Below are 72,089 nucleotides of genomic sequence, written 5' to 3' on the forward strand. Positions count from 1 at the left end.
AATTAGCTTGTTTTAAATGGACATACGGACTTTCTGGTAGAAATTATAGAGTTGCTGCACTTTCTAAGTCGTACCTAACTGTTACAGGAATCATCCTACAAAGTTTTAAATCGATGGGACAATTATAACCTGATTGATTAACGAACAGAGCTAACTGTAATGGACGGAAGTACGGACGGAACAACACTAATTAAAGAAAAGCTTCGCCTTTAAGAAATATAAAATCTGAACATAATCTCAATGTGCTTTAATTAATTTGTATACAAATCCCTCCTCAACAATTTGGTTGGGTTTCATAAGCTTAAACGTCATTCTGTCCCGTCAATTAAAAAAATGAACAAAACAACGCAAACGCAAAAATTCTCGCATGATCTAAAACAAGTTCAAAATAAGAGAGAGCTTTAGTTTTTGCCTATCCAATGCGAAGCCTTTACCTGTGGGACCCTAGCCCTGCGGGGCTACCCTGTGCACAATATAACCTAACCTATCCTGACATAAATTATAAAATATGCCAACGAAAAAGTGAAATAATTTCTTACAGAAATGATTATCCTTGTTTAATTTCTTTAATAGTTTATCAGATGTTTATAAAAGCAAGATAATCAAAATGAACAAGAACGATGACGTATTGCAGTGGAGTAGCATTGAAAATCAATTACAGTCGAAACTCGAAACTAATCATTTTGTCATATAGCGTCGCTAAAAAAAAAGAAATTAAATTATTAAAAAAATTTTATTCGATCGTTAATATATCATATATATGTATATGTTAATTTATTCCCGAGCTAAAAAATACATTTCATTCGTTTTAATTAAATTACTAAATTAATCTATGAGTTACAAATACATTTCGAAAATTTAATTACATTATTATTTTAGTCTGCTCTAGTCCAAAATACTTAGATAGAATTAAGTTTTTCAAATAGAAATTTTCCCTTTTCGACAATTTATTTAAATATTATTACATCAATCCTTGATTTAAGTAGCAAATTTTAATTTTGTTGTCATAAATTAATTCTATCTAAATCTTTTATATAGTCTCATGATAGATTTTAGGATTGAAAAATATTTTTGCGGGGGGTGAAAAGCGTTTGTTTTCCAGGGGCGTCGTGTTGTATTCATATTATTATTGGCTATTTTAACAAAGCATGGTTGACAAATTATTGGGGATAATTTTCTGCAAATTTAGTTCTGCTGCTACTCTCTCATTTTCTCTACTTTCTCTCTTTTTTTTCTGCAATGGATTCTTGTAAATTCAGTCGTCATACTGTGGTCTGAAATAAGGATATATATTGTGTTTTTTTGTGACAAATCATAAAGTTTGGTTTTACCAAGAAGCAGCACTGTATACACTGTAATTTAACAATGGTAAATTGTACATATAGTGGCCTATCATTGCAGTCATTTGTATTGTATGACGTCATTAATTTTTTTATTAGGCACTATCAGCTACTTTAAATATCAATCTCTCTTGCTATCAATTTATCCACCTGTCTTTCCATCTATGATTGAATACAGAGCCCCCTACATGCCAGGGGCGCAACTGCTAGTCTATCAATAAATAAGAAGAATTTTTCTATTACTTACCTTACTCGTTTTCCATTGATATATCCTGGTAACCTTTTCCTGATATCAACCATACCTAAATAGGCGTTATTTCAGAGAGGCGGTTTTTAAGATAGGCATTTTTTTTCATACAGACGTCATTTGAGGCGTTTTTTTGGTATAAGCGTTTTTTGAGATTGGCATTATTCGAGAAATTTATCTAAGAATAAAAATATTTGTTTTTAAATTTCTTTAAATGTGCAAAAAAAATTACTTTAAAATGGTTGTTCTATATCTAAAAACGCAGTCATATTTGTTGACTATATGAACAGAGTAGCTTAGATATTTCTTTTTAAAAGCGAGGCTTTTCTATAATTAGGGTCGGTCCTTCCGTACGTCCGTAACGGATAGCTCGATTCGTTAATTTAGGCATGTTAGAATTGTCCTATCGATATCAAACATTACATGATGATTCCTATATAAGTTAGGTACGACTCGAGTTAGAAAGCGAAGCAACTCTATAATCGTTACCAGAAAGTCCGTACGTCCATGTTGCTTTTTTACTTTTTAAAAAACAATTTTTATGTCATAAAATTATCCAGTATTGGTATGGTCTAATATTTGGAATACTGATTCCTAGGACAACAAAGTACATTGTTATAATCGAAGCATCTTTATAATCAAGTCCTAAAAATGCAAGTATGTCCTCAAACAACTTCTATTCTTTAAGCAGTTTTTCAACAGATCTACTTACAATTTTGTTTTGTTCGACTTTAATAGATATTCTGATTATTCAGTTCTGACACTCTACTCAAGTGTTAATGTTTATTTGTCCTACCGTTTCAGAGCTTCGCTTTTATGGATGTTGTCATATTTCTTCTGTGGTATTTATTAGTTATTGTAATCTTGATATTAGTATAGAGTTTGATAAATTATATCTATAATCTATCTTACATATTACTTATTAGCGGTTTTACCCCTAGCATCTAGGGAGAGAGGGGAGTAAACAGCTTTAATCCAGAGTTTTAAATTGATTAAGAGGGAATGAATAAGACATTTTCTTAAAACTTCTGAGAAACTAAAAAGCGGACTTGCAGATATGTTTTAGTTATAGAGTAGCAGCCCTACTAAATCCCGCGACCGTTGCTCATCACGTAGCACATCCGCTTGTCGTCAGGGATGTGACAGGTTCGAATATCGGCCCGCCACCGCGTCATAACCAGGGACGTTAAATTGGTTCCTACTATTGGTATGTCAGGTAGGGGGAATAACTTGGCCCATAAACAGGCGTAACTCATTACCGTGTACAGTTAGGACTTCTCAGACAAAGGTTGTGCAATCAAATGGTTGGTTGTCTGTTGGATGTTACTTAACACATCCCATAACGAGCGGATGATACTCTAGATTCTCTAGATAAACATGAGGTAAGGTAAGCTGCCCTACTGCATGAAGCCTACCAATGAAGAACTCTGTACGGGGTTCAGTGTTTCCAATCTGAACTCTGGTGGATTTGAACATGGGACATCTGGTCAGACACGGACGACGGTAGCACATCCTATATAGATAGATACATACATAGATTGATAGATAGATAGATAGTTAGAGAAAGTTGTAGAGTAGATTCAGTAACAAAATAAAGATGATAATATCCATGAAAGCGAAGCTGTGGAACAGTAGGACAAACGAACATTAACACAGGTAGATTGTCAGAACTTATTGAGCAGAAAATAAATGTATTTAAATCGAAACAAAAGTGTAAGAAAATATGTTGCAAAACTGCTTAAATAGACGATAATGTTTAAGGACATACGTTTATTTTTAGTATTTGATTATAGAGATACTTCGCTTATAATATTTCACTTTGTTGTCCTAGGAATCAGACTAATCCTAATTATAGATAAGCTTCGCTTTCAAAAATATTTACCTGTCATGATATTAGATAGGATCCAAAGGTCTCTCTTACTTGTCATGATAGTAGATAGGGTCCAGTGGTCTCTCTTACCTGTCATGATAGTAGATAGGATCCAGAGGTCTCTCTTACCTGTCATGATAGTAGATAGGATCCAGAGGTCTCTCTTACCTGTCATGATAGTAGATAGGATCCAGAGGTCTCTCTTACCTGTCATGATAGTAGATAGGATCCAGAGGTCTCTCGTATTCATGCCCTAAAATTATTTAGATTATTATTCGATAAATTTTGTCTATAAATCACTTAATTTGACATTTTTGTTACTTATCTCAATTGTGTCTAAGTAAGTATATTTATAATTCAGTCCCCAAAAAAACTTTTTATAATCGGACGAACGGACTGAAAACCCTATATATAGTATAAGATTGCTACTACTAAATGCGAATATTTTCTTGGGAGAGAAAAAAGTTACATTTATCTGATAAAATTATCTTGAATTGCAATCAATTCACTTCAAGGAGAAAAAAAGATATAGGCGCGTTCACAGAAACATGCATAGGGGTAAAGGAAGATATTTTGTTTTATGATTTTTTTCAATTTATTATCAGCATTCACTCTACTGAAAGATTATGGCAAAAAGTATTCTAGTCAAAATTACAGTTGCTCTTTTATTAGTTATTTATCGCATAGCGTATAATAGACAGCATTCCGCGTAAAAAATGAAAAAATATAGGATTCATACCAGTCTTCTTAAACCAGAATGGCGGATTTTAACATTAGCTATACATTGGTATACAACAACAATTTTTCATTTTCAAAATAAATCTTAGCGATGCAGAACGATTTTTTGGACAACCTACAATTCCCACTGCAAAAAATAGGGGTTAAAGCATCTAAAAGTCAAAAAATGAATTAAATCACTACCCAATCAATTTTAGAAAATTCATAGCTGCAGCTACTGTTTCTTCAGATATCCGCAGCCAGCCGCACTTTTTGCAACTTTTGCAAGACCCAGCTGCAAGCTAAGCCGCGTTTTTTCAACAAGCTGCAGCCGCTAAGTATATCTATTAGGAACACTAAATTCTTTCCTACAATAGATCATTTAATCTAATGACAAGTAAGTTCATTTTATTGCCCCAAAGTGCATAATCTGTGCAGTTTTGGAGTGAGAGGTAGGCTTGAAAAAAACAAACAAGGAAAATTGTGTAAAAGATAACGCAGCAATAGATTTTTATCTTATACATATATTACATATTTTTCATTTCTTAAAATTTTTTACTTAATTTTTTATGGAAAATTATTTATAATTTTCTCAATTTTTGACAATTATATATTTCAAGTTTAAAGAAAAATTTGAATTATCAACTATAAATAAAAATTAACCTAAAAAATTGGATTTAATTCTTCTTGTTTGCTTAATATGGTGCTTGAGCTTTAAAATTTTCTTTTTTTTAATTGCATTTAAAGAGTTGCAATGTGCATAAATTTAATTGTGTGTAGCATTTCACATTAAAAAATGTCACTTTTAATAGTTTTAATACATTTTCATTCCTGTTTTACTATATTTTCTTTAATTTGCATTTCAACAAGGATGACAACATCCATAAAAGCGAAGCTCTGAAACGGTAGGACAAATGAACATTAACACTTAGAGTGCCAGAATTAATAAGAATATAAATTTGTATAAAAGTCGAACGAAATTTTGTAAATAAATCTGTAGAAAAACTGCTGAAATACAGGTTGTTGTTTATGGCCATACATTAATTTTTAGGACTTAATTATAGAGATGCTTAGCTCATAACATTGTACTTTGCTGTTAAAAAATCAACATATTGAATTTAAAATGGACGTACGGACTTTCTGGTAACGATTATAGAGTTGCTTTGCTGTCTAACTCATACCTAATTGCTTTAGGAATAACCATGCAAAGTTCGAAATCGATAGGACAATTCTAACATGTCTAAATTAACGAAAAGAACTAACTGTTACGAACGTACGAACGGACCTATCCTAATCATAGAAGAGCTTCGCTTTTAACAAGAGAGAGAGGGGACAATGGGCTGTTTATTACACTAGTCTCCAATGTTTTACAATAGCGTTTTTATCATTTGTTGGCTTAACAACTTTGGGAACTCCAGTGAATTATGATAAGTTGGATCATTAAGCTGAGTGTCCAAACGTTTCAACCATTAATCTACAGAAGGGGGTAATTTTATGTATTAGCATTGTTGCTGTACATCAACCTAACGGCCTTATCCTTTTAAATCCCTGAATTTATTAAGGAAGATTGTGACTCTGACAAAAATACCTCTTCATGTTGTTGTAAAAAGGTGTAGGTTTCGAATCTCAGCGTTTTCCCTCAAAGTGCCTTCAATTCCAAAAATATATCAAAAGACTTTGATATTTTTAAACTTTTATGTAGGTTCTGGTTGACTTTTAAAATCAATACAATCTTTCCATGACTTGCACAAAGCTTAAATCTTAGAAGGTCAAAAGTAATTTTACTTCTACTACAGATCATGTAAAGAAAACAAAGTAGCGGGTTTCGTCGTATTTTCACAGTAGCTTTTGATAGTTTATTTAAATTGCGGTTAGGTTAGGTTAATGGTGAAGATTGCCTTGCAGGGTTTGGGCATCCCACAGGGGCTAGACATAGGAGAAAAGCTAATGTGAAAATGCGACGAAACCCGCTACTTCGTTTTCTTTTCATGAACCCTATTTACTTTAGTAAATAAAATATAATGCATATTATTTACATTTCAAAACACTACTTTAAAATATTTTTGTAAAAAGGTTGAAATATTTTCAAATTTACTCTTTTCAAATTTAACAGTAGATTGATTTTCTAAGACATTATTCAAATGTTTTTATCTATTTTACATATATCGTTGTCTTACACAAAGAAAATATTTTTTTTGTATATTTTCCTTAAAGTTGTGTGTTGAAATGAAATGATCAAAATTAAGAACAGTTTGACTTAATCAGCGCATTTGACAAAACGCTAACACACACAACTTCATGGAAAATACGCGAAAAAATGACACAACCCAATCTCTCCCGATTTTGTATCACTTTTGAAAAGTGCGATTCCTGTGACGTCATATAAAAAGGGAAGGGGGGAAGAAAATCTCTTCCCTTTTTTCCCATCTCTTTTGAAGAGATTTTCTTCCCCCCTTCCCTTTTTCTTTCCCAAAACGTATTTGACGTAACTGGAATCGCACTTTTCAAAGTGATACAAATCGGGACAGTTGGGTTGTGTCGAAAAAATTAGCCTCTATGTAAACTTGGAAAAAATATGTACAATCATTGCCAAAAGTAATTCAACTCTTGCCGTTTTTATAGTTGGACATAAAATTATATATAACTTTGTTCAGTTGGTGAGAGAGGGTAAGAATAATTATTGCAAAAAAGCTAAAAATCCAGCTCAGAAGTAATTCAATGCAATAAAAAATTGCAGATTATTTGTTTTAAGATCTTACTGGACACCATACAACTAATTTTAAAGAATTTTGGTATTAAATTAAAACTTAGAAGGTAATAATTCAGAGGGATACCATATTTACCATTTATCCCTAAAACAGATAAAAGTATGCCTAAGACCTTTATCAAGAATTCTTGAAAAGTTGAATCTAATCAGTGAATAGAGATATTTTGATGCAAACAGACAATAGAAATTTTAATACTAGAATGACTAAAAATTATCTTTAGTTTTTAGTTAAAATTTTTATGTTAAAAAAAATCCATTAGAAGACATTTGCTAATGTTTAGAATGAGACTTTGCAAAGTTTGTTTTTGCAAATTATTTTAGTGACAAAAATATTTTCCTTTAACTCAATGACAGAGAAAAAACATATATTACGTAAGTTAATGGCCTAAAACTTGTATTGTTAGACCATATGTAACAAGATTCTTTTTAGGAAATATTATTCTCTTCCTCCTGAAACAAATTTATTTGATTTTTTTAAATTGTACGTATGTTATAATAATACGTATAATTAGTATAGAATAATTTAAAGCTTTCAATAAACAAGATGATTAAAATACTTTTTTTAACAGACAAATATAAAACAACGCCTTACGAACAATTATTAAATTTGCCTAGAGATGTTTTAAAAGTTAAAACTTTGCTGAATATTATTCTGTATACGGCTACGCAATGTAAAAAAGTAAGAAGATATACAAAGCTTTTTATAATGATACAGGTTTTGTAAGTAAAAAGTGAAGGATGAGAGAAAATTTTAAAAAAGGATTCTTGTCTATAAAGATTTTGCTAAATGGCCCAAAACAGTTCTCCGTATCGGGGAAGATTGATATACATAGGTCACAGTCAGGTTTTATCTATTTTTTAAAGTCAAAGATGCCAGTACCGCTGAACCGCTGAACTAATATGGTTTCCCTTTGCATTGAAGCTTCTTTTAGGTCTCTGAAAGATTTTATCTTTTGGGGTGAGAGGGTACTCTTAGTGGCCTGGAGGGGCTTATCCGCAAGTATATGATAAGATAACTAAATGGGGATAGACTGACAGAGCTGTACTCATTGTAGAATATCTTGGCTTCGAATATATTATTTTATTGAGTGAGGACAAAAGTTAGTTTGTGACCTGAGATCTATTTTAAAATATGCGCGAGGTTTGGAAAAAATTTCTGAAAAATATATTGCTAAGTGTTTAATCGTTACAGTAAAGTAAGAGAATGTCAACCAAGGACGTCCAAGCTTTTTTTTTATTTGGGGGGAGGGGGGTAAAAAATAAGAATATGGGGGGAGCATCCCCATTTTCATTTGGAGTGGGGGGGGGGAGAGCGTGGTAAAAAAAGCTATTTGAGGGCTGCCTAAATTTATAAGGGGGGGGGGGAATTACCCCTTTACCCCCCCCCCCCTCGTCCCCTGGACGTTATTGATGTCAACATGTGTGTTAGTCTGTTTGTTTATTTGTAAAGATTCTTATACGTCCCGGAAATATTTAAGGTTGTTGGACAAACTCCTCCCATACACATAATAATGGATGTTGGCGCCCTTGTTTTAGGTTAAATAATCATCACTTCGTTTAAAAGTGTTTAATAGTTGACAAAATTCGTAATTTTATTGCAGAGTGTATAAGGGAATCTATATTTTTATTTTTTTCAACAATTTGGGGAAGATACTTATATTATATTATAAAACTAGTTGGTACGCCCTTAGTCCAAATCAATCAATTCCATTTTAAAAACTTTTAAAATGTCATTAAACTAAACCAAGCATATTTAAAGCTATTTAGATGGAGAACTCTCAGAATTTATATATTGCAATTTCTGTCTCTGTCACTGTATTTGCAAAAAAATTTCAAAACGTAACTTTAAAGAAAATAATTTTGTTGTGAGATCTGTTTAAAAGTTAATTTTATATATTTTTGCTTTATTCAATATGTTCTTTTTTAAACTTGTCATGATTATCCACTTTGGCTAATATTTACTATAAGATTTTTATTTTGAATTTATTTTTTAAATTAAAATTTATTATTTTCACTAGTTTAAAAATTAATTTTCGAATATCTTAATTTTTATGTCAAAAGATTACGTTTGATAATTTATCAAATATTTTTAAAGTTGTAAACATTTCTAAAATTCATGCTTAAAATTCTTAACAAAATTAATTACCTAAAGGTAAAAGTTAAATTTGTGAAATTTTTTGTCTTTTTAAGTAGCGCAGCTTCTTTGTAATTAGTTATGTCTGAGTGTCTGTGTCTAAAAACAATTATTATAAAAAACTTATCTGTATTTTTTAGAATATAACAAGAATCTGAAGGGATGAGACAATGGCCGACTAATTGATGTACATCCCCAATGATGATTCACAAAATTATCCCTTCTCTAGTTGAAAATTAGTGGTCGAAACGTTTGAATAATGAACTTAAAGGACGCCTGCAAGAAATACCACGCTTTAACTGCTGAAAGACGGCCACAAGTAGACCCATTACCCGAAATTTAAAGCCTTCAGCTTCAATAACAAAAAAGTTCTAGGCATTTCAAAATAGCATTTTATGTACAATGAAATTTTGAAAGATTTACAATGCTTATAAAAGAAAAAAACAATATTAAATTACGTCGCCTAGACATAAAATTATAACTTTATCTTTGTCAGAAACTTAGATTGCAGGTAACTGATTACATTTTTACAATACAAACACCACATCTCATAGTCAAAATCCATGAAAAAAATTCGATTTAAATTGCATTTTTAAACGAAAATCAAACGGAAACAAAGGGGGAAACTAAGACAAGCTCAGCTGTGATTGGTTGTTTAGCTGATTCAACCTTCTGATTGGCTACAGTACAATCGGTACAACGCAAGTTAAACTTAATTTTTTAAAATTATTTTGACTATAAAAATGGGTATTTTTATTGTAAAAATATAATTAGTTACTGGTTGCCTAAATTTATTACAAAAATAAGCTTATAATTTTGTTTCTAGGCCACGTAGTTTAATTTCAAAGTTTTCAACATGAGCATTGCAATTCTTTCAAAATTTTCATTGTACATAAAATGTCATTTTAAAATGCCTAGAACTTTTTTGTTATAGAAGATGAAGGCTTCAAATTTGGGGTATTTGGTCTACTTGTGGCAGTCTTTCAGCAGTTAAAGCGTGGTATTTCTTGCAGGCTTCCTTTAATAAACTAACCAATCAAAATTTACTGAAGTCCCCAAAGTTGTAAAGTCAACGAATAAGAAAACATTAATTTGAAAACTTTTGGGGACTAGTGCAAGAAACAGCCCATTGTCCCCTCTCTCTCTCTCTGAGATTATAACAATTGTTTTGAAAGACAGAAAGCTTAATATTGTCGTCAAAGGCTTTGCTTTAGTCATAACAACACAAATTATTCTTTCTTTTTCATTTTTAAAAGCGAAGCTTTTCTATAATTAGGGTCGGTCCGTCCGTCCGTCCGTCCGTACGTCTGTCGGTCAGTCCGCACGTCCGTCACAGAGAGTTAGCTCTTTTCGTTAATTCTATTAACATTTTGTCAAAAATTGTTACAGATAACTCTTCCTTATTGACATATTTAAAACACGGATTAACCCATTCATAAGTGGCGAAGTATAAAAAAATTCGAGCCGTCTATCTTGAATAGCAGGAGAGATAATCACAGTTTTCCTAAGCGTTGTTGACTTACGAATGTTTGTGCCAGTAACTTATATTGTTCTGTTAATTAGTGAAATTCAACTATTCAGAAAAGTTAATATGAAAAAATAAAGCTATTACTCATAAATATCTTTTTGACATAAGATCTTAATCAAAATGATAGTGGCTAGAAAGCTTAACAAACCGAAAGAGAAAGGGAGAAAGAAAATGATAGAGATAGAGAAGAAACAAAAAAAGAGAAGTGGCAAAACCTAAAAAGTAAAAAAGATATCCTTTATTCTAGTATATCTATTTTTCTAAAAATTTGAAAAACAATTTATTTGATAATTTAGTCCTAGACAGAAGTAAATATTCTAACTCATCGACTTGTCTTCTTATACATAGAAATACAAGAGCAGGCCTGTTTATTTTCAGTAGCCAAGTTACTGTATAACAAGTGTTTGTACTTTGTATGTCCCTTCTTACTGGGTCACCTTTGGAAATGAGATATTTTCCTCAAAGTGCCTAGTCGAGCAAACAAACCCTTAATTATATTTTGTTTTTAACTTAGATTAGGATTAAGGCGGGGGTTGTTAGATTTTGTTTGTCTGTATACTACTTTTAGTCAGGTTAGGTTAGATTATCATAGGTACTAGGTAACCCCAAGGTACAGGGTTAGTGTAAAACCCCCCTGCAGGCGTTCGGAAAAAAAATTGCCAATCAGTTGGTGGGGGGTGGGAGGAGGTTGGGGTTTATTGATCGATAGCCACTTGAAGGGAAAGACACACTTATATTGGACACCCTGTATCTAATTTGGAATTTTCAGGCCACTAGAAACTAACACATTGTCTATTTGGGAAAATAATTTCTAAATTCTTTCATGACCTTATTCATAACTATTTCAAATTTTGAAACATTTTCTTGACTTATGAATTGTTTCTTTTTGGAAAGGAATATAGACTCTGAAACATAAATAAATTAAGCTACAGAAAAAGACAAAATACATGTCATAGATCTTATTGACAATTTATTACAATTTAGGCATATTAGAACTGTCATATAGAAATTTAACTTAGCATGGTGATTAATTTTATAATTTTGTGCAATGTAAAAAGCGTAGCAACTCTATTATCATTTTTAGGAAGTAGGTATCACCATTTTTAGCTTTTTTATTACATTTTTATAAAAATTCATTTATCCTATTTTTTTTTCAAATATTAAATCATAGAACGTTTAGGCAAAGCACCGTCAGATTGTTTGGCTTCGTTGTTATTGATGTTCTCATCCTTGTTTTATGTAACTCAATAGCTATTTGCTTTTTTTTGAATTTTTATATAGATTTAGAATCCGTATGTAGTTTTAAAAGTTCTTTCATACGTCAAAAACAATTAACTTAATGAAAGATTTGATGAATTCTATATTTTGATGACTGTTATGAATGGCAAAGCTATTCAACAATTTTTATTTGTTCATTGGTCGGTTTGTAAGTCTTTATTGCATTAATTAAAAGATAAAAATGGTTGCACCTCTTCGTTATAGGCAGGACAACTCAATTGTTCCCATTGTGTATTTTTGGCCAGAAAGTCAGAACCCCATTTTTTTAGTATTTGACAAAATTAAATTAATAAATTTTAGTTGAAATAAAATTTTTTTTTAATCTTTTTTTAATATATAACGTTTGGTTGCTACTCGTACGTATGTACAGACTTTTTCATAAATGTAGAGTAGCTGCGCTACCATAATGATGACAAACCAGCGCATGTCTTGTTCTCACTCACGCCTGAAAAAAAGGGAACAAAATATATAAAATATTAATTTTTCCGGAATTTACCAGATTACAAGGTTAAAAGATTATAAATCTTTCTATCCATCTATTCAAATGTCTATTTCTCTTTCATTCTTTCTTTCTTTCATCATATATCTTTATATTTCTGTCTCTTTTGCATATCTGACTGTAGGTATGAATTATGTATGCTTATTTGTGGTTGTCCGTCAATCTATAATTCAGTCAGTCCATATGTTTATCTGCCTCTCTCAAAGATATTGGTGTACTTGAAAGTCTTTATTCCTATCTGTAAATAAGTATGTATGTTTATTTGTCCATCCGTCTGTATGTCTTGTTTCAAGAACATACATACATAAGCATGCATTAATCCTGCCAGGGATAGGACTGCGTCTTGTTTATATTATACATACATAAGCATGTATTAATCCTGCCAGGGATAGGACTGCATCTTGTATATACATACATAAGCATGTATTAATCCTGCCAGGAATAGGGATGTATCTTATATATAAATACCCGAGCAAGTAATAATCCTACCAGGGATAGGGATGTATCTTGTGTATACATACCTGAGCAAATATTAATCCTGCGAGGGATAGGGATGGATCTTGTATATACATACCTAAGCAAGTATTAATCCTGCCAGGAATAGGGATGGATCTTGTATATACATACCTGAGCAAGTATTAATCGTACCAGGGATAGGAATAGATCTTGTTTATACATACCTGAGCGAGTATTAATCCTGTCAGGGGGTAAGGATGTATCTTGTATATACATACCTGAGCAAGTATTAATCCTGTCAGGGGTAAGGATGTATCTTGTGTATACATACCTGAGCAAGTATTAATCCTGTCAGGGGTAAGGATGTATCTTGTGTATACATACCTAAGCAAGTATTAATCCTGTCAGGGATAAGGATGTATCTTGTGTATACATACCTGAGCAAGTATTAATCCTGTCAGGGGTAAGGATGTATCTTGTGTATACATACCTGAGCAAGTATTAATCCTGTCAGGGATAAGGATGTATCTTGTGTATACATACCTGAGCAAGTATTAATCCTGTCAGGAATAAGGATGTATCTTTGTGTATGCATACCTAAGCAAGTATGAATCCTGCCAGGAATAGAGATGTATCTTATATATACATACCCGAGCAAGTATTAATCCTACCAGGGATTGGATGTATCTTGCATATGCATACCTGAGCATGTAATAATCCTACCAGGGATAGGGATGTATCTTGTGCATACATACCTGAGTAAGTATTAATCCAGTCAGAGATATGGATGTATCTTGTGTATACATACCTGAGCAAGTATTAATCCTGTCAGGGATAAGGATGTATCTTGTGTATACATACCTGAGCAAGTATTAATCCTGTCAGGGATAAGGATGTATCTTGTGTATACATACCTGAGCAAGTATTAATCCTGTCAGGGATAAGGATGTATCTTGTGTAAACATACCTGAGCAAGTATTAATCCTGTCAGAGATAAGGATGTATCTTGTGTATGCATACCTAAGCAAGTATGAATCCTGCCAGGAATAGAGATGTATCTTATATATACATACCCGAGCAAGTATTAATCCTACCAGGGATTGGATGTATCATGCATATACATACCTGAGTAAGTATTAATCCTGTCAGAGATATGGATGTATCTTGTGTATACATACCTGAGCAAGTATTAATCCTGTCAGGGATAAGGATGTATCTTGTGTATACATACCTAAGCAAGTATTAATCCTGCCAGGAATAGGGATGTATCTTATATATACATACCCGATCAAGTATTAACCCTACCAGGGATTGGATGTATCTTGCATATACATACCTGAGCATGTATTAATCCTGGCAGGGATAGGGATTTATCTTGTATATACATACCGGAGCAGGTATTAATCCTGTCAGGGGAAAGGATGTATCTTGTTTATACATACCTGAGCAAATATTAATCCTGAGAAGGATAGGGATGGATCTTGTATATACATACCTTAGCAAGTATTAATCCTGCCAGGAATAGGAATAGATCTTGTATATACATACCTGAGCAAGTATTAATCATGCCAGGGATAGGAATAGATCTTGTTTATACATACCTGAGCGAGTATTAATCTTGCCAGGGATAGGGATGTATCTTGTTTATACATACCTGAGCAAGTATTAATCCTGGCCGGGATAGGAATGTATCTTGTATATACATACCTGAGCAAGTATTAATCCTGCCAGGGATATGGATGGATCTTGTATATACATACCTGAGCAAGTATTAATCCTGCCAGGGATTGGGATGGATCTTGATCTCTTTTTGATTTCAGCATATCTGTCGTAGCTCTCCTGATATCACAGACAAAAACATGCTTAATGACAAAATCTTTTTGTTCTTGAAGTACATACCCAAAACCCTCATGCACCATTAAGAAGAACTAACAAGTTAGGGTGAGGGGTAAATCTTATTCTTGTCAATTCTGAACCCGTCACCCAAATCAGCCCAAATCATATGCACGCCAATAGGTAACCAACCTCTAAAACTCACAAGAGAAAGATTAAAACCATATTATAATAATATTTTTTTTGTTTTGAGCCAATCTTAAAGCTTATTTCTTAAAAAATTTCGATTTTCGATAAGGACTAAAAAATAATTTAAATCAGATCAGTTCAACCCAATTAGATTTTTTTTTCATGACAAGAACTTATTTTATTACATTAAAAAAGTATTTTAACTTCCATATATCTAAGGTTTTTTCTAGAAATAATTTACGTTTTTAACATTCTAAAATTTTTCTTGTCAACAACTAATTTTAAAGTATTCAAGTTTCTACACATTTCTAATAGCAAGCGCTGTTACTGTACGTTTGTCTGTCACTCAAAGTAATCCAAGAAACTACCATTTTGATATATTTTCCTTGAGAAAGTAAGCCTCCATTCTTCTCACTTTGAAACCAATTACTATCCGCTGGATAAGAACCTATTCTAAGCTTTCTGAAATATCGTGTATAATATTGTATTATATCCAGTTTTCTACGAATATAAAAATGTACAATCATAAGAATTGAACCAGTTTTGTTCCCCCGTGTCAGGTCTAACAAAACCGGTTTTAATCTTATAATCGTACATTTTTATATCCTCAGAAAGCTGGGTATAATACGTTTCGATAAATAACTTTTGCTTTTCAAACACTTGTTTGTTTCTAAAAATCATTGTCCATGTTTAGCAATATTATTGTTAATTTTTTATGTGATAAAAAGCATGTTTTTTTTACATTCCTGTAAATCTTTCCTAGCTTGCCTGTGTCCGATTATCTGAAAACAAAAAAAAGTTTTTAAAAAAATATTGATTTATAGATGTAGAAAATGGTCAGTTGTAAACTGTTTTATTTAGAGAAAGTTTTATTTAGAAAGATTTTCTACAATTCAGGTAGATAGATACTTGAAAAATGTAAATTAACAGTAAAGTTTTTATTGTACTTTCTTATTCTTTATTGTACTTAATTTAAAATTTTATTTAAAGTACAAAAGTTCTTTTATCATATTCTATGTGGTGGGAGGGGGGCAATTACATACCCTGCCTGGAAAAATTGGTCTCCCAAAAAATATTTTTTAAAAACATATAATAATAAAAATCAAAACTGCATTTGATTAATCATTTTAAAGTTGATCCTATAACAAATTGTCTGCTAGATAATGTATAAGATAAAAGGTCAGACACAAGACATTCTTCAAATTCTCAGAAAAAGTGTAAAATTACGATAACACGGAAAATCGTCCAGAGCACTTAGCAGAGGTAAAATATAAGGTACTGACCCTAAAGAATAGAATTGCATAAAATTGCCACAATTTTTTTTCTTTGGGGGGGGGGGGGGGGTTTATAGAAGGGTGTTCTAACCCTCCTTCAAATAATTATAAACATTCCTATAATCAATAAAAAGATTCAATGTGAAGGAAAACATCTTGAGATACACACAGACTCACAGACAAACATTCTGTTACTTTTCTATTACCTCTCTATCCATGGTTTCTCTGGCATTATATCTGCCTCCAATAGGGATGTCACATTCTCTCTAAATAATTAAAACAGGATCACGTTAAGAGTTAAGGTAAAAGATGGATAGGCAGATAGATATATGGTAGAGGATTTAGAGATAATAGAGAGACATTTACATTTTTATATATAGAGATAGATAGATGATCATTAGATAGATTGAGACAAATATAGATAAATATGTATAGACATGCGGCTGCGCCCCTAGCATATAGGGACGCTATAGCCGAAAACAACCCCAGGACTGAAAATGGAGTAGCCTAAAACCATCACGAGACCCATAAATGGATTTCTCAATCAATTCAGTAGTTATCAAAATCTTAATCTACAGGCAAAACACCCTTACTACCAAATAGATGGACATAGTTAGAATTTTTTATTGGGAAATAGATAAAATTTATGTAAAGATAAATAGATAGCAAATGGACAGAAAATAAATACCTTAACTTTGACGGATCTGCCAAGATACTTGATGGCAGTTTTGCTAGGCAGCTGGAAGGGAACACCACCCCACATATTATCAGCCATGGTTCAACCTAGATAGATAGATATATAGATGGACAGATAGATAGATAGAGATATAGATAGATAGATACTAAAGTCTTGCTAGGCTGCTGGAAGGGAACAACATCCTACATGTTATCAGCCATGGTTCAACCTAGATAGATAGATATATAGTTAGATAGATAGATAGATAGATAATAGTTTTGCAAATGGATGGAAAGAAAACAGTAAATTATTAATGTTCGTCAATTTAACCTTAACAAAGCCTTTAATACAACTACATATGTATACTTGTAATTTTGCTTATACTTGTATACGTTTTGCCTTTTTATTCAAAACAGATTAAAACTTTGATTTTAAAACTTTCATTTGTATTAAAGTCTTAGATATTTATGAATTAACCTAAACAATTGAAAGTCCAAAGTAAATAGCTGACTAACAGCACAATATTTGACCGATTGACTATTTGACTAAATTTTACTAATACGCTTTGACGTATTTGTCCTTTAGAAAAATAAAAAAAACTAGTAAATAGGACGAGTATTAACATAAGTAGCATAGCAAAAAAATGAGGGGAAAGGGTCAAATGTTGTATATGGTGTATATGTTGCATAGAGGCAGGATCCAACGAAAACTTAATGTAATTTTTTAGTACGAAGTAGACTATTAAAAATAAAAAAAGGCGTTAAAAATTCAAATCTGGTGAAGCTAAAATAGCCATAAGGCATATAAAATTAGTTTTTTTACCTTCCTCAAACTTTTTTTACTGTTGAGGTTCAATTTTAGATAGATTGGGTGTGAGGAAAGGGTAGTTAAAGTTAAATATATTATGAAAACTAAACAGTATTACAAAAATGTGTAATGTGTATATTAAAACTACAAGTTTACTAAGTTATTGAGTGGCTAAGCCGTATTTGAAATACTACAGACGGAATGAAGCATGTCACCCAATATAAGAAATACAATATACAAACAATTTTAGCTGTGAAGCTTCTCTTTAAGAGTTTGTCCGTCCTTCTGTCTGTAGTAATATGTTTGTTGATTTTATTTTAAACCTTTCAACATATAATAAACGTAGAAAATAACACGGGGCAGTCTGCTAAGGGCGGGCCAAAATCTATTCTTCTTTGTAAATGTAAGTTAAGCGGAATATGACGAGCAAAAAAATGGTTGCTGGAAAAAATATTCCTTATACAAGGGAAGATATTTCTTTATTTTCTTTATTAATATAATAATGTTTATATCTTAATGTAAATTCTAATTTTTAAAGATAAAATAACTTATTCTATTTTTGCTTTATTTCTTTCATTCGTTTTCAACCTCCTTTTTTCTCTTTCTTGCTTTACCGTAAATATTGCTTCGCTTTAATTGGACATATAACGTCCCTGCTTTAAAAATATTTTAGGATGTTGGTTGGTTAGTCTGTACATCAACATACCTTTTAAAAAGTTGAAAAGGGAGTTCTATCTTTTTTCTTGGACAAGTAATCTCAGTGAAGAAAAAAGATTTTTTAAAATTTGAATGTAAATCTTAAAAAACTGGTATAAAAATCATGAATAGTAAGTTATCCTCTATCTATACAGTGATAACTTTCTTTTTCTTAAAAATTTTGTTAGATTAATTAATCTGCTTTTATAGTAAACATAATCTTTTTTTGTTTTTGTTTTTCAGGAACACTTTATACTTTAGTGTCACTAGCTTTGTCACTTTGCCAGAAATGCTGCAAAAAAGCTGTATATACATACATACACACAAGGACAAAATATTGAAAAGTTGCGCATCTAAACACTTTGTTGAATAGTATGTATGAAAAATAATAAAACAATTATATCTATTATACAAAGTAGAACGATGTCTGTCTGTCCGTATCTTTCACCGCTGCACCGATTGTGTAATGCTTTTTAGAAAATATGCCTACTGGTACGTTCATACCATGATTTTAGGTTTCTAAATTATTTTCTGCAAATAAATATTATATGAGTGTGGCACACAATCCAAACAATCAAATTTCATTGGACGTTTAACAGCGCTTTCCCTCAAAGCGCTTAGTCGAGAAAATGATCTTACTCCTTTATTTTAAAATAAGGAGGGGTGGTAGTTTTTGATTATTACTTTAGTGCATGTAAGTTGAGATTATATTTGTTACTGGGTAAACCCAGCAGGGTTAGGGCACCACAGGTATAAGACTCAGGGGTTAGGCATATGAAAAAAACTCCTACCCTCCTTTTTCAGTTTATTTCAAAATAAGGGTGGGGGGGGGGGGGTAATTAAGTGCACAATAGGCACTGTGAGGGAAAGCGCCGCTATCCAGCTATAGATACAAAATTATACAGATGCTATGCTGAAAAAAAAGTAAAACACTTGAAGCTAAATTTAGCTAATTTGAAATTTGACCCAAGGCTTTGTAAAAATTTTTAAAAGCGAAGCTCTGCATATTATGCGAATACCTCTGGTCGTCAAATTATGTATTAGCCATACTGGAACCTTCATATCGTTTTAAACCCAACAATTTTAGTAATCAATAACAAGTTACCTTTTAAAGCTTTTTTGACAACAAACTTTTATACATATCATATTTTTTTATATAATTTTATAAGCAATATTTCAAGCAATTATGTCGGATTAACATAAATTTTTCTTCTTTATTGTTACTTATATTTATTTAAGTTCATTTGTCCTATTTTCTGATTGTTTTTGTGAATGTTGACATCTTTGTCAAAATTTAATTTCTTGAATATTACTAATTAGTTAAATAAAGATTTATACTAAGTTTAAAATCGAGAAGACAATTAAAAAACAAAAAAGCTATCCGATACAGACTGATGGAACTAAGGACGGACCGACCCTAAAAGTATAAAAAGCCCCGCTTATTACAATTAAATCAAAGTTTTCTATAATTAGGTTTAATCCGTCCTATTGATAGCTATTATCGTTTATCCAAAGTGTTAGAATTGTTCTTTTGATTTAAAACTTAATTTCCTTATTTGAATAACTATTATAATGTTAGAAAAGTCAATAGAAAGTTGGAAATTTAACAAGTCCATTTTCTATCACTGAGATTGCACTAGTACCCAAAGTTTTATAATAACGCTTTCTTATTCGTTAGCTTAAAAACTTTTGTTTTATTGGTTTGTTTTTTAAGTTGAGTGTTCAAACGTTTCAACCACTAATTTTCACCTACATGTACGTTGGGTAATTTTGTGTTTCATCATCTATTTATCTGCCATTGTCTGATCCCTTTAGATCCCTGATTTTCTATCCTACATATACCAACGTGTATTATTGTTGAAAAGATTGACTTTTAGGAATATTTGTTAATTTCAAAGTTGACCTAGGATAGCTCTGTTTTGAATTTTGAAATTGTGTTGAAAGACTTTTTGAAAACAACAACTCTTTCTTGTAAACTATCTAATTATCGCAAGTAATGCTATTATATAAAGAATTTTTTTTTGTCTGTAGCGAAGGATCTCGCTTACCGCAGAACCGATATAGTTCTCCTTTACAGTAAAGCTTCTTATTGGTCCAGCGAAGGTTTATAACTATTTTTGGGAAGGGTATCTTTACCATCCCAGAAAAAGATGACCCTCAAAATAAATTATTTTCTTTTCCCTTAAGTATCCCTAGAGGATTTAGGGGCGCAGCCGCTAGTCATATTATATAGTAGTAAGCTTTTCTTGTGCTAGGGGCGCAGCCGCTAGTAAGGTAATAAAGTAGTAGAATGTTTTGAAAAGCCTGATGTTGGCTTTTTAAAGAAGCTTTTAAATTCCTATAAAAAATTACGTTTTACAGTACAAATCAGCAATGATAGGTCAATACACATACTAAACTACCAATATCAGGCCAGTATACATTTTAATTGACCAATAGTATGGCCAGTATGATTTAAATTTTTTGGAAATGCAAAAAGCTTTATTTTTAAACAAAAACCAAACTGATAAAAATTAATACCCAATTCTTTTTTTCATTTGAAAAACCAACAAAATTGGTGCTTATCCTTATAAAAAGTAACAGGATGTCTGTCTGTTTGTCTGCACCGATAACCGCTGAGCCGATCGGGTTCTCCTTTACAGGGTAGCTTCTCATAGGTTCCAGGAAGGTTTATTACTATTTTTGGAGAGGGTACCACAACCATCCCAATTGAAATCGCCCCTAGAAAAAAATTACCCTCCTCTCCAAAAAAAAACCCTATCCCCCCCCCCAAAAAAAATTTGGTTACTATTTTAAAAAAATCTAAAATAATAGATTTGGTTATCAAATTCGACTCTCCATTCCTCAAGTGCCAATTTTAGGCATCTAGGGACGTAACCGCTAGTCTTATAAAAAGTGCTTTGCGAGCACAGCAACCCCACCGTTATTTTTTCTTATCAGCGGGGCCTATATAATAAAAACTTAGTAAAATAAGCACTGCAAAGAGTGCAGTATCATACTACAGGGTGTTTTTTTAATTAAACAAAAGTATTGCCTAATTTAACCCACTTACCATTGACAGAAATTAATAATTTATATCTTATTTTTTCTTGACAACATCCATAAAAGCGAAGCACTGAAACAGTAGGACTAACGGACATTAACATTGTATAGTGTTAGAACTTAATTATCATAATATAAATTTATAAGAGTCAAAGCAAAATTGTAAGTAAATTTGTTGAAAAACTGCTTGATACTGGATCATTTTTATGGACATACTTACACTTTTAGAACTTGATTATAGAGTTGCTTCGCTTATTACATTATACTTTTATACTGTTGTCCCAGGAATCAATATACCAAAAATCAGATCAATCCGATGAATAGATCACATAAAAATTTGTTGTTATTTTGTAACTTCATGTTATTCCATTAAAAACGTCTTATTTCGTTTCCTTATGCTACAATTAATATTTTTTATCGATCGATATTCCATAAATCACTAAAGAATCCGTCGAAAATAAGCTAAAAGAGTTTTAATATTGGGAAAATTCGAAGAATTCGATAAGTATTTAGGAACCAATCGAAATGAAACGAAGAAATTCGCGAGAATAATCGGATAAATAAAACCAGTTCGAAATCGAAAAATTTTATGGTAGGTAGTTATTAAAAAATTCTTTTTTCTTAAAAAAGAAAACATTTTAAATAATCTGAAAAAATACTGAGAAAAGAACTAATATGCAATTTTAAAAATTTCTGTTTTATTTAAGCATTTTTTTAAAAATTGAAAAGCATAAATAAAAATAATACAAATGCATAATAACTTAGTTCGGCAGAGTTACTATGAAGGTTTGAGAAGACTCGATGGCTAGAAGATCTTCGCCGTTGGCTCTAACCTCCGGAACGTCTTGAGGGAGGGGATAGCCATCGTTGTTGAGAGGGCATCCTTGGGGGTCTAGATAGCCCGAAGCTAACAAAATCTGGAAGATAAGAGCGCGGTTCAGAGGTGCTGAATGGGCTGAGGACCAAGAGGGAGTCGTCCGTGAAGCGATGGAATTGGAGGCTTGGTCTGTAAGGGCTGCTAAAGACCTGGGGACTGCTGTACTCGAGGATTTTAGCATAATCTTGGAGAAAATCTCAATAAGCGTTGTATCATCAATAGCTCGATAATGTTGAGCTGTAGCTATGGAGCGCCATCTGCCTAAGACTCGGATATGATCATCGCTCATACCTAATCTAAAGGCAGATGACACTCCTAAGCTTTTAGCAGATTTAGATGTAATTTTATGCTTAAGTCCTAAGTTACTATAAATTAAGTTTACATCCTTCATTAAGGTGGAAGTTGAAATTGCGTAACGTCCATCCGCGACTAGGATTCTAAAAAATATAATTACCGATAAAATTTGTGACAACTTAAAAAAGAAAAAATGTATGAATGTATTATGCTTAAAAACTCGCCTAGAAGATTTCGAAGTGGTACCATTCCCTGTACGGGGCAGCAAATAGCTCGTATCCAGACAGGAAGTATCTGATGAATACAACCGGAGCCTATTGTAATACAGGACCAACAATGAATAAAGACAATATTCTGATCCATTGAAGATCACGTAACTGGTGGAGCCCTCAAATCTAGAAAAATAATGTTTATGTTTTTGTGTAAAAAACGACGATATTCTAAATGAAATGCAGAGTTGGAGAATGTATAATAAATTTGAAAAAAGATTTTCTGGAATTTTCTGTAACAATTTACGGTAGAAGAAATAGGTATTGGGTAAGAAATTATTTGTAATTATAAACATTTTAAACTAAGACATTGAAAACTTGAAAGAATTTGTAATAAGATAATTAGAAATTATTTGCAATTATAATGTAATTTCTAATGTAATATTAAGTAAAAAATAGATAGAAAAGAATGTCGTATGATATTTGAAAAGATTCTGGAAAAATTTTTGAGAAAGAATTGAAGAAAGATTTTCTTGTTAAAATAAGTACCTAGGGTCAGTTTTAGAAGATCTGAAGGTTACGCTCATGGCTGGCGTATCTCCTAGTGTGGTAACCGCTAGATCACAGGCTCTTAATCTTAACAGGTCAGATATGCGCGCACACAAGCTGTACTGAAGGTGCTGAGCCACGATTGCTCGGAGGGTCACAATTGGAATCTTAAGAAAACAAAGTTTCTATTAGAAAAATAATATTAAAGGAAAATACAAAAGCGTAGAAAACTCCATGTCTTAAAATAGTTGGCCCAAAAAACTAATTTCGAAATTTAAGAAATAAGATTTCTATTAGAGATCAATGTGAATATTAGAAAAACGTAAAAAACTCCTTAATATTAAATGTAGTTTGGTCCGACAACTTAAAAATAGCTAAGTAATAAGTATGAATCGAAATTTATTCGAAAAAAGGATTTATTGATTCATATGAAACAAATTACCTGATCTGGATTCTTTAGAAAAGGTGTCACGTGCTTATCGATGGCCAAAGTCAGGTACTTTATGGGCAGTTTAGGCGCTTTCTTGGTCAAAGGCTGTTCTGCAGAGGCTCTTCTCGTGATTCCCTGATACATTCTTTCAATTTGGGGGGTCCAAGGGGATTTCATATCTAAAGCACTGGCTAAAAAATCTATCGCGCCTGCCAAACCGACTACGGCGGATTTTTTAGCTGCGGAATCCTCTAAGTATTCAATGTAGGCGGCTAAATCCTTTTTTGAAAAATTTAACAGAGATTTATTTCTGTTTTCGCAAAATATTTCAAAACGGCGTAATGTACGATTGTGGAGTAGCTGCGTGGACTTAGTTCTAGAAGACGCTGTCAATTTTATATGGCGTTTCCTTTTTTCGGAAAGGTTGTATTTCTCTAAAACTGACGGAAAATACAGAGGGCCTCTTTTTTCTAGAGGTCTATTGTCTTTAAAGGTTTGTAACTGAGCATTAAACTTATGGTAATTTACAGTGGAATGTTTGAAAGACGTTCTCATTGTAAAGATGCTGAAAAAATTTTGTACAATTCATTAAAAAACATATTGATTAAAATTGTGGTAAAGGAATGGCATAGTCTTTACCGGTATGAATCAATAAAGCGAGAGTTTTAAACGTCTTATGACCGTTGAAAAGATTATTTGGCGTAGAAGCAATGTAGTAAGGATCCCAGAGCAGAAAATTTTTTACAAAAGAATTAAAATAAGATCCTTTAACAATACAATTCCAGAAAGGGTATGTCGGCCATAAGGGCAAAACTACCACTGCTGTTATATCCTCATATAATTTTAATTTATTAAAAACACGAGAAAGGAGAGAAATCGGGGGGTGGATGTAGTAGCATTCTGAACTGGTCAGGGAAACTGTGAAAAAATCAATATCAAAACAATTTAGTTGGGGGAAGGGGGAGATGAATTTCTCTACTTTACAATTCTTAGATGTTGCGAAACAGTCAATTGAAATTTTGATAGAAAAATAATTTTGAAGAAATTGAAAATCATTAGAACTAATCCCAAATTCATTAGAGGATTTAAAAAGCTTAGAGCCTAAATCTGCTAAAGTAATGAGTGAACTGTCTCGGGGCATCCATTTAGGTATAATACGGATTGCGTATTGGAATTCTAGAATTTTTAATTGAATTAATAATTTTTGAATAACTAAATTACGGCTTCCAATACGCAAAAAAGAGTAAAGGCACATGCTATCTGTTATCCAAATAACCAGCTGTCCTTTAAGGGTGGCGAAATAATTGCTATAATGTTCAAAAGCTTTAACTATACTTAAAAGTTCTCTATGGCCTGAAGATAATTCAGCCTCTTGTGGAGTAAATAAATAATCAGAGATAATCTTACAGTCTCCAGCTTTGAATGAAAAGGCTGAGTGGTCAGAAGCGTCTGACACAAAAATATTACAATGTTTATTTAAATCATTAGGATCAATGTTGTCAATTAAGAAAGATGTTTGATGGGGGGAAAAAACTTCTATTGTTTTGGATTCAGTACGAATTGGTTGCCCGTTTAAAGAAACAAAATGTTCTTTACAGAGGGACAGCTCTTGAAACATATCTGCATTGACAAACAAAGCTCCTTTCCAGCCATACTGTGAGGTGTAAACACCAAGGGCATGATTAGAGTTTCTAGCCACGACGCGAATAAAATCTCCATGACTAAAATATGCATGACATAATTTGCCTAAAAAGGAGGCTAACATAGTAACATCTACAGGATCGTTAGAATCAAAAGCAGCTAAAATTTTGTCAAGAAGAAATAAAACTTTCTGAATTTTAACAATGGGCAAGGAAATTATCATTTTACTACTATCAAGAATAAAATCTAAATATTGTATACGACGAACAGGTTCTAGTTGACATTTAGAAAGTTGAAAATGCCAACCTGCACATAGTAAAACTGATAGGACAAAGTGAGTACTAAGAAGACATTTAAAATAATTTACTTCGACAGTCAGGCCGTCATCAATATAGACACTCACGTCTATATTGTGACGGTGACAAAAATGTTTAACTGGGCGTATCAAGGCATCAACTAGAAATACGGCTGAGGCAACCCCGAAGGGAAGCCTTAAATATTTGTAAAAAGAATAGGAATTATCAGCATTTTTATAACAAAAACCAAAAAGTTCAGTAACGGCAGGATGTAGATGTACTTGATGGTACATGCCCCGCAAATCCCAAGATGTAAAAAATACATCCTGAGAAATGCGAGGCAGCACTGTCTTAATATCATTTAAAGAGACGTTCTCTGGCTGGAGAAGTAGATTAATGTGGCGGGATAAGTCGATGCACAATCTAAAAGCAGGAAATATTTCGAAAAAATTTAAAAAAGGGGTGAAAAATGAAAGAATTTTTTGAAAAAATTGAATTTGAACAAAAAAAAATATTTGAGAGGTAGAGAAAATAATTGAAAACGAAAAGAATATTATATAAAAAGGGGGTAGAAAAAGAAAAGGGGAATCAAAAAAAATTGAAAAAGAAATTTAGGATAATATTTATGTGTCGAAAAATTTCCTGAGTTTAGTTGTGTTAGTTAAACTACATGTTCTGCTAGCTACCGTAAGAGGTGAACAACAATAAGGCTGATGATCGATTTTAGCAATAATACCTTTGTCTAGCAAAGATTGAATCTCTTGACGAACAAAATCTGGATTGCGGACAGCGCTATTGTTGTTCTTCTCGAAATACGGTGACACTGGAGATGTAAAAACTTAAAAAAAGATAGATTATGGAGAATAATTGTAAAAAGAAGACAAAATTTTTTTGGAACAATTTCATATAAGAAATAATGTGAAAAGAATTATTCTCAATAATCTACCTGGTTGATATCCAAAGGTAAGTGTTTGCAAAACAAAAGATGGTGCATGGAGAATATTTTTATAGAAATTAATTGCTGTAAGTGAATGAATAGAATAAGCTGGCGAATAACTAGATAAAAAATCCGATTGAATATCATATAAACGTTTATAATGGTCATAATCTTCTGTGAAACAAAAATTTTTCAGAGAAGCGATATGAAAATTTGGAATGTCGGAGGTAGGTATCTGTAGGTTTAAATCTTGAATAGCGTAAAGCGGGGTAGAATCATTATTTAGGGTTGGCGGAAGGACAGTCTTCGACTTTATGACCTTCGCCGTTACATCCGTGACAGCGAAGAGATCCTCGACCTCGTCCTCGAGATCCTCTACCCCTAGGGTTTGAGCCTCCATTTGAGTTAAACCGGCCGTTAGAGAAGCCGCCACGTGCTCCTCTGCCATAGTCCCCTCGAAAGTCAGGCAGGGAATCCGAGATACGTTGCTGCTGGGTGGTGAGGTAGCGTCTGTTACCTGCTAGCGCCACCCGGTTGGCGTGGCCGATGTTTTTCGAAAAAGCCAGTTCGATATACCCGATGGAGCTTTCAGCTATCTAGATAAAAATGAAAATGTTTTAAAATTTGGAATAAAATATGTTAATCTCTAGCTCAATGAAAAGAAATGTGTCGTAGGAATTATCTTTCCTGAAACTTAAATAAACTGAAAAATAATGTAAATGTCACAGAATAATCTTATAAACCTTTTTTCTGTGGTGCGGAAGCTAATAAAACTGGTGTTAATCAAATGTTTGCACGTCTTCTTTAAAAAGCAAATTTGAAAAAATAAATTTCATAAATAAGAAACGATTCCTATTGATCGGATCTGTACGTAAAAAATAAGAAAAACTAAAAATTGGCATAGGTTTAGTTATTATAAAACGAAAAAGAAGAAAAAATTTATGAATTTCTTGCCTTTATTGCTTGATAGCAGGCTTGCAGCGACTGCTGTAGGTCATATAACAAGTTCTTGGGGGCTTTCAGCGCTATAAGACGCTTCGCAGCATCCTCGACATAATTCTTCGAACGGCAGGTGTCTCTTAAGACACATTTTAAAAATGTGAGAGAGACGTCATTCTTTTCATCCAAAGACTTAATAGAAAAACTATTGTGAGATTTCCAAGAAAAGAATTTCAAATTTGAAAAAAGATAAACAAAAAATTAATATTTGAGATAGCAAAAAATACTCAAATGTGGAAAAGAGAAAAATTTTTAAAGGAATGTAGAAAAAGAAAATGCCCTTAACCCAAGATAACTGCCCTTTTTTTGTTGGAAATAGACTAAATAACCCCTACATATATTAAAAAATATATGTTTGATCAAAAAAAAATTGTTTTAAAATGTTTTTTCTTACGTTTAAATGTTCGAAGAGGCGTTCCCGTTCGGCATGTATGTCTGCTGTCGTCATGCCAATCCAAGCAGGTGGGTCTGACAATATTTCAGCTGCTCGCCGGAGGCGACGTCTAGCTTTTCGGCCGCCTACTAGTTGGCTGCTACTGTCGGAATCGGAAGAGTGCTTCTTGCTCTTCTTCTTTTTCTTCTTCTTTCCTAAAGAAAGAATGTATGAAGACATAATAATCCGAAGAATAACGTCAAATATTCAGTCGGTGTTCATAGAAACAAGAAATTTATCTTTCAAATGAATTGAACCAAAATAAATTTCTGTAATAATATCGTAAAAAAAATTTTCAAATAGTTCATATATGGGAGAAAGAAAGGATTTTCTTTTAAGTATTTTAAAAAAGTACCTTTTCTTTTCCTTTTAGGTTCATCTGATTCCGTAGAACTCGATGATGACGAGAAAGAACTGGAAGAAGAGGAACTACTAGAGTAGCGTTTCTTCTTTTTTGACTTCTTGCGTTTAGGGGAAAAATCATCTAAAAAATAAAAAAGATTTAAAAAAGAAATAAGATGGAAAAAGGTGTAAGGCAGTAAAAAAGGAAAGAATAAAAAAGAGGGGGGGGGAAAAAATTTAAAAATTTGAGAAAAGAAAAATGTTTGTAAGGGTAAAAAACTGCTAAGAAGACAAAATTCATATGAACTTCAATTTCTCAATTATTGAATCAAAGTAATGAGTACTAAGTATACATTTTACCTGAAGACACTGAAGCATGTCTGACAGGCATCTTAACTTTCTCAGATTCAATATGTGGAGCTGCTGACACTGAAGGTCGCGCTGGAGCTGCAGACTCTTGAAGTCGCGCTGTCATTTTCGGAGGCTGATTAATTTGTGGCACAAAACCTATCCCCGGCAAATATGAGCCCGCTGGGGGAAGGTTGTTTAACCCCAATGGATCTTTTGGATCCTGGGGAATAATCGTTTGTGCGACCGATGACGGACCTGGAGCTACAACCGACGAGGGAGCTGAGGTATTGACTGGAGCTGAATAGGATCTAGACAAATTTGTGGTTGGAACCACTGTGGATGCGGGGGGGGGGGAATTATCCTCATCTGAGGAGTTGTGCGAATGTCCTGTAGGAACAGGCATTTTTAGGTCTGAAGAGGAAATTTAAATTTAAAGGAAAAATTTAACAACAATGTTAAATTAAAAAACATTCACGAAAAATTTCATGCAATATAATAACAATAAAAACATGCTGTAATTTTTAACGATCAGTATTTTTTGTAAGAAAAGAAAATCGAAAGAGGAAAAAAAATTTAAATTAATTCAAGAAGATAGTGTTTGAAACATTAAATGAAAGAAAATAAGAATTTTTTGTGATAAGAAAGAAAAAGAAAAAATTTTAATAATTTAAGTTAATCAAGAAGTGACAAGGTGTTGCGACATTCTGCTTCAAAATCTTTAAAAAACTGGCCAAAATTATCATATACAGATTTTGCGGATAAAAAATCGTCATCTAAAGTATGGTTAATTTCTTCTAATTGATCTTTATAACGAGATGCACGATTAATCAACTCTCTGACTACTAAATGTTTATCAGTTTTACTTTGATAAACGACAAAATAATGCAGGTTTAAGCCTAAAATCTGCTTATAGGCGACTATATTTTGAGCATGGAATGACTTAACACTCCTGAGTTTATAGAATTCGAATGGTGTCATGATCACAAAGGATTTAAAAAACGTTGATCTGAAAAAAATGTTAGAGACATGAATAGGTAGAATGTCAAATTAGAAAAAACAATATTAATATAAAAATACAGGAATTAAGAAAGCAGAAAAATAAAAAATTTCTAATAAGAAATAAAGGGTTAGGGAGGGTGGGTGAAAACGTATTAAAAAGCGATGTAAGAGAGAGTACTAGCTCTATCGGTGGAATGAAAACGAATGAAAATATAAAAAACGTTTTGTATTAAAGTAAGTTTTAGGAGATTTCAACTCGTGTGCTGGCAGGCTATAAAAACGTGTGACGCGCAAATTTTCGAGAATGCTCCGTGATGTATTTCAGCAATCGATCAATAAAATAATATCAATATTCCTCATTAATTCAACAAAAAATGGCCATTTTGTAACTTCATGTTATTCCATTAAAAACGTCTTATTTCGTTTCCTTATGCTACAATTAATATTTTTTATCGATCGATATTCCATAAATCACTAAAGAATCCGTCGAAAATAAGCTAAAAGAGTTTTAATATTGGGAAAATTCGAAGAATTCGATAAGTATTTAGGAACCAATCTCCATTTACTATTTAAATTCTCTTGAATAATCCCCAAATGCAAATAAAATCCCCAACTGAAAATAGTAAATGAAATAATACGTTGAAAAAACATATATATAATACACTAAAAACTAAAACTTACTGTTGAAAACGTATTAAAAAGCGATGTAAGAGAGAGTACTAGCTCTATCGGTGGAATGAAAACGAATGAAAATATAAAAAACGTTTTGTATTAAAGTAAGTTTTAGGAGATTTCAACTCGTGTGCTGGCAGGCTATAAAAACGTGTGACGCGCAAATTTTCGAGAATGCTCCGTGATGTATTTCAGCAATCGATCAATAAAATAATATCAATATTCCTCATTAATTCAACAAAAAATGGCCAAAAAAGTAAAAAAAATCAACATGTTTAAAATGGACGTACGGACATTTTGGTAATGATTATAGAGTTGCTACGCTTTCTAAATCGTACCCAACTACTATAGGAATCACCATGCAAAATTTGAAATCGATAGGACAATTCTAACAGGCCTAAATTAACGGAAAAAGCTATCCGTTACGAACGTACGGACGGACCGACCCTAATTATAGAAAAGCTTCGCTCGCTTTTAAAAATACCCTGTACTTCTGTGTAAGGAGAATCATAAACAATTTATTTGAATTTTTATTTCATTGTCAATGCAGAAAGAAAGTCGACATTGAAATGTAAATTATAAACGTTCTCTCATTCAATGACTTATAACTCTAGGTATTTTGATAAAATCTTAAATTGATGGTTTAGACTAGCAGTGCATATAGTAAGATATATAAGTTGGAATAGTTATTTCTCGTATCGTATTATAAACGGCTTTCCGTGGATATAGAATACATTATACAGTGTGTTTTTTTAAGAGAACTTTTTTGAAAGCAATTTTACCTCACTTATAGTCATCAGAATTTAATAATTAATGGCTTATTTTCTTCGTTTTTTAAGGCAATTAATAGAACACCAAAAAAATATTTCAGTTTTTATTTAAAAAGTACAGTAAAATCTAAAATTCAAAACTTAGGTGTCACATCTAAAAATGGTTTTAGCGCATTTTTCTTATGCCTAAATCTTCTACCCTTTGCAAGAAAAAAATTGGATTTTCTGTAGTCAACTTTGGGGGGCCAGTACTCCCTCCCTGGTTGAGATATGACCTTCAAACTTTGATATGTTCTAGTACATGTCCCCATTAATATCTGTATACATTTTAAGCTCTATATCTCAACTTTGAAGCGTTAAGCATCCATTCTTGCAAAAGGTAGAATATTTGAGCATAAGAAATGCGTTAAAACTATTTTTAGATGTTGACACCTAAGTTTTGAATTTTAGATTTTACTGTACTTTTTAAATAAAAACTGAAATATTTTTTTGGTGTTCTATTAATTGCCTTAAAAAACGAAGAAAATAAACCATTAATTATTAAATTCTGATGACTATAAGTGAGGTAAAATTGCTTTCAAAAAAGTTCTCATAAAAAAAAACACTGTATAATCGTAGAAAACTCGTATGGATGAGAACCGGTTCCTATCCACCGGATTCGAATGAATACGAGAAAGAATTTTAATGTTAAGAGGGAGATTTGAAATCTGCATAAAATATTAAGGATTTTTTTTATATAAAATTAGTTTTTTGTATAATTCTTTATCTAAAAGCGCAAATACAATTTAAGTTAATTAATTTTGACATCCGTTATAGGTGGATTGAAAACTACCTGCGCTCTAATTGGTTGAGTGATGTACGACACTTAAGCTTCTCCAATCAGAGCACAGATAGTTTTCAATCTACCAATCACAGATGTCAAAATTAGGGGGTTATGTGCTCCTAGAGGCCTCTAGGGGGCGAAGTATCTAGTAATTAATATAACAGCTGTTATGGATAATATACCTAGAGGGTAAAGAGGTCACTTTACAATAATTTTCCACAACAAATCTACGCCACTCAGAGACACACGGAGACGAGACTCCGGTAGAGCTAAGACTAAACCTTATTCTGCATAAAAAAAAACGAAACGCATGCCTCCCAAATGCGCGCGAAATTTTCTTTTTTCTTTATTGGCGCATCTAGTTTCGGTCAGCTCAATCCTATCATGTAAAGTATATTTATTTTAGTTAGTAGCTTAAGATTTCAATAACTACTAAAACTATAGAGTTCCTTATTTTAGGGAAGCTTCACATAGGTCCAATGATACTTTAAGCTATTTTATTTTTAGATTTATTCTTTGGATGGTTATGATAGTACCTAAAAAATGACGCTTCGCACAATGGTGATACATGTGAATATTTAAGATTTTTGTGTTTTTACCCTAAAAATAATGAAAAATCTGAATAAGCTTGCTTCTTGTTCTTTCATTCAAAGACATAAAAATATTTATTCTTTAGCCACAATAATTTCTAAAATCATTCTTTTTAACATAAATGTTTTAATTAATATGATTTGGATGGAGAAAAGAACATCAAGACTAACGGATAGACGGACAAAACGTGTTATGGATATAGCTTTGCTACTAAGACTACAGAACCCGCGACCGTGGCTAATCAAGTAGCGCATCCACTCGTTGTTGGGGAGGTAATAGATCCGAATCTCTGTTGAACACCCTGTCATAACTAAAGACGTTAAAAATGATGTAAGGTGTGCGACATTAATAGTTAGAGTAAGGGGAATGCATTGGACCAAAGCGGTCGCAACTCATTATCATGCAGTTAGGACTTCTCAGACAAAGGTTGTGTAATCAAAAAATTGGTTGTCCGAGTATTATTACTTAACCAAATACCAAATATAGGTATTTGGACAGAATAGTTGACATTTAGCTCCCCTTAGGGTTGTTGGACCTAGCGTGCAAGTGCCATTGTGGTATTCGGCAACCGTGAGCCATGTCTATGGCACCCCTGATCTGGGGTTCGGTGTAGGGTCAATGGCCCTCCCCCGAGTCCTGGGGAAGGGGTCTAGTGACCCCCTCCCTACGCTTAGAATTAATGATTTGAATCTGTCATGTTTATTATGGTTAACTGTATTCTTAATTCTCCCCCACCCTTTCCAGGGATGGGGGAATCATTATTGCCCAAACTGACCATTGTATATGTATTATTTATGCTTTTATGTTATGATTATTTATTCCTATCCATGTAATTATTGTTTGTTGTATATAACTGCAGTATCTCTTAACCCTTCAATAAAGTGACAACTGAAAATAGATGTTGATCATTATCTAGTGAAAGCTAGAGAAGCGTAGCTTCTCTATAGTAAGGTGTCCACATCTGTCACATTGCCGTAATCTAATTGAACTCCGGTGTCTGCCCTTTATCCTCGGCGGATACCACAACTTTGGTGACAGCTGTGTGAGATTACGGCGAACCACAAGTGTAGAGCAGACGCGCATCTGAGGCTAAGGTACTCCCAGCAGTGAATCTGGCAAAACTGACGCAAGCAACCTGAATTACCCACCCTGGACAGCAAAGTTTAACTCTGCATCCGGCAGTTGTGGAAGCGAAACAGCGAAATCTGACGAATAACCGCGAGCAGCGCTGATATCTAACGGAGAATTGAGCGCCAAAAGGGCTGAAACAGGCCTGCGGACCGGCTGAAACAAGCCAAATACGTGTAGACGGCTGAAAATAGGCCAACTTTACTGCAAGAAATAGCAGGATCCGAACCAGTGGCGCTAGCAGGACGGGACATTCCCTGCCGCCGATAGGCTGAAACATGCCACATAGCTGCAAGCTGCGAGCTAACATACGGGTGTAGTGCACCAGAACAGAGAAAAACTACGTCAACCCCGAGTATCCTGAGAAGCTACAACGCAGCCACCCATCTAGAAGACAGATATTATATCACATTTGCAGGGATTACCACCCTAATGTGATGGCCAAACAATAGATTTATGAGCAAAGCTTGGCAAACAAATTGTTGTGTTGTGATAAATCTAAGAATAGAACAGGCTTGGATTACTGTGTATTGTGATAACAGCTAAAAATAGAACAGAGTTGGTCAACAAATCTGTTATGCAATTGTGATAAGGACAAAAATAAAAGCTAGATGTAATATAATCAAAACAATCTCAAGCCCACAGCACAAAAACAATACACCCCTTATTCCAAGGGAAGGGGAGGGGCCCCTCTCCATTGAAGGCAAATACAATCAGGGTGATATAACAGATAAGCCTAAGATTAAGAAGCAAAGGCCCCATTACACCAGCACACAGTTACCCCCCTCCCTCACAGTGGGAACGGACGGAGTTACCCCCGTCCCCTCACGCGCTTCCCCCCTTCCTACCCACACTAGACTAAGTCCGTCTGTAGTGTGGAGCTAGCGATCGGATACACAGAGCGCCATTCACGGGTAGCGCAACAGAGTGCGGAAAATATCATAAATCCAACGGACGAAGCGGACCAATGAGAGAGCGAGCTGAGGGGTGAGAGCGCGTTTTCCCCGTGTGCGCGGATTTGACGGCGCGAACGCGCGTTACAAGGACAGAAGATTCCACGCACACACACACACACACACTTTCACACCAGAGCGGAGCTACTCCATAGCATTTAACAGGGGTATTTTTAGCAAATAAAGAATTGCAAGTTTCTTTCCTCCTAGCTCTAGTGTGATAAGGGAAAACCCAATCAGTTCCTGACAGCAGTTCAGACCCTCAACATCTATCTACCTCAACACCTAACTATTGATAAGTACAGCTAAGTTATATCTTTGCAATTAAAACTCCCACCCTAGTGATATAAACAGTGTTGGCTGTTAGGCTAGGAAGCCTCAAGTGACAACCCATTCATTGTAGTACTGTATAACTTTGTGCCCGCCGTTTCACCGTTGACCCAATGGACCAGCATCAAGTCCCAGGAGGTGACCAAGCCCCAGGATGGCTCCAGGATGACCCTCAGCCGGCCCCAGCCGAGTACCGCAAGCTGATGCTGAGCAATCTGCCGGAGTTTAGAGGGCCGCCCAAGCAGTCCTGGTCGGCACATATCCGCCGACTGGAGATGTCATGGGCGGCTTACCGCGTGCCACCTCATGATTCCCTCAACCGCCGCAACGCCCTACTACTGTCATTGGTAGGGCAAGCGGCGGAAATGGCGTCCCATCTGTTTGGCGAGGCAGGCCAAGCCTTGACCTACGAACAGGTCAAGACCGAGTGTGAATTGCTATTTCGCCCTGCTTTTGAATCCCAAACGCTTAAACAAGCGTTTAGGGATTACAAGCAACACTCAACAGAACCTATACAGGCGTACATATCAACAAAGTGCGCCTTGTATAGGGACGCCTACAACCATGAGGATCTTGAGTTGTTGGTGGACGAATTAAATCGTGGAATTCGTAACGCCAATGTAAAACGCCTCATGATGAACCATGAAATTGCGAGTGTACCTGAGTACACTCGCAAGGCCATGTTCACCGTGACCATGGTTACTAAGCAGCTGAAGGAAGGTGTGTGCTTAGTGGACTCGACCGACGGGCTGACTGGATCTGCCTGCATCCAGTTGCCCCAATATGACGAGTCGGAGCCAATGGAGATTGGCTCCTTGGCTCCGGGTCTCCACCAGATGGGGAAGGTCGCTCCAGATGACAAGGTTCCAGGCCGCTGCTACCGCTGCCAGGGGAGAGGCCACCGAGCTCGAGACTGTCCAACGCCTGTGGAAGTTAGCCTAGAGGAGAGGCGCACCCAGCCACGCCGTGACCGTTCTGCCAAGTGTGAGCGTTGCCACTATGACGGTCACACGGCGGCCGATTGTAGAGCTGACTGGGCCCAGGTAGCCAGCCGCAGGCGCACCGCCGACAAGGGTGCCCCTCCAGGGAAGCCCAGCAGAGTGGCCCATATGGAAGGGAGCGCGCCCCCAGCACCACCACCGCAAGCAGCCGCCCCCAGAGCTGCGGACCGAGCCGATGGGATGCCGCAGTTCGGGACTGTCCCAGCTAGGATCAACGTACTGGGCGGCGCGGCTGAACCCAACCGGGTTGGCCTAGGCTTCAGTCTTAACCATCTGGGGCCAGAGCTGGTACAGCCCAACAACATAGCCGAGCCAGAGGTGCTGAGGCCCCAGCCTTTCAGCCTCAACATGATGGAACCTGCCCGACTGAGCCTACCCAGCAAGAGTGGAGGGGCGCTGCCCAGCGTCCCTGAGACGGTGTATGGGGAGGCCCTGGCAGCCGCTGAACGAGAGAGGCAGGAGGTGCTAGCCAGCACCTCTGCATCGATGTATGGGACGCCACCCGGCGTCGCCACCTGGGATGATGGGGGGGTGCTATCCAGCGCCTCCCCCCTTGTGCCTGGGGCGACAACCGTCGCCGCCACCGAGATACCTGGATCCTGGAACGAGCCAGCCTCCAACCTGATGTCTGGGGCGACAACCGTCGCCGCCACCGAGAGACCTGAGTCCTGGAACGAGCCAGCGGTCCCAGGGGAAGGGGTGACACCCGTCACCCCCAGCAAGCCAGCGCCACCAGTCTGCAGGGAGAGCCCAGCTACATGCCAGCCAGCGCCACCAGCCTGCAGGGAGAGTCCAGCTACATGCCATCCAGAGCCCTCTACCAGCCAAGGGAACCCAGCGGCTCACCATCAGGATAAGTTGAATTTGTTAAATGTGTTGTATCCAAAACATTGTAAACACCCAGCCTTGCCTGTGCCCCCTGCACCCGAGGCTGGGGAGATTGACATTTGGGAAAATAAGGACTTGCCTGTGCCACATGCACCTGAGTTCCTAGGGCAGGGGAGGGCATTGAGTAAGGGCGAGCCTGTGCCACATGCACTTCAGCCCCATGCCACTGGGCATGCCTTGGACCAGGGAAGGGAGCACTTAGGGCTAGGGGAGCCGACACCCAGGCAAGTGCCAGTCGCTTGCCAGTCTGTCATTGGGGAGGGTATCGGGGTGCCTCGGCCGCATACAGATAACGCTCAATGGAAATTTGTATCTAGCCAGGAGCAGCCCAGCCGTGTCCAGCCCCAAGAAGCAGCCGTGACCAGAGCCGGAGATCCCCAGCCGCGTGTACGAGGAAGATGGTTACCTGGAAGCCTCTCCCATTGGTGGATGGTCCTGTGGGGCCTCCTGCTGGCAGCCGTGTGGCCTACAACCAGCTACGTCCTGGTGGGGTGGGACTGTGCCAACCCCACCCATGTCACGTCTTACAATAAAGAAAAGATGTGTGACACGGAGCCCCTACACCAGGAGGTGCCCCTGGGCCATGACGTCCACGTCCTGCAGCAAGTCAAGGTGAGGGAAACCACTGGGTTCAGCTGTCAGCTCACCGTGTCCCAGTGGACATTCAGGTGTGGGGTATGGGGTCACCTCAAGGTGACCTCGGTCCCCACCCTCATGAGGCCAACCAAAATAGACCCAGAAGCGTGCCGAGACCTGGCCAGGAACCGAGTATACACGTTGCCAGGCAAGACCCAGCCACTGACGTTCCAGCTGAACCACCCCCTGTTCTTCACCATTGATATGGTGGGCGCCCTCGTCAACAGCCCCGAGGGGGTGGGTTGCGAGGGGGAGGACGTCCACTTTGAGGGCCAGCTCTACCGCAATGAATTAGTGCTCCAGGAGCGGCGGCTGCTGGTCAAGGAGGAGACCTATGTGGTGGAGGATGGACGGGTGGAGTCCCAGTCTGACCACCTGACCCTCGAGTGTCCCCATTCTGAGCTGTCCTGTATCACTGGGGAAGCAACCTACGTGTGGGACCACCTGGGAAGAGATTGCCCCTTGAGGCTGATCCGCAGCCTCCAGCCCAGCCTGGTGAGGGATGCATATCTGGTTGACCATCAGGCCCAGTTTTTCATCAACATGACCAACCCCACCTCAATTGTGAACTGCGACTTCGAGGCCCATGCCACCAACCATCCAGCGTTGTTCGTGGCAGCTGACCCAGCCGCGGCTGCGCTGCCCAGAGTGTCGGCCAGGGATGTTGACGTTCCCCTTCAAGCACAGATCCATGCAGGTTATATTGGATTTACCCTGGAAACGCGCATGAGAAGCACTGCAGCAGAAGAAGTAGCGGCCAACTGCTGGAAGCTCCAGCAACTAGATCCGGCCCACCCGGTGCGTGTCCAGGGGAGCACGTTCTCGGTACTGAGGGGAGACATCCTGCTGCAGCTGACCTGCCAAAGGCACAAGTATGTTGTCCGCGAACACAAGGAGTGTTGGGACAAAGTGCCAGTGGAGCCCACAGGTTTTGTAGACGCTGTGACACGGGTATACAGTGAGCACGCCACCAAGATTCCCTGCTCCTCCACCTACCCCCTGACTGTGCACGCGGAGGAAGGCTGGATAGAGTTAACCCCTGCTCCCAAGAAGAGGCCACCCCCGCTGGATACGCCTAAGCAGTTGTTGACAGAACCCTTAGATGACTTCAGTTCAGGTGGTTTGTATTCTCAGGCTGAGTTGAATGACTGGCAACAACTGCTGGCATTCCCAGCATACAAGAGTGCCATGCTGACCGGCCTATCCTATGGCTCCTGCGTTCAGCAAGGCAGCTGTTCGGCCACAGGAGACCATGGGATAGTGTCCTACAACATTGACCGACTGGCGGAGGAAGGAGAGGCAGCCCTGGATGTCTGGGCAGGATTTAGACAAGCCATCCACGAGTGGGGAGATGGCGCCGCCATCCTGTGCTTGCTGTTGCTGATCCTCAAACTGCTGGGGGACCTAACCATCATTTCTCTGGCAGCAGCACAAGGAGGAGTCCGGGCAGCCCTGAATGCGATATCACAAGTGTTCCTGTACCATCCAGCTTTGTATAGGAAGGCGTTGGCTAGAGCCAGGCTCAACCATGCCAAGTCCCGGGACTTTTCAGTGGACTGGGATGCCATTCCCATCGGCAGGGAAGCAGCCGAGGAAATGGTGTCTATGAAATCAACTGACAGCGGGCATGACCGCCCAGGTAGGCCAGGACCGCCCTCTGGCAGACCCCGCGGCCCCTCAGGAGGACAGGCCGCTGCTCAGACAATCAACCTGGCAGCCAGTGCCCCAGCCGCTGCCAACAACAATCCGCAGGCCCCACTGCTGACCGTTCCAGCCACAACTGTGCCACCAGCAAACCTGATACCTGCCGGCGCTGACCAACGTATCCAACCCAAGTCAGCCTCTGCCTTCTATCCCACATTGGGAGCCCATCAACCCTAAGAAGATACTCACCACTAGGATTCCATTGAATCATTATCGTTTGTATATATATTTTAGTCCTAAGGAGCGGGCCGAAGGCCTCAACCACTGTCGGAAGTCTGGTAGGGAAACCACCTCCCAGCCTTCCGAGGGGAGAGTTGTGGTATTCGGCAACCGTGAGCCATGTCTATGGCACCCCTGATCTGGGGTTCGGTGTAGGGTCAATGGCCCTCCCCCGAGTCCTGGGGAAGGGGTCTAGTGACCCCCTCCCTACGCTTAGAATTAATGATTTGAATCTGTCATGTTTATTATGGTTAACTGTATTCTTAATTCTCCCCCACCCTTTCCAGGGATGGGGGAATCATTATTGCCCAAACTGACCATTGTATATGTATTATTTATGCTTTTATGTTATGATTATTTATTCCTATCCATGTAATTATTGTTTGTTGTATATAACTGCAGTATCTCTTAACCCTTCAATAAAGTGACAACTGAAAATAGATGTTGATCATTATCTAGTGAAAGCTAGAGAAGCGTAGCTTCTCTATAGTAAGGTGTCCACGTCTGTCACACTGCCGTAATCTAATTGAACTCCGGTGTCTGCCCTTTATCCTCGGCGGATACCACACCATAAACAGTATCTCCGAACGTATGTGTCAATACAAAAACTAAAACTACATATAGAGTAACTACAAATTATAAGAATGCAGCATAAATTGTTGAAATTATGCACTGAAAGAATTACAGTTCATACAAGCTAGGATGACAACATCCATAAAAGCGAAGCTCCGAAATGGAAGGATAAATGAACATGAACACTTGAAGAGTGTCAGAACTGAATGAGCAGAATATTAAGACTAAACAATTGTAATAATTGTAAGCAAGTTTGTTGCAATAGTAATAAAATTCATGATACTGTTGAAAGACATACTTACTTATTTAGCAATTGATTATAGAGATGCTTTAACAAGGATGACATCTATAAGTAGCGAAGCACATAAAATAGCATAATTAGAATACAGACAAGGAGAAGCAAGAACAATGTTAAAATAGATTAGTTGGAGAAAAAAATCACGTAACAGTTAACCCATTAATGACAATAGGGTCTTAAACGACGCACAAATTCAAACCTATACTATCACTCTATTTTTTTATGCTGTCCTTTGTAAATGTTTGTAAATAACTGAATAGAGCTTCAAGTTTTGTCCTCTACATTGCTTGGCCTCTCACTTCATTCGATGACCAGATGAAATCATATTTTCATGGCAGAAGTGGAAAAAATACGAAAAAAATTTCACACCAGGCCTAACTTTTTTCTTTTAAAGAATTAAAACATACTTATTTATAATTAATTATAGCATTTGTTATATATTTTTAGTTTCTGCTAAGTTTTCTTTAATATTAGTTAGTTTACATACTTTTTTTTGATAAATTGTTGTGCGTCGTATTCGACGCATTCGGACTAATCATTTTAGCCATTGCGTCCTTTTTGACCTTATAGGACTAATCATTTTAGGATTTTACTGTATAATCTCCTATAATCTACTAGTTGCTACGCCCCTAACCTCTAGGACGTGTAGGGGATGTCAGGAAAATAGCTTAAAACCATCCCAAGGTATTTATAAAGCTTCCCTGATAAGTAAAACCAATTCAGACCTTCAATTTCTGTAATCTTTGGCTTGAGCCAAAAAACCTTACTACTTTATAGTATGGAATACAATACAAGCAGCGGCTACGCCCCTAGAGGCATCTAGGGCCCCTTAGATTGCAAGGGGAGTCAAATCCCCTCTTTCAATTACAATCTTTTAAAGAAAAAGTTTTTTTTTAATTTTGGTTTTTTTTTATTTTCTAGGGATGATTTCTCTTAAGGGATGGTGGTGGTACCCTCCTTCAAAATAGTTATAAACCTTACCAGGACCTAGTAGAAGCTACCATGTAACGGAGCACCATTTAGGTTCAGTGGTTAGCAAGGTCCTTTGGTACACACACAAAGACATACAATAACATGTTACTTTATTTTAAGGATATAAAAGTAGTAGCGCAGATAATCTACAACTAGGGTCTGTCTGTACGTCCACCTGTCTGTATTTCCATAATTGCATCCAAATAAATAATAGCTACCTTACAACTATGGAATGTATGTATGTCTGTCTATATATCCAAAATTACAGCCAATTAAAGACTGTAAATATGTTTATACTTCCGTAATTTTTATTGCAGCCTAGCTGTTAATATATTCATAAAAATAGCGCAAATACTCTACAATTATGGTCTGTCTGTACATCCGTCCGTCTGTATATATATAATTGCATCCAAATAATTAACAACTACGCTACAACTAAGAAATGTATTTGTTAGGGATCTAAAATAGTAAGTCAATGGCCGATAAATTGATGTACTTACTCAGGGATATTATACCATAAAATCTTTCTGTAGATTACATTTAGTGGTTGAAACATTTGGACACTTAATAAACCAACCAATCAAAATACAAATACAATTCCCCACAGTTGGTAAGACAACAAATAAGAAAAAGTTATTATAAAACTTTAAGGATTAACAGGGGCTGGGGGGGGGGGGGAGTTGAGGGGTTGTCATGTATTGGGTTGTTCAATATAATTGTCGACAAAATCATATTTCTTTGCTAAACATTGTAATAAAGTGAAAGGGTATCTATCTGTGTATCTGCTATACTGATATGCTTCTTTTTTTACTTTGTAGCTTCTCATAGGTCCTAGGAAGGTTTACAACTATTTTTGGGGAGGTTACCTCCACCCTCCAAAGAGAAATCGCCCCTTGAAAAAGACCCCCCAACACAAGAAAAAATAGAATTAACTTAATGAAATTAATTCTTTTTAAATAAAAAATATTGTTGTTGAATTCAATGACCTCTCCCCATCTCAAGTGCTCCTAAAGGCCTCTAGGGGCGTAGCCACTAGTACTAAATAATTATATTCTGAATTGTTTCATACAGACGAATGGACGTACAGACCGACACTGATTGTAGAGTATCTGTGTTATGTATCCTTTTAATAAAGTAACAGGATATAATTTCTACATGTGTCTGTGTGTTGTGTACCAAGGGATCTCATTAACCACTGAACCGATATGGTTCTCCTTTACATGGTAGCTTCTTATAGAACCTGGTAAGGTTTATAAATATTTTGGGGGAGAGTACCACCACCCTCCAAAGAGAAATCGCTACTTAAAAAAGACCCCCAACATAAGAAAAAATAGAATGAACTTAATGAAATTAATTCTTTTTAAATCTAAAATAAAAAATATTGTTGTAGAATTCAATGACCTCTCCCCATCCAAAGTGCCCCTAAAGGCCTCTAGGGGCGTAGCCACTAGTACCAAATAATTATATTCAGAATTGTTTTATACAGACGAATGGACGTACAGACAGACACTGATTGTAGAGTATCTGTGTTATGTATCCTTTTCATAAAGTAACAGGATCTAAATACATTCTACATACATGTGTCTGTGTGTACTAAGGGATCTCACTAACCACTGAACCGATATGGTTCTCCTTTACATTTTAGCTTCTCATAGGACCTTGTAAGGTTTATAACTATTTTGGGGGAGAGTACCACAACCGCTCTAAGAGAAATCACCCCTAGAAAATATTAAACCCCTCTCATTATTTTTTAAAAATTTTTCTTTAAAAACTGTAATTGAAAGAGGGGGTTTGACTCCCCCCAAACCCAAGGGTCCCTGGATGCCTCTAGGGGCGAAGCCGCTGCTAGTATAGTGTTCCATACTATAAAGTAGTAAGGTTTTTGTCTGAAGCTAAAGATTATAGAAATTTCCGGGTCTGAATTGGTTTTACTTATCAGGAAAGCTTTATAAATATCTTGGGATGGTTTTATGCTATTTTTCTGACATTCCCCACCCACCCTAGAGGTTAGGGGCGAAGCAACTAATAGATTATACAGTAAAAGCCTAAGATGATTAGTCCGATATGGTACATAATAGACGCATGGGAAAAATGATTAGTCCGAATGCGTCGGAAACGACGCAAAAAAAAACTTCTTTGGTATGCCACAAATCAAAAAATCTAAAAATACAAATGTCTTACAATCCCGTAAGGAAGCTGTGTTTAAAATTTCAAGTGATTCTGACGACAATAAAGGTACTAAGAAAGAGAGGGAATGTCTGATTGAGCCAATAGGAGAATCGCATCGGAATTTACATTGGATCTCATTGGTTGAAATTATGTACACATTTTCCTACGAAGGCATGTTTTTTTTCATTTCATACATACATAAAAGTCAGCTGTTAACAGTATATTTTCTTAGTAGAAAGCTTTGCGGAATCAGAATTAATTGCCCAAAAATTTCGTTTACAATTTGAAAGCTTAAAACAAAGTTGGATTCTTAAAAAAAAAGTTAGGCTGGCAACTCGCTGGTGAGGCAAAATTTTTTTTTGTGAAAAATCCTCCAAAATCGAATAAAAAAAATTACAAAAATGAAATAAAATCTTAAGAGGGTTATTAACATATGATTTTTAAAATTTTTGTAGATTTTTAATGTGCTTTTGGATGATTTTTCACAAAAATAATTTTGCCTCACTATCGAATAGCGAGTCTATCATTTTTTAAGAATCCACATCAGCTTGAGTCGAAAGTAAACAATACTTTTGTCTGCTAGGAATGTTCTCTCTTAGATTTGACGAAAAAAGGGTTCAGAATATTCTTCTACTCTTCTATTTCTATTCTGACGACAGGGGGGAAGTTCGGCACTAATGGGTTAAATATCTTTTAATTTTGTAGGATAACGGACAGTCAAATTAAAGTATTTTTTTTTACTAGATGTTCTGAACAAAAAAATTATTTTTATATTTTTATCCACAAAAACTTGAAAATCGGACCAAAAATACTAGAGATATGGGAAAATATGAAAAAAATATAAAAAAAACTACCAGTCCTTTAATATTTGAAAAACAACATTATAACGGCGGGAAGTATATAGACAAAAATTATAGAAATCTGACCGCAAGAATCAAAGACATGCGGAAATATAAACCAAGTACAGCCATTAACCTGCCAAGAAGCAGTCGGACCGCTTAATTTCAAAAAAAGTTTCAGCCATGCATCTAAGATCCATTTATCTTATATAAGGAAATATTATGATATGAAACTAATTTTTAATTGCAATGCTACTTAATAATTTTTTAAAAATACAAAAGTTATACAGTACAAAACTTTCATTCTTTTGAACTTTGATTCTTTTAAACCCCCATCCCTTCTACCCCTTCCCTTTACACCAAAACCAGCGGTTAAATTACTCAGTTTCAAACAAACCTTTGTACAGTAAAGAATAATAGAAGGGATAACCATATTCATTATAATACATTTAACTTTTTCTTTGTATTTTCGAGCACTTTTTCATTATTTTGTTGTTTCTTTACTTTAAAATAACCTAATTTTTTTCAAAATATATATCTGATTTTACTATAAATATATGAAATATGGTTAATTTTGTGCAGGTTGACAAGGATTAGATGTGATTTAATCGAAATATATTCCTACAAATTGAGCTGTGTGTTTTTCCTTGGATAGTCTCTTTTCAACATCGCTGCCGTGTATTATTCCAATAATTTTATAGGGAGTGGTAGACTGTGCTGAGATTCAGTAAAAGTGAGTTTTAAGGCCTGAAAACACTAAGAACAAAAATATTTAATAAATATAGAAATTTTTTTGTCTATGTTTCTTTTTATTAAGGAATACACATATTTAATGAATATTATTCTACTACTGTTTATAAACCTTAAAGATTCATATCTTTGCGTAATTTCAGCACAAGCTACCTCCCCCTTTGTCATACTAAAGACGTTAAAAATGTATCCCAATACTCTTATGTAGACTCACGCCCATACCAACAGATATAGCTAGAATAGCTTTGCACAAATTTTTTTACATGCATTTCAGAATAGAATGCAATATTACTTTCAACAGTTTCTATTTCTAACTAAAACTAAAAGAATAAAAGGAATAGAAAAAAGCAAATGCCATTTTTTACCATACAAGAAAATAAGATGATAAAATTATATTAATTTATTGGATAGATAATTATTTAATAAAATAATTACATAAAATTTGTACACAATATTTTAAAGATCATTTCTTTTTGGAGCCAGTACCTCTCTTTTTGCGAGCTTCACGTTTTTTTCTCTTGTCCCATCCACCTCCCATACTGCCACCCATATCCATACCACCTCCCATTCCACCCATGCCGCCTATCATTCCACCCATACCGCCTCCCATTCCACCTCCCATTCCACCCATACCTCCTCCCATGCCACCCATACCGCCTCCCATGCCACCCATACTACTATCCATTCCCATGCCACCAGCCATACCACCTCCCATTCCCATACCACCACCCATACCACCTCCCATTCCCCCCATCATTCCACCCATACCGCTACCCATCATTCCACCACCCATACCGCCACCCATACCGCCACCCATCATTCCTCCCATGCCTCCAAATCCAGCCATGTCTCCTTGACCGCTCATGCCTACAAAACAATTTAAAAATGTTAAGACTTAAAATGCTTACGTTACACTAAAATTTAATTTAGTACAAAAGTTTTATTGTAAAAAATAGAAAAAAATATAGGATACTGTTCTTCAATTTACAGAGCAAAAACCCATAAATCAAAAATATGCCTATATGGCTCACATACTTTTACAAACTTTTAAGACCAATATTTTAAAGGTAATTTGCGAGAGAAAAGTGCAATAATTGGGCAAGAGATGAGAGAATATGAAGTCAATAATCAATCTTTAAAAAACAGAGAAATTGATATGGATTATATTAAAGATAAAAATATTTTAAGAAATTTAAAACATACACACCTTGAGAATTTGCGAAGCCAGCCATCAAGCCAGCAAGACCCTGACCCATTCCACTAGTAGAAGATCCACCTACAAATCCACTGCCAGAGCTACTGAAATCAATTCCACTTGACACACCTCCAGTCATGGAGTTCATGCCACTCTGAGTGGAAGCTCCAAACTGTCCAGCACCCATACCTGCTTGGTTGCCAGTATTCATTCCTCCCTGGTTAGCTCTAGTGAAGGCACCTTGAGCACCACCCATCATATTGCTCTGGGATCCACCCATCATATTGCCCTGAGATCCACCCATCATATTGCCCTGAGATCCACCCATCATATTGCCCTGAGATCCACCCATCATATTGCCCTGAGATCCACCCATCATATTGCTCTGGCTTCCCTGGCTATTGGATCCCTGAATCCCAACTCCAAAGCTTTGTTCGCCATAAGTATTGTCATACTGATCTGGAGAATAATGTTGAGGATTTTGCTGGTTCTGGTTAAATTGATCATAATCATTACCCATGTACTGGTCTTGTGACAAATACTGGTTTTTGGTAGCAGAGTAGTTATTAGAGTCATAATTGCTTGTTTGAGCATACTGATCCAGACTTGGGGCATGCTGGCTAGGAGAAGCATATTGATCTTGTGGAGCAGAAGAAGAATAACTGTCCATTGACATACGATAGGGTTGTGGAGGTCCATGGGATTGTTGACCGTAAGGTGTAGGTCCGTGGGATTGTTCACCATAGGTTTGTGGAAGTCCATAGGATTGTACACCATAGGGTTGAGGAGGTCCATATCTAGGGCCAGAAGGTCTATATTCACCACCATATGGAGGCTTTGGCATAGGGGCTCCATAAGAGGTTTTAAAGAGACCAATCTTCTGTGATGGGCTAGGATTACCCTGTCCGATAATGGCAGGTCCCCAAGGTCCATAAGGTAGGTCACCTCTAGCTGGTGTTGCTCCATATCTAAAATAAAATATGTCATCTAACGTGCTTAAAGGCCAAATGTAAAAGTGCACAAATGGCAGAGTCATAGCCACTTATTACCACCTTTACATAACGAAATTTGATTCTAAGTGCCATTTGTGCACTGATTACGAGATGGTTGCATGAAAACAACCCCCCTCCCCCCTTTTACCAGATAGTGCAAAAGTAAGTTTGATCAGAAAAAATTTATGGCAAAAAATTCTTTACCTGATATTAATAGCAAAGGATTTCTTTCCTCTTCTCCTCAAAAGTTCGTAAAGTTGATTGTAGAATTTCTCAGCTTTGGAAATACACTCCGAGTAACCAGTCTCTTTGTCATGATGCCTAGATAAAACAAGGATGACTATATATACAAGGATGACAACATCCATAAGTAGCGAAGCACAAAAAATCATTGATGCGAATACGTTCAAGAAGATTTAAAGTTTATTTATTAAAATAAAAATAGATTTATTGGAAAATACACGAAACCTTGTTTTATTTTGTATAGGTAATGAGACTGCCAAAGAAAATTATAAAAAGATGCTCATAACTAAAAAGATGCTCATAACAAAAAAAATTATTTTGATACTGATATCCCAAAAAAGTTTGAAAATTTGACCAAAAACACAAAAGATATGGGGAAATATGTTAACATATAAAAATAGCCAAAAACTTGCTAAAAGGCAGTCTGACCACCATGGTTGTTTTCTTATAACGACAGGAAATTTAATTTCCTTAACTTTAGAAATTTGGAAAATCAGACTATGTATGTACAATATAAATCAGATATGGAAAAATAAGTGAAAAATTTAAAATAGCTAAAAACCTGCCAAAAGGCAGTCTGACAGTCATGGTTGTTTTCTTTAAACAGAAAATTTTATTTTGATATATATAACTGAAAAAATTTTGGAAATCGGACAACAAACACCAAAGATATGGAGAAAAATGTAAAAAATACAAAAATAGCCTAAAACCTGCTAAAGGGCAGTCTGACCGTCATGGTTGTTATATAGTTAATTGAGCTTCTTAATATAGTTTCAGCATTCTATCTTTTACAGGAGCCGAGAAAATCACGTTTCCCCTATTCTGTCTCAGACGGACGGACAGACATTTCGAATTATAGAGTAGCTTCGCTACCACTAGAGATAAAAATATTCCGAAAAAACCTTTAAAAAAAATTAAAGTCATCAATATTACCTATTTAATTTAAGAGGATTTATATGGACCAACTCTTGCAAGTTAATCTTGGATATGCAACGCCTATATTATGCCAGTTTTTCCCAAGCATGTTCTAAAAAGTTTTTATTGGCTCGACTACAAAGACAATATAAAAGGACTTAACTATATACAATATACATACAGGTGCAAATCACAAATTAAATCAAAGGATTAGTGCAAGTTTTACTTTAACTTATCAGGCAAATAAAAATGTTAGCATTGAGTGCTGGACAAGATGTAAATACATTCTTTTCAAGCAAGAAAACTTACCAATAGCAACCATCCCTGCCCTTAGTACAGGTTTCCACAGTGGCCACACATAGACAAGCGCTGGATGGGTCAATTGCAGCCCTGTAGGGGTCAAACCTAAACATTAGAAATTAGTGAATTTAAGCCCTCACCGAAGATGCCATTCGGAAACAAAATATATAAAGGTTCTTAAGTTAATTATATAAAATAGCGCTTATCCATTATATATAATAAAGTTTTAATTTTAAGTTTATAAAACTAAACATTTCAGAAATCTAAAGTCCTAATAGTTAGTAGTTTTCAGAGATCTATTCAATATATTAAGGGACGGTTTAAGGCCATTCTGTTGACTCATGAAAAAAGCTCCATATTTCTAGAGGCGTAGCCTCTAAACAAGATTTGGTGTAACAAAAACAGAAAAGTTAAAAACTAAAGATGTTGTTCCGTTAATTATTGAACATCAATGCACACTTGAAATTATGAAACTGCAACACTTAATACTCATTTTCAGAAAGTAGGGGGGAGGGGGGGGGGGGGTGGATTTGATACAAATTCAAACTTACAATTTTTCTTACAATTAAAGTGTTATCAATATAACATACCCTTGCTGTCACATAGCAAATGTTTACCTGCATCTACCAGGCAAATTTTTCATGTTCACACTATCACCCTCAAAGATGTTTGGATCATCATTCTCTGTGATGTCGTCTATTTGTTCACCGTCTTTGTCAGTCTAAAAACGGAAATATTATAACATAAACATAACACTCAAAATAAGGGAAGCAAAAAAAAATATTAACATAGTTCATAGGCGTCCAAGGGTAATGGGGCGATTACCCCCCCCCCCCAAACGATTTTGGGGGTGCCTACGGCACCCCCAAATTTTTTTTTCATTTTACCCCCCCCATTCAAAATGCCGTAGGCACCCCCAACCATTTAGGAGGGGGTATTTACCCCTCCCAAACAATTTTGGGGGGGTAATTACTCCCCCCAAAATAAAAAAATCTCTAATAAAAAAAATTTTTAATACTATATATTTAATAAAATTTAAATTACCCCCCCCAAAAATTTTACCCCGGGGGTAAATTTTGGGGGGGGGGTTAAACTAAATTTACCCCTGCCAACAGATTTCAGGGGGGGTAATTACCCCCAAGCAAATTTTATCCCCGGGGTAAAAATTTTGGGGGGGGGGAAAAAAATTTGTGGCGCGCTTCGCGCGCCATTTTACCCCCCCCCCCAAAACGAATTGCCCCCCCTAAAATAAAAAGCTTGGACGCCCCTGACATAGTTACTAGACGAGCGGACAAAATGAGCGTAATATTATTTACCATAGATCTATAATACAAAGTAGCTTAATGTCTGTCCGTCCTTCTGAAGCTTAAGATATTGGTAACCGCTGATCCGAATGGGCTCTACTCTTCAAGGAATATACCCACTGGTTCTATGGTGGTTTTAAGCTATTTTCTTGGAGGGTGGTTGACCCTCCCCCGTAAAGAATATTATCAAAAGATTGAAAAGAAAGCGTTATGGACAACCCATAAATAAATAATTCGCAGCACCAAAATATGTTTGTTTTGTTTTTAAATATGTTCGAAATAAGTGGTTGCATCTGGCAAAGCCTTAGAGGCTGGGGGCGAAGCCGCTAGTATAACCATATAGCAGGAAAGTGTAATCTGCATGGGATCCCCTGCTAACGTGGGGGACGGGGTTGGGGGGGGGGGGGGGGGTTGTAGAAAATGTAAGGGGAAAATTACAGGTTCCAAAAGCACCAGCTGATACTATTACGAATAGTTCTTGAAAATCAGGTCAAAAACACCGAAGAAATGAAACTTTACTTGTCCTTTCATCTACAGGGGGTAATATAATGGAGAATGTATGTATTTATACTTGTTAATCCAATGTCTTTTCCTAAGATCCATGAAAAGTTACCTCATGTGCCCACATGGGAGAGAAAGCAGCGTTAAACTTGAGAAGGTTGCCCAGGGTGATCTTAGAGCACACGATGGGAGAGTTCACGTTGATAGCCACCACGGTACGACAATTTGTTGATACCTAAAATAATTCAGGATTAGGTAAAAATAAAATTTTTATTTCCAGTCAAGTTTGCTAGGTACATTTAAAAAATTTTAATTTTATTTTGACAAGAACAATCCCATATTAAAATGCTACCAATTTAGAGTTGGCCACCAAAAATCCTGTCTATAACGGGTTTTATAGCAAATAAAACCATTTTAAAACTATTAATTTAATACATCTTATGACATCTGTATAAAAATATTGGATGTATTTTTGCCAGTGTTGGATGTTTATTTATGGCATGAGAATCGATTTTACTGTCATTTATACAGTAAAAATTCAGTTTGTCATAAATACATCCATTGCACTGGCGAAAACACATCCACTGTAAATTTGCTGGATGTGTAAATGGCAGTCCCCCAGTTAAATCTCAGTATCTTGTTACCTGTTGGGTTTTTAGTTCACCATCGATGTCTCTTTTGCGTCGGTTACCAACATTTCCTTCAGATTGGCTAAAATAAATTTTCGAATAAAATTCTGTTCGGTGGTTTCCGTCAAAAAGCATAGTACAACACACAATCATTTTTTTTGTCTAGCGAAGGATCTCAACCGCCGAACCGAAATGATCCTCCTTTACATTGTAGCTTCTTATAGGCCGGTCTTGGGAAGGGGGTGGGCTTTGGGCTTCATAATTCTAGGGGCGTAGCTACAAATTTCAAAAATAAATTTTACATAAACTAATGCAAGTACTGAATATGTTCAATATGTTAACATATATTTATAAAAAAAATAAAGCTAAAAATTATATGCGAGATTTTATTACTTATAAATCCAGAAACCTGTAACGCTAAAGCTGAACCGCTGCTTTGCAAATTGGAACTCGGGTCAAAAAGTACATAAAATATATATAGAACAAGGATAACAACATCCATAAAAGCGAAGCACTGAAACGGTACGACAAACAATCATTAAAACTTGTAAAATATCAGAACTGAATAATCAGAATATGAAAGTAGAAGAGTAGAAGCAAATTTTAAGTAACTTTGTTGACAAACTGCTGGATACAGGATAATGTTTAATTTTATGGACATACTTAAATTTTAGGACTTTATTATAGAGTTGCTTCCGCTTATAATATTGTACTTTGTTATCCCAGGAATCAATATACCAGGAATCAATATACCAAAAATCAGATCAAACGGATAATCAGATCACATAAAAATTTGTTGCCAAAAAGTAGAAAAATAAAAATGTTTAAAATGGACGTACAGACATTCTGGTACGGATTATAGAATAGCTACGCTTTCTAAATCATACCCAACTACTATAAGAATCACCATGCAAAGTTTGAAATCGATAGGACAGTTCTAACATGCCTAGATTGACGAAAAAAGCTATCTATATCGGACGGGTGTACGGACGGACCGACTCTAATTATAGAAAAGCTTAGCTTTTTAAAATGATTCAGTTAAACAATTTAGTTAATAAGGATTTATTTCACGCACTCTTAAAAAAAAGATCATTAAGAATAATATACCTGTCTTCATTACCATCTACACTCCTGAAATATTACACCAGTATTTATTTTAGTCAAATAAAAGCTAACCATACAAATAAGAACAGAAATATAAAAGAGGGGGAGGGGGGGGGGGGTGATGGGTTGTTTTATAAGTTTAATTTTTTCTTTAGGCCAAGTTTAAGTTATACATTTGAAATAAGTCGGCCAATCTAGATAAAAGTTAGGAAAAAGTAAACAACCTTCACTAATAATTTATTTGCTCCAAATATTTAAAAGTCCTAAAAATCAAATAAAAATAGTTTATAAGAACAAAAATCATACTAAAAAAAACAAACCTATTATGGTTATAAAGTTAAAATAATGGGTCGAAATATCTGTTAGTTCAGATCCATATCATCGAAAATGTGCTTACATAAAAGCTTTGTAAAGCAATCCAATCCCACTCCTAATAAGGGGGGGGGGGGGGGTTAATAAAACCATCTCGTAATCAATGTATAAATGGCACTTAGAATTCGAATTTTGATCTGAAATTTTGCACGAGTAATACTTGGTAGGTCTATTTTCCCTAAATCGAATAAAAAGTTAGAAAGGTAACGGCTGGCGGCTCAGCAGTTGAGCCGGTTTTTGGCTATTTTCAGGGAAAATCCATCATTAATTACGGAGGAATCAACTTTTTGAATGATAATTTTACATTATTCAGTCTAAAAATGATACTCTTGGCATTTTCTAGCTTCTACCAGCCTTTTTTAGCCGATTCTAACGGTTACTAGCTGGAAATTCGAATGTTAAGTGCCATTTATACATTGATTACGAGATGGTTGCATTAACCCCCCCTCCCCCCTTTTATTAATCGTGCAATGTCCTAACAAATGTATCTAACCCCAGACGACAATTTTAAACTTTTAAAGCATTAATGCACTGTAAAACAATTGCTACTACACAGTAAAAATAACAGAGTAACCGCATCCTAATAATCTTACCTTTTAAGAGTACCGCTGTAAGATCCAGCTATACAAAAAGCCAAAATGAAGCAATAGAGCTTCATACCGGCGACCTAAAAATAAATAAAACTTAATTATTACCAAAAACAAATTAAGATAAAAATAAGATAACTGAAATAGACAAGTACATATCTGCGATTAAAAAAAACTAGGGGATATACAGATTTTCCAGGTCTTAAAGTATACTAGTAGCTTCGCACCTAGAGGCATCTAGAGGCACTTGAAAAGGGGAGAGTTAAATATCAAAACCCATATTTGTACATTTCAATTTTTAGAACAATAAAAAAAAATTTGGGTGGGTGGGGAAAAGGGAGGTAGGTCAACCCCCACCAATCTTTTATTTTAGTTATTAAATTTTTTTTTTCTTTGGGGGGATAGGGAATTTTTTTCTAGGTGCGATTTCTCGTGGGAGGGGGGTGGTATCGTCCCCCAAAATACATAGTTATAAACCTTCCCGAGACCAATAAGAATAAACACTGTTAAGGAGAATCCGATGGGTTCAGCGTTTAGAGAGATCTTTCGGTAAATACAAACGACAGACATTGTTCTACTTTGTATTATGGATAAATGAACGACAGACAGAAAATTATATTGTTGCTAATTACAAAGAAATCTAAACGAATATGAACCAATTATTTCAAAGTAACGGAGACTAACGGACAAAACATTAACAATTGAAGTGTAGCTTAGTAAACAAGAACTTCATTTGAAGAATAATCCTTTAGCAAGACGTTTGTGTATTTCTAGAATTTAATCTACTTTCTAAAATTTAAAAGAAAAGTAACGTCTCAATACATCTATAAGAGGCCTCTAGGGGCAAAGCTGTTAACATTCAATAAAGTGGTAAACTGTAAATTCGTTTAAAGATGACAGCTAAGAACCAGTGCAGTGTGGTAGCTTTTGTAACAGTCAATTCTACGAAAAATCACGAAACCTTTCAAATTAAGTGGAAGTAAATTTTGTTTTCTCATGTAAGTGAAGGAAAAATATCGAAAAATTATCAAAACTACGGCAGAAACTTTAAAATGAAAAAGTAATAATAAATAAGTTAAACAACTTAAACAAAAATTGATACATTACTAAAACATCACAAAACTCAAATCACCTTATACGATCTCAGAATAAAAACGACTGACTGCAATTTGTACCTATTGACTTGACTATCTAGGCACCAACTAATGTACACTTGTCAAAACTGGTTTTAATTAGTTAAACTGTGTCGTACATTTTATATATTTTATAAAAATATTTTTTTTGAAAACTTTAATATTCTTTATTTTTAATCAATATGAAAAAAATTAAAAACTCACAAATTAAGAAAATTTTAATTAGCATATGATACAAATTGTCGTCTTCTCTTGTTGGGCGTTTTTAAAAGCGAAGCTTTTCTATAATTAGGGTCGGTCCGTCCGTCCGTCCGTCCGTCCGTACGTCCGTCCGTACGTCCGTCCGAGATAGATAGCTTTTGTTCGTTAATTTAGGCATGTTAGAATTGTCCTATCGATTTTAAACTTTGCATGATGATTCCTGTAGTAGTTGGGTACGATTTAGAAAGCGTAGCACCTCTATAATCATTACCAGAATGTCCGTACGTCCATTTTAAACATGTTGATTTTTCTCCTTTTTTAACAACAAATTTTCAAGTGTTCTAATTATCCGTTTGATCTGATTTTTGGTATATTGATTCCTGGGACAACAAAGAACAATATTATAAGCGAAGCAACTCTATAATCAAGTCAAAAAATTTAAGTATGTCCATAAACATTATCCTGCTTCAAGCAGCTTTTCAACAAATTTACTTACAATTTTGCTTTGGCTCTTATACTTTTAAATTCTGATTATTCAGTTCAGATACTATACAAGTGTTAATGTCTGTGTGTCCTACCGTTTCAATGCTTCGCTTTTATGGATGTTGTCATCCTTGTTTTATATAAAATTAAATTGTTTAGTAATGTTAAAGTAATAAATTTGCTATCGTATTATATAAGTAACGTTTTTTGTCTGTAGCGAAGGCTCTCGTTAACCGCTGAACCAGTATTGTTCTCCTTTACAGTGAAGCTTTATAGGTCCATCTAAAGTTTTTAGGATCATGGAAAGAAAACAAAGTCATTCCTTAATTAGGACAGAAGTCACCTTCCTAGGAAGGACATAAGTAGCCTTCCTTAAGTGAGAATTTGTTAGATGAAGGGCATAAATTGCCTCCCTTAACAAAGATTTTGCAAGATTGAGGACATAAGTAGCCTCCCTTCACCTAACAAAACCTAGCTTTTTGGTCCTTCACATAGCAAAATCTTTCATAAAATTGGTTTTTGGTCCATCACATAGCAAAATATTGCAAAACTTAGCTTTTCTGTCCTTATTATAGCAAAATATTGCAAAACATAGCTTTTTGGTCCTTCACATAGCAAAATCTTGCATAAAATAGCTTTTTGGTCCATCACATAGCAAAACATTGCAAAACTTAGCTTTTCTGTCCTTCACATAGCAAATTCTTGCAAAACATAGCAAATTCTTGCAAAACATAGCAAAATCTTGCAAAACATAGCAAATTCTTGGAAAACTTAGCTATTCTGTCCTTCACATAGCAAATTCTTGCAAAACATAGCAAATTCTTGCAAAACTTAGCAAATTCTTGCAAAACATAGCAAATTCTTGCAAAACATAGCAAATTCTTGCAAAACATAGCAAATTCTTGCAAAACATAGCAAATTCTTGGAAAACTTAGCTTTTCTGTCCTTCACATAGCAAATTCTTGCAAAACATAGCAAATTCTTGCAAAACATAGCAAATTCTTGCAAAACATAGCAAATTCTTGCAAAACATAGCAAATTCTTGCGAAACATAGCAAATTCTTGCAAAACATAGCAAATTCTTACAAAACATAGCAAATTCTTGCAAAACATAGCAAATTCTTGCAAAACATAGCAAATTCTTGCAAAACATAGCAAATTATTGGAAAACTTAGCTTTTTTGTCCTTCACATAGCAAATTCTTGCAAAACATAGCATTTATGTCCTTTACATAGCTAAATCTTTCAAAATGCAGCTTTTCTGTCCTAAACATAGCTAAATCTTTCAAAATGCAGCTTTTCTGTCCTAAACATAGCTAAATGTTGCAAAATGTAGCATATTCTTGCTATTTAGACCACCCATTCCTGGGATCTTAAGCTTCTTACAAGAAAACCTTACTGTTTGGTTATTGAATTGATAGGATTTCAGAACAATGATATTAATTTTGATGTTTTATAACTCTGAATTTTTTCATCCATTTAAAATAGCCAGCTTTTTGTTAATAAATGTGAAAAGTAAAAATGCTTTTAAATTTAATGATCTACTAGCTGCTCTGCCCCTAGAGACCTTTTTTTTTGGGGGGGGGGGGGGGTTGGTTAATTTTTACTAGGGGTGAATTCTCCTGGGAGGGTGGTACCTATCCCAGAACTAATAAGAAGCTAAACTAAGTACAGAACCCTATTAGTTCAGAAGTTAACGAGATATACATACAGATAGACAGACACAGATCCTGTTACTTTTATTATAGGAATAGTAAAATATATGTTCTTGTGTAAAAGCTAGCTTTTCAAAATAAGAAGAAAAAACTTGACACATCATGCCGTCCGCTGTCGCGAAGTATGGTCTATGAAGATTAGAGTGGGTCAATTTTCAAAGTTTTTTTTTTAATTTTTAATTCATTACAATGGATTTATTATTACTTGGATCTTACACGAGATTTGCATGTTCTATAATAAAGTGAACTCTCTAGTGGGCTAAAAAAACGATCTCCCCCACCCAATTCTTTTAACCTATTCCCTCCTTTCTTACTGGATAAATGGCCCACAAAATAAAATCGAAGAGAAATTGCAACCAAAATTTTTTCCTGTTATAATATCAGCGTGAATCAATACAGAACTTAGCAACTTAATTTGGCGACAACTTTTCTATGTAATTCTATGTCAATAAGATAGCGTGCTTATCAATTCCAAAATTGAGCCATCCTTATGACTTTTGACCCAACACGACCTGGGGTTGGTTAATTACCAATACTAAAATCTAATCACACAAAGTTTTGAAATTAAGAAATATTCTAATTTATTTTTTTGGTATTAATTAATATGAATACTAAGAAAATTTATAATCCCTTATAACTTTTCAACATATATATTTAATTGTAAAAAATTCCGAAAATTAACATTTCTTTAGCTCTGTTATTGGTCATCCCCCCCATATAGTATTATAATGTCCATTTCGCAAAACGTACTATTTACAGGGATCTAAAGGGATAAGACAATTGCCGATAAGTTGATGTAAATCCTCAATGATTAAACATAAATTCATCCCTTCTGTAAGTTATAATTAGTGGTTGAATCGTTTACTATTACCAGGGATCTAAAATGATATTCAATTGCCAATAAGTTGATGTAAATCCTCAATGATTAAACATAAAGTTACCCCTTCTATAAGTTATGATTAGTGGTTGAATCGTTAATGGACAAGACACTCATTTTAATGTACCAACCAATAAAAATTCAATTATATTTCCCTAAGATTAAGCCAACAAATAAGAAAACGTTACTATAAAACTTTGGAGACCAGTGTAATAAGCAGCTCAATGTACACTCACTCCTTGGATTATTACACAGTACCCAAAGTTTTATCTTAACAATTTCTCATTTATGGGCTCAACATTTTGGAGACTTTTTATCTAATTAATTATGTAAATTGTTTTATCATCCATTGTGTTATCCCTTTTAATTCCTGATTTTGGCGTGATTTTTATGTGACGGCATGGGTCAAAAATGTTTAACATCAAAGACTATTTATAAATATAGAATATCTATAATACAAAGTAGAACGATGTCCGTCTGTTTGTTTGTAGCGAAGGATCTTGCTAACCGCTGAACTGATCGGGTTCCTTTACAGGGTAGCTTCTCATAGGTCCCGGGAAGGTTTATATCTATTTTCTTAGGGGGTGGGACATCCCCAACCCCCCTAAATTTTTTTTTCTTTTTAAAACTAAAATTAAAATAGTGGGCTGGACTACCCCACCAAGAAATTTTTTTTTACATTCTTTTTTTAAATCTTAAATAGGAAATTTTGGTTTGATCAAACCTCTTGGTGCCCAAGCCCCTAGAGGCTAGGGGCGAAGCCGCTAGTGTAATATAAAAGATTTTAAGAAAAAAAATAATCAGGGACCGCTGAACCGATATGGTTCACTTTTATAGTGTAGCTTCTTACAGGACATGGGTAGGTTTATTGCTATTCTAGGGAAGGGTACCACCGTCCTCCTAAGATAAACCGTTCCTTGAAAAAATAACCCTTTAAAAAATCGAATGAAAAATGGGGGAGGAGTAATTTGTTTTTTACTTTTTCATTTTAAAAATAATATAAAAATGGAAGGGTTGAATCCAAACCACATCCACCTCAAGTACCCCTGGAGAACTCTAGGAGCGTAGCCGATAGTTTAAAATAAAACACCAACAGGCAACAATAAATCAAAATTCTTACAAATCTAAGCATACATAGTCTATGGTCTTTGTGTGTGTTCCGACCCATGCCGTAAACGCCCAACTAGCCACCTAGCCAAACAGTTTTTTTTTACTTATTTCTTTATTATAAAAAGCTATCTTTAAAAAAAAAATATTTTTTTACTATGCTATTATAGTAATTGTATGGTTCTTTTACAATTTATCTTCGTATGAGACCAATAAAGGTTTAAAGCTATTTGGGGGAAGAGTACTACCACATTCTTAAGAGAAATTGCCCTAGAAAAATGAAATAAAAATTAGGGTGGGGAGACTTTCCCTCTTTCCATTAACATGTCTCTAGCATAGCTGTTAGTTGATCATTAAATTTAAAAGCATTTTTAGTTTTCACATTTATTAACATAAAGCTGGCTATTTTAAATGGATGAAAAAATTCAGAGTTAAAAAACATCAAAATTAATATCATTGTTCTGAAATCCTATCAATTCAATAACCAAACAGAAAGGTTTTCCTGTCTGAAGCTTAAGATCCCAGGAATGGGTGGTCTAAATAGCAAGAATATGCTACATTTTGCAACATTTAGCTATGTTTAGGACAGAAAAGCTGCATTTTGAAAGATTTAGCTATGTAAAGGACATAAATGCTATGTTTTGCAAGAATTTGCTATGTGAAGGACAAAAAAGCTAAGTTTTCCAATAATTTGCTATGTTTTGCAACAATTTGCTATGTTTTGCAAGAATTTGCTATGTTTTGTAAGAATTTGCTATGTTTTGCAAGAATTTGCTATGTGAAGGACAGAAAAGCTAAGTTTTCCAAGAATTTGCTATGTTTTGCAAGAATTTGCTATGTTTTGCAAGAATTTGCTATGTTTTGCAAGAAATTGCTATGTTTTGTAAGAATTTGCTATGTTTTGCAAGAATTTGCTATGTTTTGTAAGAATTTGCTATGTTTTGCAAGAATTTGCTATGTGAAGGACAGAAAAGCTAAGTTTTCCAAGAATTTGCTATGTTTTGCAAGAATTTGCTATGTTTTGCAAGAATTTGCTATGTTTTGCAAGAATTTGCTATGTTTTGTAAGAATTTGCTATGTTTTGCAAGAATTTGCTATGTTTTGCAAGAATTTGCTATGTTTTGCAAGAATTTGCTATGTTTTGCAAGAATTTGCTATGTTTTGCAAGAATTTGCTATGTTTTGCAAGAATTTGCTATGTTTTGCAAGAATTTGCTATGTGAAGGACAAAAAAGCTAAGTTTTCCAAGAATTTGCTATGTTTTGCAAGAATTTGCTATGTTTTGCAAGAATTTGCTATGTTTTGCAAGAATTTGCTATGTTTTGCAAGAATTTGCTATGTTTTGCAAGAATTTGCTATGTTTTGCAAGAATTTGCTATGTTTTGCAAGAATTTGCTATGTTTTGCAAGAATTTGCTATGTTTTGCAAGAATTTGCTATGTTTTGCAAGAATTTGCTATGTTTTGCAAGAATTTGCTATGTTTTGCAAGAATTTTCTATGTGAAGGACAAAAATGCTATGTTTTGTGAGGTTTTGCTATGTGAAGGAAAGAGAAGCTATGTTTTGCAAGATGAAGGACATAAGCAGCCTTCCTAATGTAAGAATTTGTTAGACAAAGGACATAAGTCACCTCCCTTAAGTTAGATTTTGTTAGATGAAGGACATAAGTAGCCTTCCTTAGACCAATTTCCAGTGACTTCTGTCCTAATTAGGAATGACTTTGTTTTCTTTCCATGATCCAGTTTTTAACTCTTATTTTTTTCCTTTTTAAAACTTAATTGAAAAGGGGGGGGGGGGGGGGGTAGGTTGACTTCCCCTTCACATAAGTGCCCCTAGAGGCTTCTTGGGGGGGGGGGGGGGGCATAACCGCTAGTCATATTTTATAAAGTTGAAGCTTTTTTGTCCAAAAGTTTTAGATTTCTATTTCAGAACTATTTCTATTTTAGGGATGCTTCACGTATATCCTTACATGGTTTTAGGATATTTTTAAAGGCGAAGCTTTTCTATAATTAGGGTCGGTCCTTCCATACATCCGTCCGAGATAGGTAGCTTTTATTCGTTAATTTAGGCATGTTAGAATTGTCCTATCGATTTCAAACTTTGCTTGATGGTTCCTGTAGTAGTTAGGTACGATTTAGAAAGCGTGGCAACTCTATAATCATTACCAGAATGTCCGTGTGTTCATTTTTAACATGTTGATTTTTCTACTTTTTTAACAACAAATTTTTATGTGATATAATTATCCGTTTGATCTGATTTTTAGTATATTGATTCCTGGGACAACAAAGAACAATTTCATCGAAGCGAAGCATCTCTATAATCAAGTCCTAAAAATGTAAGTGTGTCCATAAACATTATCCTGTATTAAGTAGTTTTGCAACAAATTTACTTACATTTTGCTTCGACTCTTATACTTTTATATTCTGATTATTTCAGTTCAGACACTATACAAGTGTTTATATCTGTTTGTCCTACTGTTTTAGTGCTTCGCTTTTATGGATGTTGTCATCCTTGTTATTTACTAGAAAGACTAGATGCTAGGGACGCAACCGGTAGTTTCCCTTTTATATAAAGTAGTAAGGTTTATTTGTCTAAAGCATAGGATTTCAATAATAACCGAACAGATTGCAGTTTCCTTGTAGCGAAGCATTACATAGGTCCCAGGGTGTTTTTAGGCTATTTTTTAAAAGAAATTTTTGTCTTGGAATGCAATGGTTTTCCACGTAAGACATGTCCCTTAATAACCATACTACTAGAGAGTACCTAAATGATAGGGGCGTATCCACTATCTTATTATATAAAGTAGTAGGGGTTTTATGTCTTAAGCGCGGCGTAAGACTTCAATAAATAATGAACCGATTGGGTTCTCTATTTTTGGTAAGCTTCATATAGTTACAGTGATAGTTTTAAAGGGCGAATATAGGTTTGATATAATATGAGCTTATTTCAAAGGTGCCATTATATAGATTATAAATAACTTAAGGATATTGACATATCTAATTGTATAAGTCTGTTTATAGCTTAAAACCTTTCTAACTCAAGATAATATTATGTAATAAGTGTGGTTCCCTAAGAACTTAATTACCCTAGCATCACACAAGGCTTCGTAGCAAGGTTGAATTAAAAAGCTTTCGTTAAAGGATAGTCGTAATAACGTGGAAACCAATTAATCAGGGGTAAATATACCCATCTTCTACCTTAATACAAATTATATAAAGTAAAATATTTAAAAGTTTAAAAAACCATCAAATAATGTAAAAAGTAAAAAAAAAATAATTGATAAAATTTTCTTGGAGGAAGAATGATTTCAAATCCCTGTTTTTTTAAGGTTCGTGTGTGTGTGTGTTAAAATTGCGTACATTAGGGTTTTTATATTTTCCAGAATTAACCAATGATCTTTGTACAGAAAATAAACTTTAAGACGTATTATCTACCCTCGTCAAAACTATTGGTGCACTTCTACGCAAATTATTTCTACGCTTTTTAAAAATTGAATTAAAGAGTATATAATCTAAATTAATAAACATTTAAATTATCATTTAAGATGAGTGCCATTGTAATAGTCAATCAAACTTAAGCAAAATAGTCAAAAAAAAGTCTTGTAAAGGGCTAAAATAAACCGTTTGTCGTCAATCTCATTTATCATATGTTCAATTGAAACAGAAAATTGCAAAATCTACTTAAGGATTTTTTTGAATTTTTAAATTTGGCATAGATATTCTAAAAGTATGAAATGGCACCTTTCATATAAGCTCATATCATATGGAACCTATATTCGCCCTTTAAGCTAGTTTATTTCAGATTTAAGTCTTGGTATGGTTTCAGTCAATCTTCTTAGCCCCTCTCTGTTTGGTTTTTATTTATTTTTTTCCATCAAGATCTTGTAATAAAGACAGATTTTAAGCTATTATTTTTTTTTTAATTTAAGTCTTAGGCTGGTTAAAGCTAAATTACTGCCCTCCTCTCCCTAAAACTATGTGGCCGCATATGTTTTTTTAAACTAGTAAATTCTTATAATATCTGTCCGTAAAAGGATCTCGCTAACCTATGAACCTATATATAGTTTCCTTTACAGACTAGCTTCTCATAATTCGACTAGGAAGGTTATAAACAGCCTCCCAAGATCGAAATCGAGAAAAAATTACTCCCCCCCCCCATAAAAATTGGGTTATAAAATTCAACTACCTCCTCCTACTGATCCCCTAGAGGCCTCTAGAGGCAATGCCGCTAGTATCATAAAATTTCCTTAATTTTGATTTTCTGATTCCTAGAATGTTTGGGTAGAATTTTATAAGGAAAGCATTTCCATAATCAAGACTTACAAACTACTTAAAAACCATGTCATTGTCCATTTAGAACATGTTGATTTTTAACCTTGTTGAAATTTAAGTAATATAAATATCCTATTCATCTGATTTTTGGAATACTGATTCCTATTACAACAAGGTATACTGTTATAAATGTTGCATTTCTATAATCTAGCCCTTAAAATATAAGTATGTGCCCTTAAACAGTATCGTTTGATTAAGCAGTTTTGAAACAAATTTACTTACAATTTTGTTAAGACTTATATGTACATTTATCCTATAATATAAAGTAATAAGCTTTTTTTTTCTGTAGCGAAGGATCTTGCTAACCGCCGAACCGATATGGTTCTTTTTTACAGTGAAGCCTCTTATAGGCTCTCAGATGGTTTTAGGCTATTTTTTTAAAAAATGAGTCTGGGTATGGTTTTAGGCTATTTTTCTGCCATTCGAATAAAGGGATGCTAGGGGCGCAGCCACTAGTCTATAATACAAAGTAGCTTGATGTCTGTCCGCCCGTCCGTCTGAAGCTTAAGATCTCGGTAACCACTGAACCGATCGGATTCTACTCTTCAGGGAATATACCTACTGCTCCTGTGGTGGTTTAAGGCTATTTTCTTGGGGGGGGTGGGACACCCCCAACCCCCCAAAAAACAAAAAATCCCCCCCATTTTTTTTGTAGAAGATTTCCTTGGTCTTTTTTTTACGAATTTCACCTCAATTTTTCTGCACCTCTTACCTTACCTAACTGTTGCGTACGTACGAACGGATGGGCGTAAGGACGGACCGACCCTAACTATAGAAAAGTTTCGCTCTTAAAAAACTGCGCATACAGGAAAAAAACACAATATAAATTGAGCGCTCGACGCTATATTATTATTTAGTGCGTCCACGTGTATATCAATGATCGATAGATAAATATCTAATCTTAAATGTGACCCTGCTTAAACAGAGGGGAGGGATATGAGTCTCTCTCTCTTTCTCTCTCTCTCTCTCTCTCTCTCTCTCTCTCCTTATATTTTTACTTTATTTATAAAAATTCTAGTCCTCATAAGTTTTAAGTTGGTGCGCCAGGCTTATGAAAAACGCATTTTGAAAACGATTCATATTCTAGGTTTTGCGCGTGTTGAAACGCGCTCTTTGGTTGCTAACGCATAGTTATTTTTAAAAAGGCGCAGCTACTTAATATTTATTGCTTCTTATCCGTGCGCACTTATTGATTTTTTGTTTACATTGGCGTGCTCAAGAATTCAAACCTTCATCATTTTCAGGTGGTTGATAATTTGGAAAATTGGTAAGGGTAAAATTATTAAAAATTTTTACCCCTTCAAACAAATTTAGGGATGCTGCCCCTCCCCATAAAATCTTAGAGATCCTTTTAACCCCTTGCTAAAAAATCCTCTAAATCTAGAGAGAAAAAAATATCTGCTACCAATGCAATGGTTGTTTTTCAACCTTGTTATTTTTAATGGAAAGATACGAAGTTTGTATGAGGAAGTATACGAAGTTTGTATGAGGTAGTATACGAATCACGAAATTTACGTAAACGCCGGAGGCGTTGTGAAGCACAGTGGGGTTCAGCTGGAATTTTAAAAATAACTCATCAGTCAAACACTATAAATTATTCGTGAGCTTGTACTTACATTACATCTCATGTAAGGCTGAATGATCCACATTGATTAAGAAAGCTTAGTAATAATCTTTGGCTTGTTTTTTGTTACGCAGTAAGGGATGGGACAAAAAATGCTTATTTTCATAGACGAACCTTTAATAGTTTTGAAATTTTAGCTAGACTATTGTTTTTTTTTGGGGTGGGGATTATTGCCCTACTTGTAAGAAACAACCAAGATATATTCACTGTGTCTTACGCGCCCCCATATAAGCCGCGACCTAAGTCGACCCAACACAACAAGTTTACAAAGCTTTAGGAGTTGCTTCATTTCAACAATTAATAAAATATAGCAAAAAAAAGAGGAAATTCATTTATAAAAATAGTAAAAGATTTTTGTTGTATACTCAGAGCATTAGTAGCTTTGCCCCTACCCATTGGAAGGTAAGTCCCAATAACGCCCCCAAAAGCGATATTTCAAAAATCTTAAACTCTAATCTTTGGATAACAATATTTTTTGAGGGTATGTAAATTAGTCTAACTGTTATAACCAATGATCAGATTGTTTTTTCCTTTTCAAAGAAGCCTTGCATATAACCTGGGATGATATGGCTAAATTTATTTACTTTATCCCTCCCCTCAACAAACATTATATTAAAGTTGTTGAGTCTAATCCCCCGGGCCCCCCCCCTCCCCAACCCACTAATTTTTGAAATATGGCCAGAGACGTTTGACGATTTTCGCGACCTATGACGGCCGCTGCCGGCCAAACGGCCGAGCCGACCAAACGGCCGCACATCCGCTGAACCGGCTTGGGATGGACTACAAAAAAGTTGGAATACACGTGGCTGCGCCCCAAACACACGCCGCGCTACGCGCGAAAAACACGTCAAAAAATGGTCATATTTTGGATGCGCTAACTTTTCCGCCATTTAAAGGCCGGAAGGCGGCCGGCAATTGCCTCCAGCAACACTAAATCATAGTTAGAGCCGACCATTGTGATTCTATAGGTACCTTTGGATTTTTCCTAGCCCCTCCGGGAGGCCCACAGGGGCCAATACGCCAGGCCTCGTAAAAAAAAATGTGACATGCTCTAACTTTTCCGCCAGTTGGGGGAAAATGTTGGGTTAAGATTTTTTGTGAGGCCATCAAGGCAGATTTTCACTGTTTAAAGGGAATTTTATGTAATAACGATCAAAAAACGAGAGGATACTTTGTGTAAAACGTACTTTTTTACCTTTTTTTCCGCAATTTTCAACTTTTCAATTTTCAACAGAGTTCAAATGTTTTAAACACTATTTTTAATCTACAGAAGGGGTGGTTTTGTACATCAATTTATCGGCCATTGTCCTATCACTGTAGATATCTAGCAGCCGCCACATAAATTGTAAGAAAATTATTTTGTTTGAATTTATTTGTTTGGTTTGATAATAGAAACACTACATATCTTTATGAGATGAACTGAAAATAGTTGCCGAATGTGTACGCAGTTTCCTGAGTGTTTCCTCATCCTAGCTCAATATTTACTACTAGCTAAAAAAGCTTCAAACTTCAAAAAAAAATCTAAATTCAAAAAATTCAAATTTATAATGTATAAATCGTTTATACATTCAAATTTTGATTTTTTAAGGGAAGTTTGAAGATTTGTAGCTAGTAGTAAATATTGAGCTAGGATGAGAAAACACCCAGGAAACTGCGTACACATTCGGCAACTATTTTCAGTTCATCCTTTATGATTAGCTGAGTAAGAAAATAAGATGGATAGATCAGGGAGGGAGGGGACATTGGGTGGATTATTACTCTAGTCCCCAAATTTTTATAATAACGTTTTCTTATTCATTGGCTCAACAACTTTGGGACTTATTGAATTTTATTTGGTTAGTTCATTGAGTTGAGTTTCCAAACGTTTCAACCACTAACTGTAATCTACAGAAAGTATAATTTTGTGTATCAATGGTTTTTACCTACATCAATTTGACGACCATTTTCTTATCCCTTTAGATCCCTGTGGATAGCTAGTTCTGGGCCCTAAACGACAAAAAAATATTGTGGTTGTTGCTGCAATACTGACCATAATTAGATTTAGAATATAAGTGGAAATTATGACAGTGGTAATATTGTCGTCAATTTAGGAAGCTAACATGGAACTTATTTATTGGTCAGTTTATTTATCCAGTAGGATGAGAGGTGGTGTGGTAAAGGGGGTAGATTGGGGGTATGGTTTATTTTAGCCCGCTGCGAGCTTCACTTTTTTAGAGTACAAGAAAATCTGGTGTAACATCCATGGAATAATATATCCATTTGCTATTATGATTGATGCCTCTCCCACCCTCACAAAAATAATCTCAATCAACAACAATTTTATTCTTTAAAAATTGTAAAGTTTAAAACATATTTTTGGAAGAATATATTACTCAAATTTGTGTCCATCTGTACGTAAGTTTCAACATAAACAAGAATGACAACATCCATAAAAGCGAACACTGAGACGGTAGGACAAACGGACATTAACACTTGTATAGTGTCAGAACTGAATAATCAAAATATTCTATGTATAAGAGTCAAAGCAAAATTGTAAGTAAATTTGTTGAAAAACTGATAGAGGATATTGTTTATGGACATACTTACATTTTTAAGACTTGATTAAAGAGTTGCTTCGCTTATAACATTATACTTTTTTGTACCAGGAATCAATATATCAAAAATCAGATCAATCGGATAATTAGATCACATAAACATTTGTGGTTAAAAAAGTAAAAAAAATCAACATGTTTAAAATGGACTTACGAACATTCTGGTAATGATCATAGTGTTGCTACGCTTTCTAAATCGTAATTAACTACTAAGGGAATAACCATGCAAAGTTTGAAATCGATAGGACAATTCTAGCATGCCTAAATTAACGAAAAAACCTACCCGTTACGGACGGATGGACCGACCCTAATTATAGAAAAAGCTTTGCTTTTAAAAACTTGAAATTTATATGAAGAAATTATTATAAAATAGGCTTTTTTTTACATCTACTAATAGATTTATTATTACTAGGATCTTACATCAAATAATCATGTACTCTAATAAAGTGAAATTCATAGCTGGCTAAATTAACGATACTTCCCATCCACCGATTTACCCCATCCCCTCACCTGCTACTGGATAAACGAACTGACCAATCAATGAGTTTCGTGTTAGCTGAATTTGCGGAGATTAACTTATTTTAGTTGAATGTTATATACATACAGGGTGGGGCAAATAAGACCGGACAAATTCTAACTTCTTAACAAATGAACATAAAATCGTCAATTTTAAAGATTTTATTGAATTTTAAAAACTGGCAAGCAAAATAGGTATATGACTATTAGATTATTCAATAAAATCGCTGCCAGCCTTAATCACAGCCTCTACCAGCCTCCTCAACAACCGGCAGGTCCAGGTCAAAATGTACCTGTCTAAGCTGGCGTAGTTCTCCTTGATAGTGGCAATGAGGGAGGTCTTTGTGGCATGAGAACGTCTATTGGTGCATGCTTCAAAGTAGCCATAGGCCCAAAAGTACATTGAATCAAGATCGGGCTGCTGGGAGGCCACATTTCCCTAGGAACGTGAGTAACCGCAGGATCCAAAATCGCCCAACTTTCAAGCTACCCTTATACACGGAGGCTCTTATTTAGACCACAGTTGAGCTAAAACGACGTATTTTACCTTTTTAGAAATGGCATGAAGTTTCAGCTAGGGTTGTCAGCGCAACTTATAGTCTAAAATAAGTTTTTAAGTTCAATATGGGTCCGTGAAGTCAAGAACCGAGAAATTTTCACTAATTTTCAAGGGTTTTGACGTTTTTTACATCTCAAAATCTGCCCCGTTTAACTTTGCTGGAGTACTACGGCCAAGCCATTTCAGATAGAGAGTTCTAGTCTTTTCTAGTGTCTTACTTATGTATCTGACAGTATCCCCAGCAAGTTACATAACTCTACCTCACCTACAGACGGGCTGAGGTCAGATTTAGTGGGCCCTAGTCGAGAATCCAGTTTAAACCACCGGCGCATTTGGAATCTGCCTTGTTGAACATATGCGCGGCCAGCTCGTTGTACACGTCCATCTTCGTCCAAAGATTTTTTTGTGCTAAAAGGTCATTACCTAAGCTTTTTATAGTGTGGTCAAACGTCCTGATTGGTCAAGTAGTTTCGGCGCTATGGCCGTTTAAAGTTTGTCCGGTCTTATTTGCCCCACCCTGTACATATTTTTAAAAACCATTGAAATATTTTTTAAATAGTATCTTTTGAACTAGCTCTTTTTGGCCAAAATATATATAAGCTATGAGATGCGAGTAGGTAGGGGGGGGGGGGGGAGGGGGGGGGGTTAAAAAGGCATGGGCCTTATTCCAAGCGTATAATTTTCGTTTGAATTTAGGTCTGAAGATAGACAGATAGATCATAGTACGTTTTTAGAGCGTGTTTGGGTATTTTTTGGTTTTAATATTTGTTAGTTTTCGTATTTTATTGCAGTGTGGTTATAACTGTTATAGAACATCATGCATTGGTCTTTTTTTTATAGCGAAGCAATTCTATAATTCAAAATGTCCGTCCAAATCTCAGTTAGAAACGGAATGGAGGAACGTAATTTTCTCGGGTCCTATTTAAGATAGACGGCTGAAACTTTGTAATCTATAATACAAAGTAGAACGATGTCTGTCTGTCTGTCTGGTTGTTTGTAGCGAAGGATCTCTCTAACCGCTGAACCGATCGGGTTCTCAACCACAGGGTAGCTTCACATAGGTCTTAGGAAGGTTTATAGCTTTTTTTTGGGAGGGTGGGACACCCCCAACCTCCCCAAAAATATAAATCCCCCCCCTCAAAAAAATATAAAAAAAATTCTTTTTAAAACTAAAATTAAAATAGTGAGGTCGACTACCCCCCCCCCCCCCAAATGTTTTTTAAAAATTTTATTTTGAATCTAAAATACGAAAACTTGGTTTGATCAAACCTCTTGGGGCATAGCCCCTAGAGGCTAGGGGCGAAGTTGCTAGTAATGTAAAAAAGTACCAACCTAATAATGAAGTACTATCAAGTATTTAGTATCTCATTCCTATACGTGAAAACACAGTAATGAACTCACAAGTCTTGCTAACTGATTCTCCTTTAAAGTGTATCTTCAAAAAGTTCCTGGTAGTTTTGGAGAGGGTGCCACCACCCTGGCAGCCTGCCAAGATAAATTACCCCTAGAAAAAAGATTTTGATATTTACTAAAATGTTGATTTATTTTATTTTATCTATTTTATGGAAGCTAGACAATTAATTTTGGTTTAAACATTTTTCTTAATAATTGGCAAAATTTTACTTCTTTGATTAGACATTATTTAGACACACCCAGTGCATTGTTTAATTAAAAGGCCATTACAGCCTATGTGTTTTTATCATGGTTCAGAGCTGTTTTAATCTGGTGGAACTACAGATTGACTGTCGAAAAAGTATTTTTTAACATCTGCAGTCCATATTTCTCAATAAAATATTAAAAGATTCATATGTACTTGATCTCTATATATTTTCACATCAAAGGATATCAAAATATTCGTTTTACATAAATTAATAGTCGAGATTTTTAAAGCCAAAGTTTGGAAAAAGTGCTTGAGAAACTGGATATTCCTAAATATTTCTTAGTTTTTCATTAGTATATTACTTTTTTTCAACCAAGTTTACTATTGATACCTTTTTTTTATTGCATTAAAAGATGTTATTTTTACATATAAGAAATTACTTTTTAAAATTTTATTCCATGCATTTTTCTTATAACCATTCTTATAACCCCTACTTCTTAATATGACCTTAAATGAACCCCTCCCCAATTTATGCTTACAACCGGAAGGATTAGCACTACTTTGACCTAATAAATTCATTCCCACTCATAAAACAAGTATATTTTTTAGGGATTACTATTTTAGACACCCCCAAATTCGGTAATTGGGAGGGGGGGGGGGGGTTAATAACCCCTTTAGCCTTCCCCCTTGGTCGTCCATGAATGGTCCATCTGATTTATTAGCATACACTCTAAAAGTTTTTGTTATACTTTTTCTTTACTAGACATCATAAACTCTTGTTTTGCCTCGCTGCTTATAGATGTTGTTATCCTTGTTTTCATTTTCAAAAATAATTTGAATATAGAACTAAAATGTGTGGTAGATTTTTAAGTGTTTTATGTTATACTAGTTACTGCTCTCTAGCACTTAGAGAACTTAGAAGAGAAGTAAAATAGACTAAAACCATTTTAAGAACTTAATTTAGATATTCTTTTTTGTTTCCTTATCATATTTTTGTAAGGATTAAGTTGTTATTTGAAGCGAATATACTCTAAATTAACTTTGTTTGCTTGTCTATTAGTCAGTAAAGCTATGGGAGATGTGATTTTCTTGTTTGCTAATAAAGATAGACTGATCATTTGTGTGTGAAGATACCTATTTCCATAGAGCATCCAGTATACAACTACTTTAGCCCATAGGTCTGTCAGTCATACTACAAAAATTATTATTATGTACAAAAATCTTCCAAAATATTTGTAAAAATACATTGAATTCAAATTTATTTCAAACTTTAGTTATACATTGACATCTGCTGAAGACTCTTATATATGATTTAGATACATATTTTTTATCATGATTTTTTAATAATACCTTTTTTATGGCCTATAAACAACTGCTCGGAAACATGTTATTGTTTATCCTGCATGTTTCTTTTATGGTTTGCTACTTAAAGAAGTTGTCATCCTTGTTTTTTTAAAATAAAAATTACCATGTTTTTTTCTTTGTTGAAACTGTAGAATGCTTGAAAATGTTGTATGTAAGAAAAAGATCTTTGGCAATCATAACAATCATTTTTACTTGTTGGTCTTTCTATCTTCTTATTTACAGGTAGGATATTATTAAACAGGGCTCACACCATTTCCACCAATTTAAACCCAGTTGAATACAATTACTAATCGGATGCATTGCTATAAAACATGGATATAAAGGGATAAGACAATGGTAGATAAATTGATGTGCATCCACAATGATGATACACAAAATTACCCTTTCTGTAAATTACAAATAGTGGTTGAACGTTTGAACACTAAGCTAAATGATACAACCAACCAAAATTCATTAAAAGTCTCCAAAGTTGTTATGACAGCATTATTATAAGATTTTGGGGACTAGTGTAATAAATAGCCCAATGTCCTCTCCCTCTCTGAAGATTAGGAACATGTTAATATTATGTTACAAGAAGTTTCAGTAAGGCTAAGAACCGGTTCTAATACAGCGGATATTAATCGGTTTCGAAGCCATACTAGAAAAGGTGTTCTGAATATCATAGTTAACATTATATTTCATTTTTTTTATACATAAAATTATTTCTAAAAAAAACTAATTAAAATACAAATAGCATACTTCTACAGGGATCTAGGGAAGGGACAATTCAATTTTATAGTTTTACATCAATTATCTTCCAAATCTAAAATCTGAAAACAATTT

General features: G+C 35.2%; 4 protein-coding genes across 15 annotated transcripts in view; 1 reads left to right on the plus strand and 3 right to left on the minus strand.

Moving 5' to 3' along the window:
• Positions 1–714: 714 nt before the first annotated feature.
• Positions 715–32,285, minus strand: LOC145319277 (uncharacterized). Its single transcript, XM_080161310.1, has 10 exons — positions 32,158–32,285; positions 16,821–16,915; positions 16,339–16,398; positions 15,603–15,640; positions 14,597–14,673; positions 12,300–12,326; positions 3,665–3,710; positions 3,003–3,100; positions 1,588–1,642; positions 715–1,274 (listed from the first exon to the last, which is right to left on the minus strand). The coding sequence occupies exons 2-10, from the start codon at positions 16,905–16,907 to the stop codon at positions 1,256–1,258; spliced, it is 507 nt and encodes a 168-aa protein (XP_080017436.1). The 5' UTR covers positions 16,908–16,915; positions 32,158–32,285; the 3' UTR covers positions 715–1,255.
• LOC145319276 (uncharacterized) lies at positions 21,701–30,264 on the minus strand. 3 transcript variants are annotated; one of them, XM_080161308.1, is made up of 8 exons: positions 28,721–30,264; positions 28,374–28,502; positions 27,980–28,173; positions 27,541–27,717; positions 26,596–27,182; positions 23,725–26,487; positions 23,283–23,449; positions 21,701–22,919 (listed from the first exon to the last, which is right to left on the minus strand). In XM_080161308.1, exons 1-5 carry the CDS (start codon positions 29,112–29,114, stop codon positions 26,865–26,867), a joined length of 1,212 nt encoding a protein of 403 aa, XP_080017434.1. In that variant the 5' UTR covers positions 29,115–30,264; the 3' UTR covers positions 21,701–22,919; positions 23,283–23,449; positions 23,725–26,487; positions 26,596–26,864. The 3 variants fall into 3 exon arrangements, with proteins under 3 accessions (XP_080017434.1, XP_080017433.1, XP_080017435.1); XM_080161309.1 differs by lacking the exons at positions 27,541–27,717; positions 27,980–28,173; positions 28,374–28,502; positions 28,721–30,264 and having other exon boundaries at positions 22,065–22,389; positions 22,749–22,919; positions 26,596–26,867; XM_080161307.1 differs by lacking the exons at positions 27,541–27,717; positions 27,980–28,173; positions 28,374–28,502; positions 28,721–30,264 and having other exon boundaries at positions 26,596–26,867.
• A 13,126-nt stretch (positions 32,286–45,411) lies between the features above and the next one.
• Positions 45,412–54,483, minus strand: LOC145319278 (uncharacterized). 10 transcript variants are annotated; one of them, XM_080161317.1, is made up of 11 exons: positions 54,301–54,475; positions 53,175–53,248; positions 52,213–52,236; positions 51,121–51,187; positions 50,589–50,711; positions 49,289–49,392; positions 48,681–48,776; positions 47,418–47,534; positions 46,234–47,189; positions 45,824–45,893; positions 45,412–45,787 (listed from the first exon to the last, which is right to left on the minus strand). In XM_080161317.1, the coding sequence occupies exons 2-11, from the start codon at positions 53,237–53,239 to the stop codon at positions 45,490–45,492; spliced, it is 1,920 nt and encodes a 639-aa protein (XP_080017443.1). In that variant the 5' UTR covers positions 53,240–53,248; positions 54,301–54,475; the 3' UTR covers positions 45,412–45,489. The 10 variants fall into 10 exon arrangements, with proteins under 10 accessions (XP_080017443.1, XP_080017445.1, XP_080017444.1 ...); XM_080161319.1 differs by having other exon boundaries at positions 45,412–45,641; positions 45,789–45,893; XM_080161318.1 differs by having other exon boundaries at positions 45,412–45,641; positions 45,756–45,893.
• Positions 54,484–71,367: 16,884 nt separating this feature from the next.
• LOC145320105 (uncharacterized) overlaps positions 71,368–72,089 on the plus strand; it is a 3,084-nt gene continuing 2,362 nt past the window's right edge. Inside the window, exon 1 of the mRNA XM_080162546.1 lies at positions 71,368–71,489. Coding sequence (XP_080018672.1) covers positions 71,410–71,489 — 80 coding nt within the window. The 5' untranslated portion in view covers positions 71,368–71,409. The remainder of the gene's footprint in view (positions 71,490–72,089) is intronic.

This window comes from Acartia tonsa, chromosome 5 (assembly GCF_053477335.1).
Source record: "Acartia tonsa isolate MP-2025a chromosome 5, ASM5347733v1, whole genome shotgun sequence".
NCBI lineage: Eukaryota > Metazoa > Arthropoda > Copepoda > Calanoida > Acartiidae > Acartia > Acartia tonsa.

What these genes read in the sequence shown, in the direction of transcription:
- LOC145319276 (XM_080161307.1), bottom strand. Translation starts at nt 24,267, where the DNA reads ATGAGAACGTCTTTCAAACATTCCACTGTAAATTACCATAAGTTTAAT. An exon ending in TTCTAAAGAATCCAGATCAG is followed by an intron (nt 23,450 to 23,724) that starts GTAATTTGTTTC and finishes TGTTTTCTTAAG; the next exon opens with ATTCCAATTGTGACCCTCCG. An exon ending in TCTTCTAAAACTGACCCTAG is followed by an intron (nt 22,920 to 23,282) that starts GTACTTATTTTA and finishes TTATTTTTCTAG; the next exon opens with ATTTGAGGGCTCCACCAGTT.
- LOC145319277 (XM_080161310.1), bottom strand. Translation starts at nt 16,907, where the DNA reads ATGGCTGATAATATGTGGGGTGGTGTTCCCTTCCAGCTGCCTAGCAAA. An exon ending in CAGGATTAATACTTGCTCAG is followed by an intron (nt 12,327 to 14,596) that starts GTATGTATATAC and finishes CCTTTTTTTCAG; the next exon opens with GCGTGAGTGAGAACAAGACA. An exon ending in TGAGAACAAGACATGCGCTG is followed by an intron (nt 3,711 to 12,299) that starts GTTTGTCATCAT and finishes AAATAATTTTAG; the next exon opens with GGCATGAATACGAGAGACCT.
- LOC145319278 (XM_080161312.1), bottom strand. Translation starts at nt 53,239, where the DNA reads ATGAAGCTCTATTGCTTCATTTTGGCTTTTTGTATAGCTGGATCTTAC. An exon ending in GGCAGGGATGGTTGCTATTG is followed by an intron (nt 47,535 to 48,680) that starts GTAAGTTTTCTT and finishes TGTTTTATCTAG; the next exon opens with GCATCATGACAAAGAGACTG. An exon ending in TGGCTTCGCAAATTCTCAAG is followed by an intron (nt 45,894 to 46,233) that starts GTGTGTATGTTT and finishes ATTGTTTTGTAG; the next exon opens with GCATGAGCGGTCAAGGAGAC.